Consider the following 72,089-nt stretch of genomic DNA (forward strand, 5'->3'; position numbering starts at 1 on the left):
GGTCACATAGCTGCAGTCAAAATTGAACTCTGGAAGATGAGTCTTCCTGACTTTTGGCCTAACACTCTATCCACTGTGCCACTTAACTTCCCCTTCAGTGCTTTAATCCACTGCATAGAAGTAAAACATTATGATTCTACTTCTCTCCCCTCCCCCTTTACCTTTCTCTGACTGCACCAACTCATCAACCTAAGGAGGAATGATTAAATTAGATTATCATTGAGTCCCCATCCTCTTTGCCTTTTTTTTTTTGGACCTTAGCATATTTCAAGGGGTTTAGCATAATGCAGTTGCTCCCCACAGGAATCAGCAGAACATACTTAACAACATATAATATTTTACTCTTGGCATAGGAGCAATAAATGCAATAAACAATACATAATAAAACATCTTCCACTTGGCTTCATGCCTGCTGCCTTTCCCATGCCCAAGAAATTGCCATAAATTACAGAGGCTGCTCCAAACCCAGGAGTTCTAGGAAATACACAACTTGACTTCTTGCTTCTCTTCCCCTTCCCTGAGTGTAATGTGGGCAAAGGAGTATAGACAATATTACACAGTTCTTAACTGGTATTCAACTCTATGAGGGCTGAGCATTAGGTTAGGCCTCAGCAGCTCTAGCCTATGGGAGATTTAGTGCTTTTCTCTTTGGTGTCCTTTCACTGGCAAGGATCTCTGCATCTCATGCTGGTTTTCTATTGCTCATGGAATAGAGGGAGAGGAAGCCCTTGAATCCCTTTGCCATTGAACCTTATGTTTTGGCTTCTGGTGTCTTGGAGATATGCTGCATTCACTTTGTTGATCTAAATTCAGTGATTTTATCCATAAAACCCCCAATTCCCCCTAAACCTCATTTATTTACTTCTACTTTCAATTCTTTTCCATCTCCTCTGCAAGGGAGATAGTGCAAGAAGGGTACTATTGAGAAAGGCAGTCTTTAGGGAGAGGGAGAGGAAAGGGAATAAACATTTGTGTAGTGCCTACTATGTGCTAAGCACTGTGCTGATTGCTTTACAAATACCTCATTTGAGTGTTTAATACTGACATGTTATTTCTATTGATATTTAAGGTTATCTTTAGCAAGAATACTTCTTTTAACATCAGATAATAAACAGAAGCTATCTTCTAAAATTAGTAAAGCTGATACAAGTTGAGCTATAATAAAAACTGAATATACTACAACAACTAATCATAAATGATGCCAGAATTTTTTTCAACAGAATTCTAATGAACAAGTACAAACCAAATATTTATTTTCTGAAATTGGAACCAGACCCTAATTTTAACATGTTCTCTGAGCAAAACCTTAAGTGAACTAATATTTGGTCCAAGTCCCCAATAATAAATGGAATGTATATAATAAAAAAAAGATTTCCCTAAATTGACACAAATGTATACCAAAAAGGGTTCTTTTGAGGTAAGTAGTCAAGTGATAGGAACATTTTTAAATGAACAAATGCAAACTAAAAACATCCTATGAATGATTTCTCCCAAATCATTTTGAAAGAAAAGTATATATTAAAAAGATTTTTGAGGTTTTAGTTCACACCCAGAAAACTGGCAAATATAATAAAAAACAGAAATACTCAATTTTGCAGGGACTGTGGGGACTCTGGAATGTTGATACAATATTAGCTCAGCTTTGAATTCTGGAAAACCACTTGGAATTGTAAGAAGTCACTGAATTCTCTTCACTATTGATTCAGTTATTCCTCCCCTCCCCAGTTGGCATATACCCAGGGGAGGTAAAAAACAATATTCAAACCAGAATATCAGAATGTTCATAGATGGATGATTTTGACAGCAAAAAAACTGCAAACAAAGTGGGCACTCATCAAATGAGAAATGTTTGACTATTAAGTGAGGGATTGTGGCATATGAATTCTGTAATAGTACTGAAACAGTGAATATGAGGAATTCAAAGGAACTTGGGAAGACTTCTACCAATTGATTCTCTGTTAAGTAGACCCAGGAGGGCAATATACACGGCGACTGCTCTATAATAATGTAAACAGAAAGAACACTAAAGGGAAACCAAAATATGAGCAATTATAAAGACCCATCTTGGTCCCAGAGTATAACTGACGAAAAACATCTCTTCTTTTGGTGGAGCGGTGAGCACAGCTATCGCTAGCATATTCCATTAGGAGGTACATCTGGAAACTTAAAAAAGTAAAGGAAAACATTTATTGAATAACCCAGTCTTTAACAACATTGTTCTTGTTTATTAGATTCAGTAAAAATTAAAATTTAAATGAACATTTTTTTTAACTGACTGTTAAACTTTAGTTAAAATTCAATCAAAGGGTTCTTTTGAAAAACACATTTTGTTTTACCCTTGGTCTAATCTACCAAATAGTCACTTTATTCTTGACTTCCTGATTAAAAGATGCCATCTTTCTAACTAGAAACTGCTTCTCTAAACTTATATTTTCTCATAAGGGGTATGCAGTACAATTTAATGACAGATGACCAAAGACATATGGTCTACAGAACAAAGATGCCATTAGATGACATTCCTTCTTCATCCTCTTCTTATGGAAGCCTTACAGAAGAGGTGGAGGAAAGGTATATAATAAGTGAAGGAAAAAAAGCAAGACTAGTGTGAACACTGACTCTAGCAATTGTGGGTTCTAAAAGCCTGGGAAAACACCCCTCCTCTATGATTTAGGGCCTCTCTGTGGTAAGAGACCTGCTGGGACATATGGTGTGTCTCTGTACACCTAATATATCTTCCAAGCATGACTGTGGTCATAAAAGACTATGGGATGGGTTTGAAATATTGTAAATAACATCATTCATTCAGTCAGTAAGATTTGCTGATCTGTTTTTCTTTACAAAAGGGAGAGGTTATGGATGGGTAGGTGTCAATGTAGGTGGGAAACATATATGGAAATGGTTGATTGTAAAAATAAACATGTCTTGATTTTCAATAAAATTTAATTTAAACAAAAAGGACAAAGGAAAGGAAAATCCTAAGAAATATGTTTCACCCATTTACATTGACATTGTAAAGAACTGATATTCTTTTAAAAAATTATTTCTAACATCCATTTAAAAAAAAGTTTTGAGTTCCAGATTCTTTCCCTCCTTCCTTCCACATATCTCGCTAATTGTGAAGGTAAGCAATGTTATCATAAAAAAAATGATACAAAGCATATTTCTATATTACTCATGTTGCAAAAAAAAACAGACAAGAAAAATCAATAAAGTGAAGAGAGTATACTTTGATTTGCACTGAGTTCATTTATTTTCTCCCTGGAGGTAGCATTTTTCAGCAGGAGACCCTTTGAAATTATCTTGGATATTCCCATTGATCAGAGTACCTAAGTCTTCACAGTTAATCATCCTTAACAATATTGATGCTTCTATAAACAATGTTTTCTGGGTTCTATTCACTCCAATCTGCATCAGTTCATATAAAGCTTGCCAAGTTTTCCTGAAACCATCACAATCATATAGCACAACTTGTTCAGGCATTCCCCAACTGATGAGAAGTCCCTTAAATTCCAGTTCTTTTCCATCACAAAAGAGCGGCTTTAAATATTATTATACATATAGTTCATTTTCTCTTTTCTTTCATCTCTCTGGGATACAAATACAGTCATATTTCTGGGTCAAGGAGTAGGCACAGTTTTATAAGGGAGAAGTTCTAAATTGTTCTCCAGAATGACTAGACCAGTTCACAACTCCACCAGCATTTCATTTGTGTGCATGTTTTCCCACATCCCCTCTAGCCTTTGCCATTTTCCTTTTCTATTGCATTAATCAATCTAGTCAAGTAAAGTGGACCTCAGAACAACCAGTATTCATAATGGTAAGAACAGTGAACTTGGAGTCAGAGGACTTAAATTCAAATCTTGGTTCTCTTATTTATTATGATCATGAACAAGTCACTTAATCTCTCTGAATCTCAATTTATTCATCTGTCAAATGGATATAATAATATTTGACTTAATTGTCTTGTAATGCCTTCCAAGTTCTTGTTTTGAATCAGACTCTAAATCTTGGTTTCTATTTCTGTGCAGGAGAGTTGGGCTGAATTCATTGAACATTGTCAGATGAAATGGCATCAATATGTTTGGCCCTTCTGATTCATTTTGGCTATAAATTCAACCTGGCCTTGTAAAAGGAACCTGGAAATATTTGTTTTACTATGTGGTGCACACTTGGTTTTTCAGGAATTTTGAATGATTATAGTGATAATGCTCTCCTGCAAGGAAATATTTCAATGCTTCATCTTGGCTTGGAGTTAACTCTAACTTTTTTTTCTCTCTTTTTTTATTTTTTAGTTTACATCATTCATTTCCACAAGAGTTTGAGTTATAAATTTTCTCCCCAATATTCCCTGCCGACCACCCAAAAACAGTGTTCCCACTGAATATCCCCTCTCCCAATCTGCTCTCTCCCATATCTTCCCCCATTCCCCTTTCGACTTTCCATTAGGGCATGGTGGATCTCTATGTCCCAGTGTCTGTATATCTCATTTCCCAGTTACATGTAAAATATTAATAATAATATGTATATATATTTTTAAACATTTGATTTTAAAACTTTGGATTCCAGATTCTTTCCCTTCCTCCCTTGTCACCCACACTTACTGGGAAGATAAGCAATTCAATATAGGTTGTACATAAGTAGCTACACAAAACATTTCCATAGTGGATATATTGTGGAAGACTCACTATATTTCCCTCTATCCTATCCCCCCCCCCTTGTTCTATTCTCTACTTTGATGCTTTCCCTTTTCAAAAGTGGATGCTTCCAACTTCCCTTCTCCCCAGGTTGCCCTCCTTTCCATTATTTCACCTCTCTTCACCTTCCCTTCTAACTCTCCTGTAGGGTGAGATACCCTATTTAGTGTGTATATCATTCCCTCCCTAAGCCTAATTCAATGAGAATAAGGTTGACTCATTCCCTTTTGCTTTCCTGTTCTTCCCCTCCATTGTAACCATTTTCCCTTGCCTCTTCTAGATGAGATATTTACCCCGTTGTGTCTCTCCCCATCTCCTCTCATTATATTCCTCACTCACCTCTTAATTTCACCTTTTAAGTATCATCCCTTCCTACTCAATTGGCCCTGTGCCCTCTATCTATGTATACCTGTAGACAAGTATACACACACTCACATATGTATTCATATGCCCATATACCCTCCTATACAGACATATATGTATGTATACATATACACACATACATATATATACACATACATACACACACATATATATTTCTATTCCCTTCAACTATTCTCATACTGAGAAAAGTTTCATAAATCATGATTATCATTTTTCCTTGTAGGGATGTAAGTAGTTCAAGTTTAATAAGTTCCTTATAATTTCTTTTCCCTGTTTACCTTCTCATGTTTCTCTTGCTTCTTGTATCTGAATGTCAAATTTTCTATTCAACTCTGGTTTTTCCATTAAAAATGCTTGAAATCCTCTATTCCACTGAATGACCATATTTTCCCCTGGAACATGATACTCAGTTTTGTTGGGTAGGTGATTCTTGGTTTTAATCCCGGCTCCTTTGACCTCCAGAATATCATATTCCAAGCCCTTTGATGCCTCAATATAGAAGCTGCCAGATTCTGAGTTATCCTGATTTTGTTTCCACAATATCGAAATTGTTTCTTCCTGACTGCTTGTAATATTTTCTCCTTTATCTGGGAACTCTGGAACCTGGCTATAATATTCCTAGGAGTTTTCTTTTGGGGATATTTTTCAGGAGGTGATCAGTGGACTTTTTCAACCTTTATTTTGCCCTCTGGTTCTAAAACATCAGGGAAATTTTCCTTGAGAAAGTATTAAAAGATGATTTCCAGGTTGTTTTTTTGATCATGACTTTCAGGTAGTCCAATCATTTTAAAATTATCTCTCCTGAGGGGAGGCCAGGTAGCACAGCGAGTAAGAGCACTGGCTCCAGTGTTGGGATGACCTGGGGATCAAATCTGGTCTCAGATACTTAGCACCACACCCAGAAATAACTGGCCGGGTAACCTTGAGCAAGTTACTTAACCCTGATTGCTTAAAAAAAAAAATCTCTCCTGGATCTATTTTCCAGGTCAGTGGTTATTCCAATGAGATTATTTCACATTGCCTTTTATTTTTTCATTTGTTTGGATCTGTTTAATAGTATCTTGATTTCTCAAAAAGAGACTAGCTTCTCAAAAAGATTTCTCAAAAAGAAACTAGCTTCCATTTGCTCCAATCTAAAGCTTTTGAGATTCCTTTTCCATCTGGCAAATTTGGCTTTTTAAGGCATTCTTCTTCTCATTACCTTTTTGAGCTTCTTTTGTCATCTGAGTTAGCCTATTTTTTAAGGTGGTATTTTCTTCAGTCAAGTTGTTGACTCTCATTTTATAATTTTCTTGCATCATTCTCATTTCTCTTCCCAATTTTTCCTCCACTTCTCTTATTTGATTTTCAAAATCCTTTTTAAGCTCCTCTATGGCCTATAACCAGCTCATATTTTTCTTGGAAGCTTCTGGTGCAGGAGTTCTGACTTCACTGTCTTCCTCCTGTTCCATGCTTTCATCCTTTTTGTCCCCAAAATAGGAGTGTAAATTTGGATTGTTCTGTTTGCTTTGCTTCCTTTTCCTGCTCATGTTGCCACTCAATTACTTGACTTTTGGGCTTTTTGCCACAGTAGAACTCTGATACCAGAAATGGGAGCTTTATCCCAAATGCTGGGGCTTTCCAGCTGCTAAAGGTATTAGTTAGGTGCCTTCTCTGAAGCCTCCACACACTTTGACCAACTGGTTATGCACCCCAGAACCTCCACCCTAGATAGCAATACAGATTCAAGCAGGTTAAAGCAAGAGCTATTACGCTTCAGACTGGCTGCTTGTTCCCCCTACAGTCTTCAGGGCAGGAACTAAAGCTGTCATGTGGCAGCAGTTGCACGAATGGGGCACCTCAGCTGCTTCTCACCCTGGGGGCAAAGGCCAGATTGCACTCCCAAATTCCCAGATCCCAAAGTTCACACTGCATTGACCTTTCACTTTGTCCTTGGCATCTATGGGTTGATAATTCTGAAAAATGCTGCAGGTGCTGGTAATCTGAAGTCCCTCCAGCCAGTGGTTGGTCAGGCCACCCTGAGGCTAAGATCTCTGGCTGAAGCGGTGCTGGGTTCGGCTCTCAGAGAGCTGCACTGGCCACTTGATGCTGGCCAGCCAGTCTGTCTCCAGTCGGAGGTTAGCTTCTCTGTGTCATTTTGTGTGTCCTGTTGCTCCAAAGTTTGTCTAGAGTCATTTTTTACATGAATTGGGCAAAGTGGGAGCCAGAGATGCGAGGAAGTCCTGTTTCTACCCTGCCATCTTGACTCTGCCCCCCTGGCCACGTAGGTAACTCTAATTTTTTGAAAGCTCTGCCAGTGGAAAATGGATTATGGTAAGCTCTACTGTTTTGGAATGGCTTTGAATACAGGCCTTGAAACAGACTCTCTGTTTTCTGGGGACCAGTTTAATCAAGTTGAGAGAAGGGCAATATTAGTAAGTTGGAGACTTTCTAGTAGATTCTTCAGCTATGACAATCCTTAAAATAATGCAACATGAAACATGATCTTTGGAGATATGTGACATGGTAGCAATGGCAGTGGTGGAAAAGAGGACATATTGCAAATAAACATTAATGTATATTTTGGGTATATTAAAGATGCAAATCATTTCAGCCCTTTTCTTCCATTGATGAGTTTCTTTTGGAACTTCCATTTTGAGAAAGACTAGTACTAGGCCAACCATCCGTTCTTCTCCTGAATTGCTTTTGACTCTGGACTTTGACACCTGCCCCACTTGAGTACTTTTCTCCCCACTTCCACTTGTTAATTCCTTTTTATGCGTTGTCTCTCCTTGTTAGACTGTAAACTCCTTGAAGAAAGGGACTATCTTTCTTTTGGGTTATATTTGTATCCCCCACACTTAGCACAGGGCCTGCCACACAATAAGTGCATAAAAAATGTTTATTCACCTTGTCTTGTCCAACAAATGGAAAAACTTTTGGAAGAACTGAATCACTTTTACTTTTACATTTAACATATTCTGAATGAAACTAGAAGTCTAACAGAAAACTGGCTAATAGAGCAGAAGGATGAAAAGATACTTGACAGTATTTTTTCTTGCAGAAACAAATAGAAGAGTTGATGCAATTGTTTTTATTTTCTGTGGAAAGGCAAAAAGAAATATTTCATGGACCACTTGGTCATTTCCTATTAAAGTGCTCATTTGTAAAAAGACGCTCCTGAAAATCAATGCATCTCATTAGACTTCCATTACAGAAGATGAAGAGGCAGAGAAATTCTGTAAAGGACTCGATAAGGCTTCAGTTAATAATTTTATTCCAAGGATAGGTATAATACAAACTGGTGAAAATTATGTTGGGAAACATAGTTCATAAGTAAGAAACAAGAGAGGTAAAAATCTTAGAGAGTTTGTAAAAATCTCACTCTTACATAAAATGAATAGGTTGTTAGAGAAGAGATGGAGGCACTGGATGTGGCAAATATCACCTCTCACATGAGGGCTTTCCCGATTTCTCTTGACACTATTGTCTCCCTTGTATTACCTTATGCTAATTTACTTACGGTTTTATATACTCACACGGACATGTTGTCTCCCAAGATATTATATAAGGTTCTTAAGAGCATTTCATTTTTTAATGTCTCCCCAGTACCTAACTGTAACAATAATGCAATATTCACAACACCCAAGGTGGTTATGAATATGCTGGTATAGTTGTGAATCACAAAATGTAATAGGCTCCCTACATGGAGGATAGAACCAAAGCCTTTATTCAAATACCAGAAAACCAAGTATGAGAACCAGAAAGCCTAAGTCATTACAGTAACCATGTAGTTGGTACATATGCAGCAAATACCCACATTCTCAAGCCTTCACAGCAGAACAGGTTCCCTCAAGCAGGGATCCTCCTCTCTCACTCACAGTAGCTCCTCAGGCTGGTTTTTGGAAGTTCTTAGCAGAAATTCCCAGAGGAAAAGTCTCAGCAGAAGCTCCAGCCTCCAGATGCTCACTGAGAGAAATTCTCTCTCTCTCTTCCCAGCAGCAGCTGCTCTGACTCCAGGATATTTACCCCAAGAAAATGTCTGTTCACCCTGTGCTCTTCCATATACATATATATATATATATATATATATATATATATATATATATATATATATTAGCTCCTCCCTTCTGCCCCTTTCTCTTATATCAGCAATTTCCTCCCAAGGTGTTAACTACTTCCCTATTAATTAAATAGCTTAAACAAGGTGTTAACTTGAAACAAGGTGCTAAGTACCTCCTTACTTGCCAATACAAAGGGGCATGGAAGATCTTTAGATTCCATTAATATTACACTAACCTAGTGTTTTGCACATAATAAGTGCTTAATAAACTTTTATCAATTGATCATAAAAATGGAACTTTTTATGGTTTCATGGATACAAAACTGCTGGCTACCAAATGTAGGGGTCACTTCTAAATCATCTATCTGTGTATAAAAACTTGACCAAGTTATTGTAGGAAAGAATAAAATAAACATTGGAAGAAAGAGTAAAAGTGAGAAGTTTTGAACTGCAGTAATTGTAAAACACATTTAAACAAGGTGCTGACTCAAGGAAAGAGGAAATGGATAGAAGAATCTATATAGACTCAAACTAGTGGGAAGTTCATAAATCAATGAGAATATTAAAAGAGTTTAAAAATAGCTTCATCCAGCAATCTCTTGAAGATCTCACAAAACAGAGAAATAACCACCAAAGGTTTAGATAAAAAAAACAAACTAATTTTTAAAGTAATTTTGGAGGAGAATGGTGAAAAAAATATGAATAATATTAACTCAAAAATAGTGAGAAGCAGGGAGGAAGAAACAAATTTACAAAAAGCTTAGTAGAAATACAGTTCAAGGAGGTCATCCCAAGGGGATATAAAGACAAAACTGAAAGGATAATGAAAAGATTAAAAATATAAAATAGATGCTTTCACCATGAAACAGAGAGTTTTCATCTTGAAAGGTAGAGAAGTTAATATATTAGGACTCTAACATTATATAGCCCCTAATATGCTGCTTGAATTATTGGAAACATCATTAATAAAAATAAAGTTGAAAAGAACAGATGAATTAGACCAGTGTACACACAAGAATTCACATCAGAAATAATTCTGTTTTTAGAATTTTTAGGCATTGATTGAAATCCTTTGTTTTTTTCATAGCATAGTTTAGTTGTAACCTTGCACATGAGACCTTTCTGGTGATGGCTGTTTGGTATAATAATAGATAGGGCAATGGATTTGGAGTTAATAATCTTGGGTTCAATGACAACTTATATAACTTACTAACTACTAATCTTGGGTAAAATTCTACTTCTGGGCCTCTGTTCCTTCATCTATGAAATGATTATTCCTTTCATCTCTAATGCCATTATTCTATCATCCCTTCAGTGACTATTCCTGTCTTTCTCTTGAAAGTATTTTGTGTTGACTTCATTTTTACTTGTCTGTGTACACATTTAATACCCCTGTAATACTTTGCTGAATTCAGGGATTATTTCAATCTTATTTTTGTATTCTTGTATTTTTTCATTGTATTCTTATATTGTATTGTTTTCGTTAGCCGGTACTTAATAAAGATTTGATAAAGCAAATTAAATTGAACACGGTCTACTCTATTCTTGTGCTTTTATTTGTTTATACGATACATTGCTTACTCTTTCAGTACTAAAGAACCTAGTTTATCTTGGCCTGGTGATCCAGGGCAGCTACTCATTCTCTAATTATCCTTCATATCAGCTCTCTAGTTACTCTTTTTTGATTTTAACTTCTAGGCCAAAGATCATTCTTCTTGAAACTAAAAACACAAGTAATGAGTTGAGACGTCCTGGTTATTTTAGTCCCACTTGTCCCGGGTAGATGCACTATCTGGTCTTTGATTTTGTCTTTTCCCTAACAGACTAAATTTAAAACAAACAAACAAACAAACAAACAAATGACTCTTCTTATTTATTGTCCTTAGATTTCCTAATCAGCCTCTCCACTCATTCTGAGTTTTAATTCTCTTGATACTATTCTTAATGGGTTGTGACGTGATTTTCTATTACTCTTCCATTACCTTAATTTTCTCAGCTGTAAAATGGAGATAATTCTAAGGTTACCTACCTCATCTGATGTTAAGAAGAAAAAAAAAATTCAATTCTCAGTTTCAGAAGAAGGTAGACATTCCTTTTCCCGGGGGACATATTGTCTATCATGGTGGAGGAGAAGAGAACCCCAGAGACTTTCCCTCCATATTGCACATTTAGAGCTAACAATGCAGACTAAGGTCTCTTGTTTTGAAACCTTCTTTGCTATAGTGATTGAGCACTTCCAAGAATGAGATCTCTCTGGAGATATAGGAAATATCTCCTCTTCTACATAGCAAGTTGGTATATATCCTTTATTCCCCTCTGGCATTCCCCATCTATGTCCTTTCTGCTCCCAGGTTTAGGCCAAAACCTTTTCCAACTTTTCTTTCAATTCATAGTGATTCTTCTTGGGTAATTAAGTGGAGTTATTCAAGTTACTCTGGGCTTCTCTCCAAAACATTTAAGTGAGAAAGAAGGGAGGAACAAAACTCTCCCCACATAATTGCCACTGCCTGGAAGTTTTGTAATCATGGCAATACACCCCTTTAAATTGAGCACTGGGTCTGGAGTTAGGAAGACCTGAATTCAAATCTGAAATCAGATATTTACTATCTGTTTGACCCTGGGCAAGTTACTTCACCTCTGTCTACGGTAGTTTCTTCCAACTATTAAATAGAGATAATAGGAATTCCTATCTTTCAGGGTTGTTGTGAGTAGCAAATAATATAATATTTGTAAAGCATTTAGCACAGTAGGTGGCCTATGGTAGTTGCTTAATAAGTGTTTCCTTCCCTCCTTTCTTCCTCCCTTCTGCCATATATATATGCATGCATGTGTGTATATATGTACACACACATACATGTTCATATCTTTTCTCTGATGCTTACTACTTGTGTCCTTGGGCAAGTCACTTAAAATACCCTGGGCCTCAGTTTTCTAATCTTTAAAATAGGTATGGACATGATATTCTCTGAAGACCCCTTCTACATAGAAACCTATGATTCTATAATCTAGGTTTGGATATATAGCAACAACCACACTGACATACCCAGGATGGCTGCTAGCACAGGTTCTTAGATTTGTTTTATTAGGAAAGATAGCTGTTTAAGGGGTCAACAATCTTTATAATTACATTTACTAGTTCAGGGAAAAAGTCAGCACCCTGAGCTTCAGATAAAATACAAGCAGAGAGATAAAGACCAGCAGACAGGGCTCTGATTGCCTGAATCATCTATACACTTTACATACATCACTGGGTTGAGAGAGCCTTTATATCTGAGCAGTTGGGGAGCTCTGGACATAATGGCCACATGTCATAGCTCAACCCAGGGAATCACAAGATCCTTCTCATAAGCAAACCCCCAAAGCAAAATACCAACAAGGAATATATATACATTTCTCTGCACCAGAAGGTCTCACAACTCTTGTGACTCAGCACCTAATAGAAATTAGCAAAAGGTGTGAAAACTTTCCAATTAGTAAGCCTCCCCAAGGAAATTTCCTTCAGTGCGCTCCACTTGAGGCCTATTATTGGGCAGGGAAGATCTTATATCCCATTAACATAATAGGATATTAGCTTTGAAATTTAATAATTCTGTGACCCTGGACAAGTCACTTCATTCTTAACTCTGTATCTAACAGTAAAATACACCTGTAGCACCTCCCTCAATGAACTTTTGTGAAAATCAAATAGGATTACATATGATGATAATAATGATAATAATATGATTATTATCAAGCTCAGAAGGTTTTTATGAGGAAAATTCTTTGTAAGCATTAAAGTACAATGTAAATATCTTATGTGACTGAGAATGATAGATACAGGTTTTTGCCCTTTACCTGAGCTATGTTTAGAAATAGAAGTGTAGTTAACAGATCATCTCCTGAGTGTGAGATACTATTTTTCCATGAACATGTTTCTCAGAATTTTAAATTATTTTTTTGGGGGGGTAATTGGAGTGAAGAATAGTTTATTGAATTCCCCTGGTGTTCCAAACCAGGTGTACCAAATCTGCCTTTAGAATATGGGATACAGCTGGGACTCAACATAAATAAGAAGGTAGAAATGAGGAGGGAGAGCATACCAGGCATGAAAAACAGTTGAGAAAATGCCCAGAGGTGGGAGATACAGTGTATTTTTTAAGGAACAGTATAAAGGCCAGTGTCACTGGATCAAAAATTGTATTGGCAGGAAAAGGGATGGTGTAAGAAGACTGGAAAGTTGGGGGTAAGTTATGAAGGATTTTGAATGCCAAATAGCAATTTTTTTTTTTTTGCTTTTTGGAGGGGGGAAGGCAGGGAAATTGGTGACTTGCCCAAAATCACAGGGCTAGTAAGTGTTAAGTGTCTGAAGCTGGATTTGAACTCAGGTCCTCCTGACTCCAGGGCTGATGCTTTATTCACTGTGCCACCTAGCTTCCCCCAAAAAGTGAATTTTGTGTTTAACTCTGGAGGTAGTGTTGAGTCATAGGAGTTCACTGAGTAGGGGAGTGACATGGTTGCACATGAGATTTGTGAAAGGCAGATCAACCAGTAGATTATTGTAATAGTTCTAGCATGAGGCTATGAGGTCTTGTACCAGCATGGTAGCAGTATTAAAGCAGAAAAAGGTGTATATTTAAAAGATGTTGAAAAGGGGAAAGGATCAGGTCTTGGCAACTGATTGGATGTGGGGGAAGGGACAAGGTGAGCAAAACTGAGTGTTAGTATTTTAAAGCAGGAAGCCACAAAAGGCAAACAAGTCATTCGCCCTTCAAATTCAAATGTAAGATTGAATAAACCAAGTGGAGAGAATGTGGCAGCTTGTCTTGGCCCCAAATGGACCAGGTTAGAGTTTGCAATTGACTCTTTGATTGTAATTGACCTGTTGGCCATCCCTTGTCTATACTAATAATTTGATACATCATTTACTGCCTTGTATAGTTAGTTATCCTCCACTAAAATCCTATTCTAATGCCAGGTAAAATCAAAGATTTCGGAGTTAGAAGGCCCCTTTGAGAAATCTAACCCCACCTTTCCTTTCCTTTTTGTTTTTGCTTTTTTTTTTTTTTTTTTTTTTTTTTTTTTTACAGATGAGAATACTGAGGCCCTGAGAAGCCTGTCCAGCATTACAGGTGAAGGTGCCCCTGGGCTGTTAAAGAGTATCACAACAAAGTTCAATCTCTGACAACATCTACCACCCTGGAAAGGTTTCAAGTATAGGTCCACTGATTAACTCTGTCTATTACCCCAGGATCAGTCTGGTTAATTTAGAGAAGTTCAAGAGATAATTAAAATAGTGATCAAATAGTGATGATGACTGACAAAAAAATTCCAACATTATATGAATCTGTATACTAGGGCATAGTGTGCAATGTACTTCAGTGGGCGAAGTTCACACACTGACATCATCATAGATCTTTTGAATTATCTGAAATAACAATAATCATGATGATATTTGTAAAGCACTTAGAGATTATGAATGCTTTCTCTACAATGCTATGTGAGATTTGTAGTACAAATATTACTATCTCTTTTTGAGGAAACTGAGGCTCAAAAAGTGTCAGGAGACAGCATTTGAACCCAGGTCTCTGATTCAAAATCCAGTGTTGTATTCAGTATTATTGATTATGATTTTTGTGTGTATGTGTCTTGTCTCCCTAATTAGGGACTCTTTGTCATCTTCTCAGTCAATGCTTTTCACTCAAAATAAACATAGGAAGCTATGACACATGGGGAAAACACAACAGCCACTGGATAAAGAGCCTGAGGTCTAGACCTGACTATGCTTTTAGATCATGCTACATGATCTTAAATAAATCATTTTGCATCTTTGGACCCCAGTTTTCTCATTTGTAACAAGAATTACCTTGAGAAAATCATCTCAAAGGCTACTTCCAAGTTTTAAAATTCTTTAGATCTAATGATATCAGGTGAGGGGTAAATATTAATTGATTTTTTTTCTTTTTGTAATTTATTTCAATTGAGATAAAGTATTTTCTTACCTCCCCTACTAAAAGAAAAAATAAAAATAAAACACATGTAGCAAATATTCATAGTCAAGAAAAGTTACCCTCTTTGGACACATCCAAGAAAGCATTTTCCTCAATTTGCACTAAAATGTCCTTTACTTTTCTGTTAGGAGATGGGTAGGCAGTATTTTTCATCACCAGTCCTCCAGAACCATGGTTGGTCATAGAATTGATCAGAATTCTTAAGTCTTTCAAATCTGTTTGTCAGTGCAATGATTTTATTGTATAAATTGTTCTTCTTCTCACTTTACTACATTAATTAATAATTGTTAACATTTATATAGTGCTTATTATATTACATGCACTGAACTAAGCACTTTATTTGAAGCTTACAAAAATCTTCGTAGATAGGTATTATTGTTATTATTATCACCATCATAATTTTACAGATGAGGAACCTGAGGCTTACAGAGGTTAAGTGACTTACCCAGGGTCACACAGCTAGTAAGTATCTGAGGCTGGACATGAACTTATGTCTTTCTCACTCCAGGACACTCTGTCCCCTGTGTAACCTACACTTGATTATGTGCTCCTTAGTTTCTTTGGCACCATCCTTTTTACCACTCCTTATGGCACAATAATATTCTGCTTTTTTTTTTTTGAGAGGGGAAAGCAGGGCAATTGGGGTTAAGTGACTTTCCCAAGGTTACAAGGCTAGTAAGTGTTACATGTCTGAGGCGGGATTTGAACTCAGGTCCACCTGACTTCCAGGGCTGGTGCTCTATTCACTGTACCACCTAGCCTGCCCCCTCTAGCTCTCCTTGAGTCCTTGAGGTACAGGCTCTGGGAAGCCCCCTTGAACTCTGATTAAATTGTCTCATTTGATAAGGCATTTGTATGAGGCAATAAGTCTTACATTGTGGGCCCAAACCTCTGTTTGGCATTGCTCTATTATTAGACTTCCCACCCTTGAGCCTATTAAAATATCAGTCCACCCTTGAAGTGGCCTAGCCCACCATTGCCTGTAGTTTCCAGGTAGCCTCCAGCAACTTCCCACCCTTAATCACTCATTGACCTCATTAACTCCTCCTGAAGACCCTCCCCAAACTCCTCCCCAGACCACCACTAGATTCCTCCCACAACCTTCTGTATATAAGAACCCATCTTGTCTCTATGTTTTGTGAGTGCCATAGAATGACCTAGTACAGACTTACTCTGTGTCTAATGCAAGCAAACTTTTTTTTTCTTTTTTTTATTAATTCTTTAATTTATTAATTTGTTTGTTTCCTTTTAATTTACAGGATTCAATTCCACAATTCTCTGAATTTCACATTTTGTCCCCCCTCCCTCCCCTCCCCACCATGGCGTCTTATAATCAAGTATAGGATCTGTAGATGCTTTCACATTATACAATGGTCAGGTTATAAGGATGGATTGTACCAGCTGGGATGAAAAATGGTATAGAGGACATAAAATCAAATAAGAGAACAAAAAAGATCAGGTATTTTGCTTCCACCTGGATATAAATTTAGTTCTTTCTCTGGATGCATGTTTTTCTCTCCATCATGCGTCTTTTGGGATTGACTTATATCCCTGCATTGTTGAGAAGAGTCTAGTCTATCAAAGTTGGTCATCACACATATGTTGTGTCCATAATTGTGTACAAATTCCTCCTGGTTCTACTCTTCTCACTCAGCATCAGTTCTTTTAAGCCTCTCCAGGTAAATATGAAGACCGCCTGCTCCCTGTTTCTTACAGCGCAATAATATTCCATAATATGCATATACCACAACTCGTTCAGCCATTTACCAATTGATGGACACCCCCTTAATTTCCAATTCTTTGCCACAACAAAAAGATGCAGGTCCTCCTACCTGAAACCCAGTGCTCTTTCCTCTGTACTACTTCTCAGACAATCCACTTCTGTTGTGAAATGAGTGGGTCTTCTCTTTTCAGGTATCATTTTTGAGATCTTAAACCCATAGTCAAATTTTGCTGCAACATGTTACATATACATTCTGAATGTAAATGTCTAATTGTTTGCTCCCTTCCCATGTGTCTACTCTGTAGTATAATGAATACTTAAAAGATATTGTCATCTCTGGAAGCACAGCCAAAATATAAAAAGATTCTTAAAGTAAATTCGATTAAATAAGAAATGAATGATTTTTTCAAGAGATAAAAGTGACAGTGACAGCACTAAAAAATGACTTGAGGCAATATTTTAGGAAAGGTCTTTTTTAATTTAATAAAAATAACTATCTTTCTTATTCTGGGCAGCAGAGGTTAAGCCTATGTCCCTTCAAATAATCCCCCAAGATCACTCTATTTTCAGTTTCCATCTCACCATGTCAGTAAAGACTGCCCTGGTTATCATGTGGGAAACATTCTTTATCATGAACTAATGATAACCAAGAATCAAACTATTAAATATGAAACCTCCCAAAGAACTCACTTTGATGGAGTTAAATTTAATCTTTCAAGTATCATCCTGGTTAGTATTCAGTGCAGGGATAGAAGACCGTGCACTGAATTATAAAAGCCCAATGGTCCAGAAATGCATTGAGAATACATAATTGAAAACTGGAGGTAACTCTAGCATGGAAAATATTCCCAAACATAAACCTTGGAAGAGATATTTAAGAAATAGATCATATTTTTTTATAGAAGTTTATAGCTGAAGTTTTGAAAAAATGATTTTAGGGACACCAATAAATTTTGAAACTGTATTTTAATAAAATAGGTATCCCAGAAGACCAGCCTCTGCCTCCAGAACATAGCAATATCACTGTCTCCTACTAAGTGCTATCTACAGCAAAACCTGAAAGAATCTCAGATAATCAGAGATAATCTAATTATCTCAGATAATATAACTCCCCCTTTTAGATAGGAAAGAGTATGGCTTAGGCAGCTCAAGGGACTGAGGATATGTTTATATAGATGATGGATAAACCAGTACAAACTGGTTTCCTCTGTGATATCTGATATAGCCAATTAGCTAAGGTTCCATCATTTGGTCAGTAATGGTGAGGGTGGTTGATCAACTGAGGTCTTCAAGTATCTGTTGCTCTCATGAAGACTGAGTAGAGTTAGATGGTAGCAGATCAGGTTTGATTGAAAGTTATGATTCTTTCAATTTTGTAGACACTTTGTGCCTGTTTTGTCCTCGGTATTCAGCTGTACTATAAAAATTACAGCAACCATTTTCCTGTGGAAAAAGTCATAAATTCTAAGAAGGATAAAGGGAGAAAGAAAAGTATTATATGGTGCCAGCACTGGGCAGTGTAGGATGGACAGTGTTGCAAAGAGTAGGGTTAGGTGAGCATGATAAGATCAATGCCCGTTTATTGGTATTTCTCTTGAGTATACATAGAGTACTTGCTTACAGGTTTAAATAATATCTTGTTTTATGCTCAGTATTCTTTTTGTTACAATGTACTTTCCCAGGAACAACTTTTTCAAAACAAGCTAGTTTGTAATGGCTTCCTTTCTGCTTCTGATTTGTCTCTGAGGACAAGATAACTTTTTACTGTGTCAGTTTTACATAATTATCTGAGGGAAAAGTCTCAGGTTGTTTATCAGAGGGGACTTTACTCCCTCCTACATCTGAGTCAGGTCTCTGAGTTTCCTCAGACCTTAATGCACCAAGACATTTCAAACATGGTCTTCCACAATATGGACCAGGATTTCCATAGCAGGATTTTGTGGTAGTGAAGAACTAGAAACAAATTTGTTGTCCATAAATTAGGAAATGAGTAAACAAATGTAAAACTAATATTACTATACCACCATAAGAAATCATGAGTGGGAAGAATTCAGAGAACTAGAAGACTTATATTAATTGATTCAGAAAAAAAAAATAAGAAGAACCAGGGAAACAAAATACTTGAGGACTACAATGTAAATGGAAAGAACAGAAAATGTAACTGAATGCTATATAATTATAACAATAAAGTTTGGTCCTAAAGAAGAATTGAGAGCATTCATCTTCCTCCTGTCTTTGAAGATCTGAGAAACTCTTAGAATGGAATACATAGTATGCTATTAGACATATTTGATGCTCTGGTTAGTTTGGTTAAATGATTTTCTACATTTTTTCTTTTAAAATAATTGCTATAAGAGAATTCACTCCTTAGGTGAGGAGAAATGATATGCTTGGGAAAATGTTAATGCTAAAACAAAAGATAACAAAATTAAGGCAAAAGACACTTAAGGAGTCAATCCAGGTGTGTATTCTCATGGGAACAGAACAATTAGCTCATTGCTTACATTTAAAAATTTTCTACATAGTGCTTTGACATTAGTGCTTTTGACACTTGGCTAAAATTCTAAAAAGAAAACAAGCATTTATTAAGTGCTTCTTTTGTTCCAGGAACTGTGCTAAGTGATTTATGGATATTATCTTATTTAATCCTCACAATATTGGGTGGTAGGTGCTATTATGATCCCAATTTTGTAGTTGAGGAAAATGAAGCATATAGAAGTTAGGTGACTTGCTCAGGGTCCTTCGGCTAGTAGGTGTATGAGGCTAGATATGAACTCAAATCTTCCTGTCTCCAAGCCCAATACTTTATCCACTGGGTCATTTAATTGTTTTAATCACATGACTCAATCAACTGCTGAAAAATAAGAAAGAGAAGATAGAAATGCTCCCTTACCCAAGAAGGAGAAAGGGAAAAACCTATGAAGGGACAGAAAAGGAAAGGATAATCAGAGAGAGTGTCAAAAAAGACAGGATCACAGGAAGGCTTCATAAAGATTTATTATTTTCATTGGGTACTATGAGTGGCATAGTAGTGGCAGGAATAAGAAAGATGAAGTCATAGAACCTGGTGAAAGACCTAGAAGATCTTAAAGAATAAGTTTTGGCCAATAATATGCAACTGAGACATTATATGATTAAAGCATCTCACATTCAAGTAATGCCTATCAACAAGAGAAACAGGGATGCTTTTGCCTTCCTAGGGAAATATTCTTAAGAGGGTGAGCACTATGGCATCTGTGTAATCAACATACTAAATTAGGCCAGGAACTCTCTGAGGAAAAAACAATGAAAATAAGGACAGCAACATTATACCCAACACAGTATACTGCACTAGGGTACTTCTCAATTTGCTAAACACAGGCACATTTGTAAATGAATTTGGAATTTGGAATTGAGCCTGTAGCTTTATGGAAATACAGGAAATGAAAATGCTACCAGATGGAAACAGACCAATACTTCAGTAAATGTTCATCCCCCATTAATTTAGGATCTCGTATAGAGAAAGAAGTAACTTCATGTTTTGTATTCCTGAAAAATGTCCCACAGTGACTTAGTGAAGTCACAAAGAGTATGACATTGTCAGAATGATTTAAGAAATGAATGTACATCACATTGATTTTCTGCCTGTAACCTTTCAACTTGAGGATTTTACATTTCTTGGAAAATAAGTCACAATAAAGACTTATTTATGAGCTCTTTTCTAGGAGCTAATAAATTTATATTTGGAAAAAAAATCTATATTTATAAAGAAAATGGAAAATGTGCTTTTCTACCAAAAAAGGAAAGAAGAATAATTTCACATTTTGGGCACAGTTTGAAAATGTAGTAAAGGACCTATTACCATCCACATGGAAAAAACATATAAGTATATTTGACAGCACCTTGTGGTGATATGCTCTGTGTACCTGACTCCCACTGTCTCACCTGTACTTTGCCAATTAGCCAACCTTTTTCTTCCCTTGACAGCCTAGGGTCTGCTCCCCTGTTCTCTTGTATGCTTCTAATGTCAATGGAACAGAATGGTCAGGGCCTCAAACTGTCATTTCTTATCAGTGGCAATTGTCCCTTATCCTTACCACCTGAGAATGGAGCAATTTTATGCAAAGCTACTATTAAAGGAAGAGGAAAGCTGTGATAGCCAGGCCACCCATTTACTGAATGTCTGTACCAACTACTATTGCCAAGAGGGAAAAATAGAAGAGAAGGTCTGAAACTGTCCTAGGGCGTTAGGAACATCAACTAGTGCACTAATTGGATGTGAAATGAAATAGCTTCCTTTGTGGACATAAAGTGGGGAATATAGAATCAGGTTTATCTGTAGACAGACGGATTCAAACAGGCAAGGAAATATTTATTAAGTAACTGTTCTAGGTACTACGGAAAAACAAACAATTTCTACTCTCAATTTATAATAAAAGTTCACCTTCCCAGACCTGTCCAGCAAAACAACAACAAAACTCACAACACAAGAAACAAGCAACAAAACCCCAAACTCTGCATTCATAAACTCCAATTTCAATTGCTTTGTTGAGCATGATGTACCAATTAGGAAGACTTTGGTCTCTGATTTGCCTTTTGTATAGGCCTAATTGTTCATAGCTAGCCACCCATTTCCTCACCCCCACACACTTACACGCAGCCTAGATTTGTTTGTCTCTTATTTTCACTCTCTACGTCACTGTGGGATGAAGCAGAGAGGCTCTCATTCCTCTTCTACATGGCAGTTCTTTAGTTACCTGAAGACAGTTACCATGGCTTACCTAAAAATCCTTTTTCTCAGGTTAAACACTTCCAGTTTTTTTTTTTTCAATTCATCTTCATAGACACTATCTCATTGACCCTTCACCATACTGGATATGCTCTAGTCCCAGGAGGGTTTCTCATTCCATTGTAATGATCTACTCTAAAGTTTAGGATTTAGATTAAAACATTTTTAATAAAGATGATGAGGAAAACAAAGTAATTCATGGGTTTCGGGATATCAGAGTGGTTTTGACACTTGGCTAAAATGCTAAAAAGAAAACAAGCATTTATTAAGTGCTTCTTTTCTTCCAGGAACTGTGCTAAGTGATTTATGAATATTATCTTATTTAATCCTCACAATAACTGGGAGATAGGTGCTATTATGATCCCCATTTTGCAGTTGAGGAAACTGAAGCAGATAGAAGTTAGGTGAGGTTCTACCTCAAGGAGGTTCTGCATTGTCTCAGAAGCCCACTACTCTATATAAAGTGGTCAGTATGTAAAGGGCCCTCATATGGGTTTCAGGTCAATCCACCTGGGAATAAAAGTAATTCAAACTGCCCTATTCTTCACCACATTATCCTGGTGTCAGGGACTAGCTGTCCTTGGTTTGCATTTCAGTGTCCTTGCTAACAGCCCACTCTTATGGACTCTTCAGCTTTTCAATGCCTTTCCAACATTGAAAGTCCTTGGAAAAAAAGAATAAGAACCCTGAGTTAAAAGAGGTGAGCTAGTTTGTTATTCATCTCTTCCCTGGAGAAGGATGGTTTTTTTTTCACTTATATTAAGTGAAAAAGTTATGAAAAAGTTAAGTTATCCCAAAGTTGCCAGCTGGCAAACTCCTCTTGACTAATCCTTGCCAACCCTTCATTTGTAATTTGGGGTTTGTTTGCTTTTGAGACTGAGGTGGTATTGGATTTTCCTATCTCATTTAGAGTAGAAGTGTAGTGGTCACTCAGAGGCATGGCCACACTGCTGATCAGTGTGGAAGCTTTGGTATTTTGTATCTGCAACCTGATACAGTTCTTCCCTCCTTAGGCAGCCTGGTGTTCTCCCACCTCCCTCCTGTGAGCTCAACATATTGGTACTAAATATCCGATTGGTATGGATGCCCAATCAGCTTTAGCTCTATTATGTCTTAGAACTCCTGAGCTCAAGCTATCCACTGGCTTCAGGTTTCTCAGTAGCAGGGAGTACAAGAATGTGCCACCCCATCAAACAATTTGTTAGTTATATAAAAATCAAAGGAAAAAAATACAGAGTTCTGTGCTCCAATCTTTTAGATTAAACGGTATTTTGTAATGTAGAATTTACTTAGACTATTGCTTTCATCCTTTAAAGAGGATTAGATGAGCACCCAGGAGCATGCTTTATGAAGCAATCTTCCACTTCTTAGAGATAGGTTCATGAGACAAGATGACCTATATTCCATGTCTTTTCCAATTTAACTTTGTTACAATAGAAATTTTATTTGGATTTAGTACCAGACTACTCATCAGGAAAATGAAAAATTGGCACCTATGATATGATTAAGAATCTTCATTATCTTCACTGGAAAGCAAAGGAGCCAGGCATATTAAGGAGAAACTATCCTTTGAAAAATCTTTGTCCCAAGGCTTGACTGATTTAATATTTGGGAGGTCAGAATACTCGGTACTGCTCAAAACACAGCGGGGAAAAAGACAAACTTCCTGTCATCTAGGAGTTTATAATCCAGTGAAGCAAGATTTACAATAAAAAGCATTTTTTGAACTTAAAAAAATCCTCAGTTCTGTTCAAAAAGGAAGGACATGAAATAGAAAAATGAATTATTGAAATAATTTGCTGGAGTCTCCACCTACACTACTACTAGGGCCTTTAGGGAGGAAGAGAAACATCATACTTCTTATTTCTTATCTTGGTGGCCTAGATAGCCACTGGCTCAGGTAATTTTCCTAAATGCATTGGGAGCAGTGCAGAAAATATGTTAGGGGAACTGTAGGAGTGTACATAGGATGTTTCTTGACAAAGATAAGATGTCAAAGAACTGGAACTATGATTATTCAGAAAAAAATGTACTTTAATACTCAAGTATGTAATTTATTAATAATATAATTATTATTAATTTTTACTTTGCTTACTTTGCCCCTTTATCTGGGGAATCTAAATTTCATAGGCAGAAAAGTAGAAGGGGAAGAATCTCATTTGTTCCCAAATGATTTTACCCAGTATCCCCAAAGGGAAAGATAAGCAGGCTTTTCTGGGAAGCTTCTGTGAAGCTAAGCTCCTTTTGAAACTCTCAGATCCTCTCTTTTAAAGAGGAATTTAGAGAGCCACATGGAGAATCCATAGAAATGCTCATTGTTCATTTCTCTCCACTTTTCTCTTAAGCTTTGCATGTACCCTTCTGGTATGTGTGCTGGTTTATCATTAAGAGCACAAAAGATTTTAAAAAGTTTTTTTTTTAATACATGCTTCTATTTTATCAATTTATGCACATTCTTGCATGTAGTAGGTGCTTAAAATATTTATTTTATTTTTTATAAAGCAATTGGGGTTAAGTAACTTGCCCAAGGTTACACTGCCAGTTTTTTTGTGTGGGTGTTAAGTATCTGAGGCTGGAACCGATCCCGGGTCCTCCTGACTCCAGGGCCAGTGCTCTTACTCACTGAGCCACTTAGCCACCCCAAAATATTTATTTTAAATATAAATTTGAGATACGTTAAAAAGTTATCTTAGATACTATTATCTATTATTTTAAAGAATTTATACAAGCACAGACATTATAAGAAAAAGTGTGGATGACACACAAGGTGTGGTAGCTCCTCTTGCTTGTAATCCTTCTATTGTGGAGATTGAAAGTAGTTGAGAGTCTGAGTTCATGAATTCTGAGCTCCAAGAGGTTAAACTCCAAGGTTAAACCAAGAGGTTACATGTGAACACTTAAGTTCATCAATATACCACTATGAACAGGTGGCTTCGCATAATACCCAAGGAAGGGCAAGACATGCAGGTGAGAAAAGGAACAGGGCAAAGCTCCTACACTGATGAATAAGTTGGATCAGAGTATTGTATTTCCAGCTTGGTGGTGGTGGGGGGAGCGGCAAGATAGGACATACCAATCTTTAAAAAAGTATAGCTTAGAGGTAACTGGCAAGTGCTATGGCAAAAATTAAAGGCATAAAGTCCCTGTGGAAATAATTAGCCTCTAGGATAGGTGTATGTCAACATAATATTCACAGTGCCTATAGCGGCTATGAATATGCCGGCATAATTCCAGTGTAATTATGAATCACAAAATATAATAGACTCTCCACATGGAAGACAGAACTAAAACATTTATTTAAACACCAGAAAGCCAAATCCAACATAGCAACAAAGAAATCTATACACAATGACAATGCAGGGGGCATTGCCCTCCCCAAGCCTTCCCCCTGCTAGGGCCTTCCCACAAATGAACACTCACAGCTTGCTGCCTGCTTCCTTTCTCTCACCCTCAGCTCTAACTACTGTGACCAACTTCTGGGCTGTGCTCTACCCTTCCTGTTCCACCTGTTCATCAAGCTCTTTCCATCACAGGCTTCATGCAACTCAAACTCATGTGTCTTAGTCACTCATGTGACTTAAGCAGGTCACATGGGCCTATTAATGTATGGGAAAGATCTTCCCATTTAGATTACCATCATAATTGGTGAACTTAACCTTTTTCTGTGACATAGATCACTTATAGTTTGATGAAGCTGATGGATCCCTTCTTAGGAAAAAAAAACAACTTTGAAAAATATTTAAAATAAAATACACAAGAATACAAAAATAATTATACTGAAATAAAGTTCTTGATACACTAAAATAAAAGTCCACAGACATCACTTTGATAATTCCTGCTTTTGGAGTTATTTTGTGGTAAATACAACCTATTTTAGTAATATAGATCTCATTTATTCAATCACCAAATGTTGATGGAACACATCCTTTAACACTTTTTCCAAACTCCTAGCAGTTTTGCTCCTCTTCTTATGCCCCCTTTCTATATTACTTTCAAGGTCTTCATGTAAAAGGAATGATCTTGGAGGACTGTAAGGTTTGAAAACTGTGGTTAAGATATTAGAAGCCTATATAAAAAGTGGAGTAAGAAATAATAATAACAATATAGACCAGATTTATCTATTTAGCCCTAGTTATTCCTTTGAATTTCAGTCCCAAATCACTAAATGCTTATTGGATACACCCAAATAGAAGGCATATATAAATCAGGTATTTCAAATTAGCACGTCTAAAGCCATTCAAAAAACTTACCTACTTCTGTTGAGAGCATCACCAACATGTCCAATCATTTAGGTTCGCAATCTTGGATTCACCCTCAATTTCTACATCTTTCCCCCATCCTCCTCCTACTATATCTGTTTTTAAAATTTCTTCATTTTTCCTCTACAAAATGCACATCATCCACTTCTTTCTCTCTACTCTCTATTCATACAACCCAGTTTTGGGTTTTTAATCACCTTTCAGGTGGACTGTTGACATAACCTCCCTGCCTCTAGGCTCTCCCCTTGCCAATCTCTTCTTTACATAAGATTGTTTTCTCCTAAATTGAGGGCTGCTTTAAAGAAAGTGTAGCTTCTAGGAACAGGAAGTAATGATCTCCCTATACTCTGCTGTTGTCAGAATTTATCTGGAGTACTGTGTGTAGTTCTGGGAACCACAGTTTCTGAAGAGTGTTGATAAGGTGGATACTTTGCATAATGGCATTTGACCTGAGAGGGCAGAAGCAGGAGTAATGAATGGACATTACACAGAGGCTAATTTAGACTTGATATTTTGAAAAAAAATCAACTTCTGAATAATTAGAGTTATCTAAAAGTAGAATGGATTACTTTGAGAGATGATGGATTCCCACACTTTGGAGGTCAAGCGGAGGCTGGATGGCCAATGGATAATTACGTCATAGTGATGATTACTTCATGTGTGCATTGGACCAGATGGTCTCTTAGGTCTCTCCCACCTTTTAAGTTGTGCAACTGTGAACCTTCTCTGTAAGGTGTAAAGCATCATGTGCAATAAATGTAAGCTTTATGTAGCTTATAAGTAAATTATATTTAATCTTCTACTTCAAGAATCCTTACAATATCTTTATGTTCCTGTTCAACTTCATTCAACTATATCTCCTCTGGTTACTTCTTCCCCTAGTTATGATAAAAATAGCACTTTCATATTGTCTTTGTCCAAGGGGGAAATATATGAAGGCTAATCAAGTAGTTGGGGAATCCTCCTATTCTCCCTAGAGGAGGTTCCATGTTGAGTATTGGAAGGCAGGATTTGGTCCCATAGACAGGACATAGGCATTCACTCTTACCTAAATAACTTGACAAACACATTTTTTCCTAGTTCTTGTCAGTCTAAAATCTGAGGTGATTGTCATATATGGCAAAGATCTGGTTATTTATCTTAGAATGTAATAGGGAGTGGTCATTTCAGCTCCTATCATAGAAATAGCTACATTAGAACTAGAAAGTTGGTATTAAATTATTTACTCTTTTCCCAAGTAATGTGAAAAATGTTCTATGGTTTCTTTTTCTTATTTTTGTCTGGTTTTTCTCTAAATGTTATTCATAGATGTTTTTGTTTTTATTTTTGTTTGTTTTGATTTATTTTTGGCCCAAAATAAGCATTAAGTTGAAGCTTCATGATGGAGAAATTATGTCTTAACTTTGTGTTTTCCCTAGTGCCTAACACAGTGCTTTTCACATAATATTTTCTTCTTTTATATATTGAATCTACTTTTGCCATCTAAACATCATTGTATCTATATTTTATTTCATACTATGTAGACACAAGCCTTCTTAAAGTGCATGGGTGGGATGAACAGATTAGGGGATCGATTGCTTATTCTTGGCATCATATATCATCATATCTTTCTGATTTACAGCCTAGTGTGAGACAATCCATTTGTAACTATTTTAAAGAGTCTGAAACCCCCATCTCTACCAAGAATCTTTTTGAGAATGGTTCATCCTATGCTGCAACATTCTGTTAGATATAACCATATGTATTTGCATTATACCAAGGATCCAGAGGGGTTACTGGAAGGAATACACACACAGGTCCCCCATTCACACTTTCCCATCTCTTTCTTGGGTGCTAGACAAACCATAGACGACTTTGTTTACCCTATTCTACTGTGGGAAGACAGGTGGCACAGTATAGATAGATCACTGGGCCTAGAGTCAGGAAGACCTGAGTTCAAAGCCAGTCTCAGACACTTTCTATCTGTGTGACCCTGGGCAAATCACTTAACCCTCGTTACCTCAGTTTCCTCATCTGTAAAGTGAGCTGGAGAAGGAAATGGCAACTTACTCTAGAATCTTTACCAACAAAACCCCATGTGGGGTCATGAAGAGTCAGACATGATTGAACAATAACACCAACTGTGACAGAACCTCTTTTTGAATTCTCCCCTTTCCTCCCTACATTCTCATTCACTATTATACTCCCTGTGTTGCATTTGAGAACAGTAACAACAATTGTAAATCTTCTTGTTTATCTCACAGGTAGTGGAACAATGAAGTCTAGCTTCAGAGAAACAAGAGTAATGTACAGCTGCTTCTCACCCCTTATGTATGCTGGCTAATTAATTGTAGCACTGACAAGATAGGAACAAGAATTTGCTTCCCAGGTCAATAATTGTACTTGTTCCTTTCTTCACTCCCATAAATCATAAATCAGCTACATGAATTTCCAAGTTGTGTAGGAAATCAAGTAATCAATCAGTCTATCAACTAATATCTGTTAAGTGCTTATTGTGAGCCACAGACAATGCTAGGCATTAAATGTTCAAAGACAAACATGGAACAGTCTTTGACCCCATCTCTCCACTTCAGTCCATCATTCCCTCAACTACCAAACAAGAAACTAGAAGGTTCAATCTATGGAGTGCCAGTTCTAGTGTCAGGAAGACTTGAATTCAAATCTGGTCTCAGATGCTTAACTCTGTGAACCTGGATAAGTCACTTAACCTCTGCTTGTCTCAGTTTCTTCATCTGAAAAATGAGGATAATAATCGCTGCTACCTCCCAGAGTTATGGTAAAGATCAAATGAGATAATACATGTAAAGTGGTTAGCACAATGTCTGGCACATAGTAGGTGCTCTCTATATATTAGTTATTACGGATATTGTTATTAGTAGTAGTTTTCAAATTGATCTTCCTAAAGCTCAAGTTGTCTGACCACATCACTCCTCCTACTCAATAGAATTCAATGTCTTCCTACTGCCCACAGGATCAAATGTAAAATCCTTTCTTTAGTTTTAGAGCCCTTCATAACTTGGCAAATTTCTACCTTTTCAGGTTTCTTGTACCTTACCACCCTCTCCTCCCTTTCTCCTCACTGTTTCTCAAATCAGACACTCTGTTTTCCAATTTCAGGCATTTTCAGCTGGGGGATCAAGGACTCCATACTGGATGATGCCACAAAGGTCTTAAAAAGATAATCATCAAGGGATTGAGGGTGAGATTTGACATTCCAAGCACATTGTAGGGAGAAGCATGAGTAATATACAAGCATTGAAATCCCTTCACAACCTAGCTCTAACTTATCTTTCTGGATGGGCTAACATTTGCTTTCCCCTTATGTATTTTATGTACCAACTAAACGGACCTTCATACCGGTCCCCATAAGTGCCATTCCATCTTCTGAATCCATGATTTTGCACAGATACCCCACGTATACAACTTGTTCTTCGATGAAATCACTCATGTTTTATAATCTGTTTTATCCTTATTTTCTATTCCCACAACACAGTGCTAGGGTCATTGTAGGAACTTAATAAACATTTGTTGGGTTTGTTGAATTTAAACAACTATGGAAAATATTAATTTTCATAAAGTAATATTTTAAAAATATTACCCTAAAGACTTAAAAAATAAGTTGTGAAGTTATTCATAACCTCTGGGTTTTTGTGTCAGCTCTTTTCCTTCTATAAGAAACCCCACATGCATGCTGGAATCCAAACTGTCAAATACTTAATAATATCTTGAGCTGTTAAAAAATTATAAACATTCTTAGCCTTCACACTGTGCACTTTAATTTTTAAGGTATATGAGAAATAGCTATGGATTTTCCTGCATATGAATATGTAAGTCCTGGCACTTCATAAATACATGAAATTCAATAAACAGCTCATGACAATGGACCTTTTTTATACATTTGCCTGTTCATCTACTAATGACAAAGGATTCTATAGCAAGCAGGTTGAGGAGATGAAGGTTTAGTTTTCTCCTTCCTCTTTTTTGCCCTTTGCTTTATCTTTGTGGTGTAAAGAACTCCAAAAGTACTTTTCACCTTGTCACAGAATAAAAAGTGCTTTTGGGGGTTGTTTGATTTGGGTGAATGGGAAGGTAAAAAAGAAGGTCATTGATGCACAAAATACGGGGATTGATGGACTCCTGGCCTGAGGTCTTAATTGCTACAGTCAGAATTAAGAAGAAATGGAACTGAGCTAAAGTCCTGTTGAAGATGATTAGATGATGAGATCATAGACTTACAATTATAAGGAATCTTAGAAGTCATCTAATTCAACCATTTCATTTTAGAAATAAGGAAAATAAGATGTAGGGACGTTAGATAATTATTAAAATATGGTTAAGTATTCGGTCGGTCATTAAATATTAAGTGTCTGCTATGTGCCAGCCCCACCCTCACCCCAAGTGCTAGGACACAAAAAGGCAAAAGATAGCCCCTGTCCTCATGCAGCTCACAATCTAATGGTGTTAATAGTGTTCACAATCTAAGAGGGTGAAAGTAAATAGATAAAAATATTACTTTTGATAAATCGACCAACAAATATTTATTTTAGGTATTAAGGCAATATGCTAGGCTTTGCAAATACAAACATATAAAATAGTCCCTGCTCTTGAGAAGATTATGGGGAAGACAACATTTATTTATGTAAGTGGTAATGTAGTAGATGGAAGAAAAAATGGCAAAAGGAGAAGGGTACAGCAGAGGATGAGATGGATAGATAATGTCAAGGAAGCAACACACTTGAGCTTGGACAGACTTTGAGAGATAGTGGAGGATAGAAATGCCTGGTTCTTATAGTCCATGGGGTCACGAAAATTCAGACACGTCTGAATGAATGAACAACAGCAACAGTGTAGTAGATAATGTCAAACGTGTAGTCAGGAAGACTTGAGTACATATCCTTACCTCAGACACTTACCAGCTGTTTGACTGAGCAAATCACTTAACCTCTCTCAGTCTCAGAATCCTCATCTGTAAAATGGGGTAATGATAATACCTGCTTCACAAATTTGTTTTGAGCATCATCTGAGCTAACATTTTAAAGTGCATAGTACAGTGCCTAGCACATAGTAGGTGCTTAGCAAATGTTAACTATAATTAGTATTTTTATTATAACATAAAATTCAATAAACAATTATTGAGCATTTACTATATGCCAGTAACTGTGTTGATCACTGGGGACACAAATAAGAAAAGAAAAACAGCCCTAGCACTCAAGGAGCTTACAGTCTAAGGGAGAAGACAACATATAAATGGTAGCTGAAAACCAGGTATGTATGGGAAGAGGCCACCAATGGGAAAAGCCCTCTGTGAACCTTAAAGTGCTATGTAAAAGCTAGAGATTTCATTATTGCATTCAAAATAAATACATACAAGGGATTTGATAAGGACAAGTCAGTACTCTTGGTTGAGAATCTTATGGTGAAAACTTGCTTCCTTTCTTCTCAAGCAATCATGTTGCCCTGATAAAGTGATATGTGTGTGTGTGTGTGTGTGTGTGTGTGTGTGTACACATACACACACACACGTATGGGAATGTTTGGGGATTACCTCCTTAGAGAAAATCTTTCTTTTTTTTTTCCTAATAGGTGATCCATACATAGCTCGGGGAGCAGTGGGAGGAACATTAAATTAGTAGTTCAGGAACTTTGGTTCAGATACTACCGACTTAACCTATACGAAAAAGCAAGTCATTTCAACAAACTTGATCTCCATTTACTTAGCTGCAGTGGGGCAGTTTTAAATGATTTCCAAGTTTGCTACAGTTCTGAATCTATTGTGTATGGTCCTGCAATTGTCTTAAAGTATCAAAGTTGGTCCATTAGGAAATTCAAGATATGATCTGATTTAGAACTTCTATTATTGCTAGAGAAATCAATCAATCAACAATTATTTAGAAAGCATGTACCAGTATCTGGATGCCCTAACAACACACATTTCTTCTAGGTTTTCTATGGACAAGATAGTTCAATATATTAGATCATAAGTTATGTTAACATTGGAAGACCATGAACCAGTTCCTTCTGATATCTTGGTATCCAGCTTTTCTGGAATGAAAGAATTAACAATACATTTCAGTTACCTTATATATAAAATGAGGTGGTTTGGCTAGATGATCCCTAAGATCTCTTCTAGCACTAAATCTGTGCTCTATATTTCTATGGTCTTCCAAAATTGTGTAGCTTCCAAGAAGGGAAGGTATGTTTTGGTGTTAGATGGATTAAGTTTAAAATATTCTTCGGTACATATATTAGTCAATTACTAGGTATTTATGAAAGAATATGCTAGCAATCCTAGGTACAAATTATATAAAATGAAGCCTTGTTAAGGGATATATCATTCCTTTGATTATATACATGCACATATCACGCATGACATAAAATATGTATTATATATCATACAATATATGTATGTACATTCATGTATATACATATATATGCATGTACATATAAGCAGTATCTATAAATGTGTGTGTGTTGTGTATATTCCCTGCATAGTTAATTTGATACTCAGTCACACTCAAATCCTGGAACTCCAATCTGGTTCTTTATCCAGTATTTCCTCTATAAAATGAAAGAGACAGATTAAATGATCTCTAAGGCTTTTTCATAACTTAATTCTTCTCATCCAATTGATGGCATGCTTGGGTGCTTGTGCTTGGACCCCAATTCCAGGATCACATTTCACCCTAGCCTCAAAACTTTATCCCTGACAGTTTTTTCCCCAGCCCAAGGATACTAAGTCTAGCAATAACTCATGAGTGGGCCCCATTAAGACAAACTATATTTCCCTGTTACAATGACAAGCTGACCTCTGCAGAATTTCCCTTGTAAAAACAGAACTATCTTGTACTAGCAGAATGATCATGTATTGATTCCCATAATTATCATATACAATCCAGAGATCAAGCTATAGACATCAACTCTCAAAGCTACCTTGCTACATACATAACAGACAAAAATACACCCCTTAGGACCCCCACCCCCAAGTTTCCAGTAGTGAATGATGCCTGTGATCAAGGTTGTATGTTATCACTCAATTAACATATCTGTCAGATAACCCACTACTTTTCCTATGCAAGCTTTAGCATCATTCCCGTTAGGTGGCAAAATTCCTTAAGGAGCTCTGCCTGCCATATTAGCATTACAATAAACTTTTTCCAGCTTGACTTAAAGAATGATTGATTCTGTCAATTCATTCCAGATGACCTTTTCCTGCATCCTGGTCCTTGAGGGGTCCCTGAATCTTTCAACCCATATCGCTATGATGTCTTTCTTTAAGGCTCCATTTATGTGCCATTCTTTGTCTATAGGAAGCCTTTCTTCATATTTATTATTAAATTGTCATATATGTATTTATCTGTTTTCATGCCTGTTGTATACTCATCCTTCCCACAGTTGAATGCTAGTTCCTTGGGAACAAGGACTACTTTTCAATATATTTCTGTATCCCTAGCATCAGTCACAGTACCTTGAATGAAGTACTTATTTGCCAAATGAATGCTTGTTAAATTGAATTATATTTCAGAAGTAGCACACACTAAAGTGGGCTGCAGCAGTTCATATTTCTACAATGTTGTAGGATCAATGAAATAGTACAAATATAAAAGTTGTGCAATTATTGTAAATATTAGAATGAATTTTTCTCCAGTTTTCCAGAAATATGCAGACTTTCCATGTATTTGTATATTTGGGATTTCACTGATGAATTGAACTCCTGGTGGAAAACTCTCTCCAATGATAACAGAATTGGTCAACAACTTGTCTCTAACATGGAATCCTAGAAAAATTACTTGGGGAAAATGAGAGGTTAAGTGACTTATGCAGGATAATACAGCCAGTTTACACGGTGTGTCAGAGCATGTATTTGAATCCAGATTGTCCTGATTCTCAGATCAATCTCCTATTCACTGTATCATCCCTTGACTTTCCTTAGGAACATGAAATTGAGCAAAACAAAAAAATGCTTGAAAAAAGCCTCACCTGATACTTCAAAATTTTACTGTATAGTTTGATCTCAGAGAAGATGCTTTGGAAATAGAAAGGTAACCTACTGATCACCAATCAGTAGGGTGAAAAACTTCATTCAATAGGACAGAAAAAAAATACGTTGAAATAAAAATAAAAACAAAGGGAAACATTTCCAAGACATCAGTGACTCAATTTTCATATTTTTCTGTCTTTAAATAAATCAAAGGTTGTGGGAAAAAGGATTTTTACATATTCTACTTGACCAGAATAAGGAATAGTTGATAAAAATTTGTGTTGATTTAGTCATGGTTGACTCCATGTGACCCCATTTAGGGGTTTTTTTTTTTGGCAAAGGAACCGGAGTATTTTGCCATTTCCTTCTTCAGCTCACTTTACATAGGAGCACAGTGAAGCAAACAAGCTTAGATGATTTGCCCAAGTTACTCAGCTATTAAGTATATGAGTTTAGATTTGAACTCAGGTCCTTCTGACCTGAGGACTGACACTCTATTCACTGTGCCACATAGCTACTGAAGTTACAGGGAAGTAAAATTTTGTTCAACTTATAAGGGAGGATTTCATAAGAATTAGAACTGTATAAAAATTGAAGGTACTACCCTGTGTAGAAACATTCCCTGTCACTGGAGATTTCCAAGTAGAGACCAGACGATTATCTATTAGACCCTCTCCAACTTTAGGATCCTATGATCATCCACAGAACCCTATGGATCAAGGTGATGATTGTGAAAACATTTGGTTTCCATAGTGTAGGCACATTTATTTGTCCTGGGACACAGAGATCAACACTTTGGTGATTCCATGAGAAAGCAAGACTGTTTGTCCTGAGATTTACAGCCTGAATGAGAAAGGGAAAGTTTGAACATCTTTTGAATGTCTTGCCAAAATTAACAGTACTATGTAGCAGGTTGTAAATGTACTTGCTGTCTGGATGTTTTACTTCTCTATCTGACCTTGTACATTCAGAGATGCACTTGTTACAGAATGTCAGTCACTAATGAGGCCTAAAGTAATTGAGGCTGATTGAACTGGCAAGATGCTGCCTAATTAGAATGATAAATGGAATTGGCTGATCAACTATGGAAGGGTGAATGGCACAGAGGACATTAAACAAGGTCACTCTGTCAAGGAGAAATAGTCATTTTGTTTTGCCAATAATGGCTGTCCCTCATTTCATGTGATTTGAACATGGCAGGATGATTGCATTCTACTAGGTGAGGAGGTTCTTGATGTTGTTGACAAAAGCAAGGCAAGGTAGGGATTTAAGAAGTTACCTGATACGTTTTAAAAGTATTGAAACCAACCTGAAAAATTTGGGTCGAATAGATTTTCTTTTTCTTTTTCTGTAAATGCTGGACTTGGGACCTGACATTATTATGCTGCCCTTCGACTTTTGCTTTTATTAGACATTCCAGCGTTACAAAGGAGGCAAATAAAACATCTTTAGAAGCTTGAAATACACTGGACTAATTTTATGATGCTATATTAGAATCTGTACAATTTCCAACTGACCTTGTCATTTCTTGTAATTATCTAGATAGAAGAAACTATTATATTTTATTATCAAACAGGTTAGAGAGCAACTTGTAGACTGTTCCGTAGGATGGTGCAAATGGCATGACTCCTCATTATGAACTTGTAGAGATGTATGCACCAATATGTAACTGCCAAGATTATATTTCCATTCACCTTGTAGTGATACCTATGTGAGAACTGTCAGGGAATGAGTGCTCTAGTGGTTAATTTTCTAGATAATTGAACTTTACCTCATCAAGTGACAATTTTTTTTCTTTCACTTTAACTTTTTTTAATTAAAATACTTCAGAACATATTAACAACTTCCTTGCTTTATTAAAATGAGCATATTGACCCCGCCAAGCTTTTTGTCATTATGAACAGCGATGATTTTACAGTGATGTGCTCAGGGCCTACTGAAGCATGTTGAAGTATATCACCTTACACAGAATGACCTCAAGCTGCTGAGCTTTTCCATTTGTCATTCATTTGTTTCCTTCTCCATATCGTTGGTTACTAACAGCCAGTAGGTCCAGGACTCCCTAGCTGGGAAGCAGCTAAGTGGCCAGGGGGATAGAAAACTGAGTCTGGAATAAAGAAGATCTCAGTTTAAATCTAGCCTCAGATACTTACTAGTTGTTTGACCTTGGGCAAGTCACTTAACCTTTATTTGTCTCAGTTTCTTCAACTGTAAAAATGGAAATAATAATAGCATATATCTACCAGGGTTTTTGTGACTATATGACAAGATAATATTTGTAAAGTGCTTAGAATAGTGCCTGGTGCATGCTAAGAGCTTAATAAATGCCAGTTGTTTTTGTCATCATTCTTCTTATTATTTCATTCTATTTCTAAGCTGCTTGGTATAATTTAAGGAAAAATGAAAACATTCCAGGGTAAAACCAAATAGCTGCCTTTGTTTTATACATATTAGTCCCATTTAGATGCAACTCTTCCTGCAGATCACATCTTAAAGAGAGTAAGTGTCAGATAAAATACTAACCAGGCATGTATAATATCCTATTTGATCATTTTTTGCCTGTTATTATATCATTATCATCATTATGACATCATGATCAGGATCAAGATCATCATCATCATCATCACTAGCAGTTATATAGCACTTTTTTAGGGTTTGCAAAGTGCTTTATAAAGCTTCACATATTTTATCCTCACAACAACCTAGAGAGGTAGTCAGTGATATGCATATTTATTTATTTAAAAAAAAAAGTCCCCTGGAAAAAAAACTTACATGTGCAATATGCTTTCAGATTTCATATGCATTATTATGGTTTTCCATAATTTATTTTTTCCATCATTTTAAAAGGCTAAATAATAAAAAAAGCAGTAAATCAAGACCTAATTTTAAATATTTAAATTTAAAATTTTTGCCTATCAATTGCCATTTGCCAATCTTCAAACATAAAATACTCAGACTGAATATTTTACAATAGACTTTTGAGAACCAGTTTGAGCTGATGCCAAAATACTCTTGAAGTTGGATACTATTACTTCCATTTTACAGATGAGAAAACTGAGGTAGACAGGGGCTATTAAGGGCATAAAACCAAATTTGAACTGTCTTCCTAAATCTACTTCTAGCATTCTCTTGCCCAATGGTTATTGGGGCAGAAGTTAACTGTACACTTTTCTCCATTAAACTTCCTTTTGTGCTCTGAGTTTTAGAAGCTAGAAAAGCTGCATAACACAGGTGGTTCTAAGAGAATTCAACAATATATACTAATGATAGGACATTCAAAACCTAGAACATCTATTATATTTTTAAACTAATGTAATGTTGGCAGGACAGTATGAATTAAAATCTATATAAAAAGAAACTTGGTTTTTTTGTTCAATTTAATTTAATTTCAGTTCAAAGTTCCGTGTCTCTTCTCACTCCTCCCTAACCCACTGAGAAGACAAGAAATATAAAGCTCATTACAAATTTAAAGTCATGCAAAGCAAATTTCTGCTATGTTCCAAAAAATCTTATTAAAGGATATATATTTTTTTCAATCAGCACTCTGAATCCATCAGTTCTCTCTCTGAAGGTGGATAGCGTTTTTCATCGTGAGTCTGAAAATTTTGGTGGGTCATTGTATTGTTCAGAGTTGCTACATCTTTTGCAGATAATTATCTTTGCAACATTTTTGTTACTGTCTGAATTATTCTCCTAATTCTGCTTACTTCATTTTGTACTAATTCATAAAAGTCTTCACAGCTTTTTCCTGGAACCAACCCATTCATCATTTCTTACAGCATAATAACATTTCATCATGTCCAACCTTTCCTCAAATGATGGGCATCCCCTCAGTTTCTAGGTCTTTGCTTCCCCTCAAAAGGGTTCTAGAATATTTTTGTACATAATGGTCTTTTTCATTTTTATTTGATACTTTTCATTAGAGCATTTTTTTCATTTAACTATTGTTAGCTTTGGTTTCTTCCTCTAAAAACTATGTATTCATATTTCTTGACCATTCATTAATCTGTAAATAGCTCTTCTTATAAATTTCCCATAATTCCTTATATATTTGAGAGATGAAAACTTTATCAGAGAAACTTGTTGCAAAGATTTTCAAGCTTTAAGTTTTTCTTCTAATTTTAGCTGAATTGAACATCATCTTTTTTTGTTTGCTTTTTTTTCAAATGATTGATTCACTTCTGATTTACATCATTCATTTCTGCCAGATATTGAGTTACAAATTTTCTCCCCATTTTTGCCCTACCCACCGCCCCAAAATAGCAGTCCCACAGGATATTCCCTCCTCCAATCTGCTCTCTAACATATCTTCTCCCATACCCCTTTCGACTTTTCCATGGGATCTCTATGCCTCAGTGCCCATATATCTTATTTCCCAATTATATGTAAAATAGTATTAATAATAGTATATACATACATACATACATACATACATATATATATATATATATATTTTTTTTTAAACATTTGATTTTAAAACTTTGAATTCCAGATTTATTCCCTTCCTCCCTTGTCACCCACCCTTACTAGGAAGATAAGCAATTCAATATAGGTTGTACATGTGTAGGTATGCAAAACATTTCCATAGTGGATATATTGTGAAAGACTGACTATATTTCCCTGCCTCCTATCCCACCTTCCATTTGTTGTATTCTCTACTTTGATCCCGTCCCTTTTCAAAAGTGGGTGCTTCCAACTTCCCTCCCCCCCAAGCCTGCCCTCCTTTCCATCATCCCCCCTTTCATCCCCTTCCGCCCTACTCTCCTGTAGAGTGAGATACCCTATGTAGTGTGTATTTCATTCCCTCCTCAAGCCAAATTCAATGGGAATAATGTTGACCCATTCCTTTTTGCCTTCCTATTCTTCCCCTCCATTCTAACCATTTTCCCTTGCCTCTTCTATATGAGATAGTTTACCCCATTCTGTTTCTCCCCATCTCCTCTCATTATATTCCTCTCTCACCTCTTAATTTCACTTTTTAAGTATCATCCCTTCCTATTAAATTGGTCCTGTGACATTTATCTATGTATACTTGTAAACATATATACACACATTCACAAATGTAATCATATGCCCATATACCCTCATATATAGACATATATATATTTCTATTCCCTTCAACTACCGAGAAAGGTTTCATAAGTTACAATTATTGTTTTTCCATGTAGGAACGTTAATAGTTCAATTTTGATAAGTTCCTTATGATTTCTTTTCCCTGTTTACCTTCTCATGCTTCTCTTGCTTCTTGTATCTCAATGTCAAATTTTCTATTCAACTCTGTTTTTTTCAGCAAGAATGCTTGAAAGTTGTCTATTCCACTAAATGACCATATTTTCCCCTGAAACATGATACTCAGTTTTGCTGGGTAGGTGACTCTTGGTTTTAATCCCAGCTCCCTGGACCTCCGGAATATCACATTCCAGGCCCTTTGATCCCTCAGTGTAGAAGCTGCCAGATCCTGGGTCATCCTGATTGTTTTTCCACAATATTCAAATTGTTTCTTCCTGGCTGCTTGTAATATTCTCTCCTTAATCTGGGAATTCTGGAACCTGGCTATAATATTCCTAGGAGTTTTCTTTTTGGGATCTTTTTTAGGAGGTGATTGGTGGATTCTTTCAACCTCTATTTTGTCCTCTGGTTCTAAAACATCAGGGCAGTTTTCTTTGAGAACTTCCTGGAGGATGATTTCTAGTTTCTTACTTTGATCATGGCTTTCAGGTAGTCCAATAATTTTTAAATTATCTCTCCTGGATCTATTTTCCAGGTCAGTGGTTTTTCCCATGAGATATTTTACCTTGTCTTCTATTCTTTCATTTGTTTGGATCTGTTTAACAGCATCTTGATTTCTCATAAAGTCATTAGCTTCCATTTGCTCCAGTCTAATTCTGAAGCAATGATTCTCCTCAGTGAGTGTAGCAGCAGGCACCCCAAGTGTCCTCAGGGTTTGCTGCCAATACAGGTTCTTGGATCTGCTTTGATAAAGGAAAGCAACTCAAAATGGGTTAACAAGCTTATTTTAATCAGTCAAACATGTATCGTTCACCTAGTTCAAGGGAAAAAGGCCAGCACCCCGAACTTCAAAGTATACAGGCAGAGAAGTATCAAGACAGAAACAGATCAAGTAGACAGCTATCCAAACTGTCCAACCTTTACATCCATATCAAATCAACATCTCGGTTTCAACATCTGGGTTTTTCAAAGCCAGGGGGCCCTGGACAACAGCTTCCCAGAATTTCATCTGATCAAATCACAGAACACTTCTCAAAGTGAGTCCCAAAACAAAGCTACACATAAGGGCTTATATAGCCTTCTCCTGGCTCAGAGAATGTAACAACCTTATTGACTCACTGGCCAATCAAGAAGTATCTACTGAAAAACAAGCCTCCCACCCCAGGCTTCAGGTTACTTTAGCCTAGGGGCAGGGAAGATCTTTAAAATGTATATTCCCATTACAGTGAGCCTTTGAGATTCTTTTTCCATCTGGCAAATTTGGCTTTTTAAGGCATTCTTCTCATTGCCTTTTTGAGCCTGTTTTGCCATTTGAGTTAGTCTGTTTTTTAAGGTATTATTTTCCTCAGTAAGGCTATTGACTCTCATTTAGTAATTTTCTTGCATTGTTCTCATTCATCTTCCCAAGTTTTTCCTCCACTTCTCTTATCTGCTTTTTAAGGTCCTCTATGGCCTGTAATCAGCTCGTATTTTCCTTTGAAGCTTTTGGTGCAGGAGTTTTGACTTCACTGTCTTTCTCCTGTTCCATGCTTTGTTCCTTTTTCTCCCCAAAATAGGAGTCTAATGTTGGAATATTCAGTCGGCTTTGTTTCCTTTGCCTGGTCATGTTGCCCCTCAGTCACTTGACCCCTGGGCTTTTTGCCACAGTAGGACTCTGCCACCAGACATGGAAACTTTCGTCCCAAATGCTGGGGTTTTCTCAGATGCCGGGGGTATTAAATGGTTGCCCTCTCTGAGGCCTCCACAAGCTCGGGCAAGCTGGACACACACCCCAGGACCTCCACCCTAGACTGCAATGCATATCCAAGCAGGTTAAAGCAAGATTGATTACCCCTCAAACTGGTGCTTGGTCCCCCTACACTCTGCAGGTCAGGAGCTGAAGCTGCCACATGGAGCTTGCTGGTGCTGGGCATCTCAGCAGCTTCTCGCCCAGAAGGCAAAAGCCATGCACTCCCACTTACTGGGTCCCAAAGTCCAGACTGCACTGACCTCTCACTTTGTCCTTCACATCTATGTGTTGATAAATCTGGAAATGGCCACAGCTGCTGCTGATCTGGAGTCCCTCCAGCTGGCAGCTGGTCAGTCCCGACCTGGGGCTAAACCCTTGGAGTGGGGCTGGGCTCAGCTCCCAGAGAGCTGCACTGGCCACTTGCTGCCGGCCTGCCGGGTTGTCCTCAGTGGAAGGTTAGCTTCTCTGTGTCGTTTTGTGTGTTCTGCAGCTCCAAAGTTTGTTTAGAGTCTCCTTTTTTGCATGGTTTGGGGAAGGTGGAAGCCAGAGACACAGGGAGGTCCTGCTTCTACTCTGCCATCTTCAAACATCACCTATTTTACCTCTTCTCTACTTATTTTTTCCTTTTGGAGGGCAATTAGAGTTAAGTGACTTGCCCAAGGTCACGTGGCTAGTATTTGTGTTAAGTGTCTGAGGACTGATTTGAACTCAGGTTCTCCTGACTCCAAGGCTGGTCCTCTATTCACTGTGCCACCTAGTCACCCCACTCTTCTCACTTTTTTTATCTTCTGTTTGGTCATGAACTCTTCCCTTTGTCCATAGAATTTAAAGGCAATTTCTTCCATGCTCCCCTAATTTTCTTTATTGTCATTCTCTTGAATGAAGTTACTTATTGTTTCTATAATTTCTTGTTTTACCCACTCATTCTTTAGGATTGTTATTTAGTTTCCATTTAATTTTTAGCCTATCTTTCCATTGCCCTTTATTGCATATGATTTTTATTGCATCATGATCTGAGAATGATTCATTTAATATTTCTGTGTTTCTGCACTGAATTGTGAAGTTTTCATGTCATAGTACATGGTTGATTTTTGTGTATGTACCATGTACTGCTGAGAAGCAGGTATATTCCTTTTTATCTCCATTTAGTTTTTTTCCAGAGATCTATCATATATAGCCTCTCTAAAATTCTATTTACCTCCTTAACTTCTTTCTTGTTTATTTTGAGGTTAGATTTATCAAGTTCAGAGAGGGAGGTATTGAGATCCCCCACTAGTATAGTTTTGTTATCTATTTCTTCCTCTAATTTCCTTAACTTCTCTTCTAGTAATTTGGACACTATACCACTTGATGCATATATGTTAAGTAAACATATTGCTTCATTCTTGATGGTGCCTTTTAGCAGGATATAGTTTCCTTCCTTATCTCTTTTTATTAGCTCCATTTTTGCTTTTGCTTTATCTGAGATAAGGATTGCTACCCCTGCTTTTTTTACTTTAGCTGAAGCATGATATATCCTAATCCAACCTTTTACCTTTACGCTGTGCTTATCTGCTTCTTTCAAATGTGTTTCTTGTAGACAGCCTATTGTAAGTTGGCTCCATTTTATGGGAGAGCTCATCCCATTTACATTCACAGTAATGATTATTATCTGTCTCTTTCCCTCCATCCTATTTTCTCCCCTGTATATGTTTTTGTTTCTTCCTTCTCCCTTCTCCTCCTTAAGGATTTTACTTTTGACCACCATCTCCCTAAGAATTCTGTCCCTGTGACACCCCCCCCCACTTCCTTACCAATCCTTTCCTATTGCTAATATTTCCCTCCCTTCTACCTGTGCCCCTTCTCATCCCCCTTTAACCTCTCCTACTGCCTATAGGGCACAATGGATTTTTATACTTATCATAGTATGTTATTCCCTCTTTGACCCCAAGCCAATGAAAGTAAATTTCATATAGTGCTCCTCTCCCTCCCTCCTTTCCCTCTATTATAATGAATTTTTGTATCTTTTTACGTTAAAATCTTACACTTAATTGACTATGTTGATCCCTCTTCGAACCAGAACCAATGAGAATAATGCTCAAATGATGTTCATTTCCCTCTCTCCTTTCCTTCTACTATAGTATGTCCTTATGCCTCTTCCTATGGCATAATTTACCTTTTTCTGCCTCATCCTTTCCTTTTATCCCATTACTGTCCCTTTGAACCTCATAATAAGGTTTTTTTAATCATCAGATAAGTTTATTTATACCCACACCCTCTATCTATGTATATCCCTTTTAAAGATAGTGATAATCATATAAATTTCAATATTGACAGATATCAGCTTCTCATATAGGGATGTAAATGGTTTGTTCTTATTGTATCCCAAGTTATGTGCATGTGTGCATGTGTGTGTGAGTGTGTGTTTTCCTTGTTTACCTTTTTATGTCTTTCTTGAGTCTTGTAATTGGAGATCAAATTTTCCTTTGAGCTCTGGCCTTTTCATCAGGAAAGTCTGGAAATCCCTTATTTCATTAAATGACCATCTCCTTGCCTGAAAGATTATGCTCAGTGTTGCTGGGTAGTTGATCTTTGGTTGCAGTTCTAGCTCTCTTGCCTTTTGAAATATCAAATTCCAATCCCTCCGATCTTTTAATGTAGAAGCTGCTAGGTCCTGTGTAATTCTGACTGTAGTTCCATGATATTTGAATTGTTTCTTTTTGGCTACTTGCAATATTTTCTCCTTAGCCTTGTAATTCTGGAATTTGGCTGCTATATTTCTTGGAGTTTTTAATTTGTGTTCTCTTTCAGAAGGAGTCTGGTGAATTCTTTTGATAACTATTTTGCCTTCTGATTTTAGGATTTTAGGACAGTTTTCTTTGACAATCTCTTGGAGGATGTTGTCCAGGCTGCTTTTCTCATCATGGCTTTCCAGTAGACCAATAATTCTTAGGTTATTTCTCCTGGATCTGTTCTCCAGGTCAGTTGTTTTTCCAGTGAGATATTTTATACTTCTATCTTCATGTTTTGCTTGATTGACTCTTGCTGCATCATAGAGTTCTGAGCATCGATTTGACTGATTCTAATTTTTAGTGAATTACTTTTTCAGTTAGTGTTTGAAGGTCCTTTTTAAGGGAGGTATTTTCTCCAGTTAGGTCACAAATTTTACTTTTTAAGGATTTGTTTTCTCCAGTGAGAATTTTTTTCAATTTGGTCACTGTAGATTTAAATTTATCTTCTGCCTCTCTAATTTGGGTTTTTAAATCTTTCTTGAGCTCCTCCAAGAATGCTTTTTGGGCTTGAGACTAGTTCCTATTTCCTTCTGTGGTGTCAGGTGTGGACACAGAATTCATGGTGTTTCCTGAAAGTGATTCATCTCATTCACAATAATAGGATTCAATTGTCTTTGGTCTTGCCTTTGCAAGTAGCTTCAGGCCCATTGTAATTGCCTATTTACTGACCTTTAAAGTGTATTTCTCCTCATGGGGTACAGAGGGCTCCGACCCAAGCTTCTCACACTGGGAGCTAGGTGCCTGGTTGTTGACTTTGTCTCCTGTAGCCTCTGGGTGTCTAGACTGAGGCCAAGGCCAGGACTCTCAGTGTTTCCCCTGAGTTACCCTGAGGCTCAGAGTAATCTGTGGGGAGAGGTAGTCTGGCCAATTCAGATTTCCACATCTATGCCCCTGGGCTACAGTTCAGGCAGGCTCAGCATCTGGCAGTCAGCAGAGGTGGTGTTGGTAGATTCCTTGGTGGTGTTAAGGTCCACCTGGACTTGTGTTTTTAGTGCTTGCTGGTTCCACCACCCTGGACTTCTGAATCTCCTGCTGGGGTGGGGCTTGTTGGGGACCTTACCACCCTTCACTTCAGACTCCTCACTGCCTCAGTTGTACCCTTTCTCAGTGACTCCTAAGCCTGAGACTATTTCCACTATTTTAGGTTTTTACTCTGGGTGGGACATTTATCTCTGGGTTTTCTAGGTCAGGGAAGGGAAATCAGAATTGGAGCAGCCAGGGTTTACTTTGCCATCTTGGCTTCTGGAAATTCAGGTAGATGATTTTTAAACTTCCAGGCTGTGTGCTGATAGCCCCAGGAGAAGCTGGTGTCCCTGCTGTGGGTCCTGTGCTTTCTCTTATTCAGCTCTGACTGATCCTCCCCTCTAGTGGTGAGAAGGTTGAAATTGTCCTTGGGGTGGGTGAGTCCACTGGCTGGGGCTGCTTCTCACTCTGCTGTAGTCTGCTCTCTGGTCTGCACTGGTGCTCTCCCTGCCCAGACCCATGTGGGCACTTTCCTGGGCTGTATTCTGCCATACTCCATCTCCCAATGGATTCTGTCACTATAAAATCCATTCAGTTTCACTTCTTAAAGTTTAGTGACAGGATTCATGGAGGAGCTTAGAAAAGTTACTGCTTCCTTTCCTCCATCTTGGCTCCACCCCCCAAGGAAAGCCTAATTTTCTTATGATATTATATTTCAGGTCTAAATTGTGTACCATTTTGAGTTTTTCTTTGTTTCTAGTGTGAGATGCTGGTGTATGCCTAGGTTATGCCAAATGACTTTACAATTTTCCCAACATTTTTTGTCAAATACTGATTTATTGACTCAAGAACAGAGTTCTTTGTGTTTACCACTCTCTCTGTTATGGTGTTCATTAGCTTCTAGATAATGTATACCTAACCTATTCTTTTGATCAACCATTTTCTTTCTTATCTAGCACCATGTTACTTTGATGAATATAGCTTTGTAGTACCATTTGAAATCTGGTACTATTCAGCCACATTCCTTTACATTTTTCCCCACTGAGTTCCATGATATTCTTGATTTTTTTTAGATGAATTTTATTATTTTTCTAGTTCTTAAATTATTCTTGTTAGTTCCATTTAACTGGTTGTGAATAAGTAAATTACACATACATGCATATATTAAAACATTTCATTTATATTTTAAGTTTTATTGCCATATAGTTGGGCAAAATAACTCTTTGTATGTCAAATTTTCTATTTCACTGTAATATTTTAATCAGCAATGCTGGAAAGTTTTCTACTTTGTTAAATATCCATTTTTCTTGGTATGATGATGATTAGTTTCATGGGTAGGTTATTCTTTATTGTAACTCTGGCTCCTTTGCTTTCCAGAATATCACATTCAAAGCTTTATAATGGCAGATGCTAAATTTTGTGTGATCCTTGTTGTGGCTCCATAGTATTTGAATTATTTATTTCTGGCTGATTTCAGCTTTTTTCTCCTTGATCTGGGAATTCTGGAATTTGGCTATAATATTCCTGTGTATTTTCAGTTTGGGATTTCTCTCAGGAAGCAACTGGTAGATTTTATAAAATTTCTCTTTGATATCTACAATCAGTTTTAGCTCTTTATAAAAATTTTTCTAGGAATTTTTGTTGGGCTTGTGTACAATTTTTCTTTGCTTATAGATGTTTTAAAATCATTGCTTTCTTTTGTCCTCATGCCTTGAGTTTCCTGGCCACTATAGTAACTTTTTATGTTTTTTTTTTGTTGTTGTTTTTTTGCTGAATTTTCTAACCTGTTTCTCATGTTTGTACTTTATGTTAGTGTTGGGCTCTGCTCACCTTGGGGGAGGTGTGTCTTTCCAAAGCTTTTGTCTTTCATCTCCTGCAGCTTTCACAGCTCATTCTGTGTTCTATTAAGTTTTTGTTGCTTTCAAAGTGGCATGATCCTGGAAAAGTTCTGTTCACTACCCTCTTGGTCTGTGCTCTGCAAATTCCTTACCCAGTTCAGGATGGTTGGCTTGTGTATGGTTGAATTTATATAGACTACTGCTGGACTGAGTCATTAGTTAGTATTCTGGGTCTCTGCTCCCCTAAATGAATTTTACCTGGAATTAGGTAATGAGCAACAGAACTGCCAGATGGCACCCCTTCCTTCTCCCAGTTTAGTGCAAGGGTCCCCTAATATCTCTTTCTGGCCAGGTGTTTAATCCCTTTATCATCACTGCATCCTGGGCTGCTCCCCACCAAAGGTGTTGCTTCCATAGCTTGCTACTGATTCTTCCAGCTGTTGTATTGTTGTTGCTCTTGTTGCACTGAACTCCTGGGTCAGCCCCCACCCCAGTGTTTGAAGACTGCTTTCTTTCTCTATCTTTTAAAGCTACTCTGGTATATATTTTTTTCTTAGCTTTCACTATTATAATTCTATTTGGCATATTTTCTAGGTCACTGTGGATAGGAAGAGAAAGAAAACAGGAAAAATTTCAACTTCTCATTCTGCCATTTTGGCTCTACATTTTCCCCTCCCCCCCTCCAAAAAAAAGGAAGTTATGAACAGAACCCATGACACCTAATTTCTCAATTTCTTTTAGGCATTCAAAGACATTTTTAAAAATGGTTAATTTAATCATTCTAAAAAAATTATTGGAACATATTTACATTAGCTAGTCAGAGAAAGACAAAAGGGTGACAGTAACTTTGGTAATGGTTTACAAAGTACTAATGTCATAATCATTATCTAAAATTAATATTTGATTGCCTGTTGTATTCATGATACTACTGTAATTGTTATAAATATTTGCCCAGAAATCAGAGTTTTAGAGTTGTAAGTCAATACATATTTATTAAGCCCTTATGATATGTGAGTCACTGTGCTAAATCCTGGAAATTCTAATACAAGTAAAAATAAAAGATAGACTCTGACTTCAAGGAGCTTATATTCTAATGGGGGAAAACAGCACATTGAAGTTGAAAAGTGGGGAGTAAAAGAGTAGAGGAATGGAAAATGTACCCACATGGGGACATGTTGGAAAAAGAACTTCAGAGAGTCAGTCACGAGTGAAGCCTGAGAGGAGCAAGAAGGAGCATTGCTGGTCTGGACAATCTCCTTAAAATGGAGGTTCCAACAACAATTGACTGTTCCTCCTGTGGCATGAACTGAAGATCCTTTAACATTCTCTTTGTCCTCTTCTGGATGTTTTCTAGCATATTCTAGCAATCTTTCTAAACTGCAGAATCTTAAACTGGACACAATATTCTGATCAAGGTCAATGGCATAATAATCCCCTTATTCCTGGAAATTCTATCTCTCTTGTAGAACTTATGCTCTAAAGGGAAAAGAAATATGGGATAACAAATATAAAATACAGCTTCATCAGGGAATGGGTTGAAATTTATAAGGGATTATTGTAGCTAATTTTTTCGAAGTTGAAGCTTCTTTTTTCATCCCTAGGATTCACTTATATCATTATGACAAGTTAGTTCAATTGCTTGGAATGCGGCTCAAATGAAGTCAAGGTTATATATTTATCCTCTGTATGGTTCACTTGCAGTGGCTTTGTTCCTCAGTCACGGAATAGCACATGTCTATGATTGCTGTTGGCAAAGTAATACTAGTAGTACTTGAGTATTTTCTGAATCATAGACTTACTATATATATATATGTATGTATATATATATATGTATATATATATATATATATATATATATATATATATATATATATATATATATTAGAATTGGACTGACCTTTGAAACCATTTTGTCTAAATCCTCCATTTTATGGTGAAGAATGTGAGACCCAGAGCATGAAGTGCCACAATTGAGTTTGAAGGGAAGGAGCATATAGTTTCATGGAAAGAGCATGGGATTTTAACCAGGAAGAAGTGGGTTTAATTTTTGACTCTGATAAGAGCATTGTGGTACAATGAAAAGAATATGAGATTTTGATCTAGAGGATCTGGGTTTCCAAACAGAGTTTTGCAATTTAATATGGATGTAACTTTGGGAAAATCCTATATTCTCTGTTGGCCTTAATTTCCTCATTGAAGGGTATAGACCAAATGATCTCTAAGGGCTTTTTCAGCTTTTTACTTAATGAATCCATTAAACTTTTTACTTTATTTATTTTTGTAAATAGTATTTTATCTTTTTTCCAATTACATGTAAAGATAGCTTTAAACATGAATGTTTTTTTTTTCATTTTTTGGAGGGGTAATTGGTGTTAAATGACTAGTCTAAGGTCACATGGCTAGTAAGTGTTAAGTATCTGAGGCTGGATTTGAACTCAGGTCCTCCTGACTCCAGGACTGGTGCTCTATTCACTGTGCCACCTACCTGCCCCTAAATTTCATTTTAAATGAGATTTTGAGTTCAAAATTTTTCTCCATTCCTACCTTTATCCCTCCCCAAATAGCAAGCAATTTGATATAGATTATACATATATAGTCATGTTAAACATATTTCAACATTAGTCATGAATGAATTTATTAAGCTTGCCAAAATCACACACCATATAAATGTGAAATATGTATAACTTTTTTGCTTCTTTTTTTTTCCCAGAGGAGAGAAGATAAAGTAGTTGGGGTTAAGTGACTTGCCCAAGGTCACACAGCTAGTAACTGTCAAGTGTCTGAGGCCATATTTCAACTCAGGTACTCCTGACTCCAGGGTCTGTGTTCTATTCCCAGTGCCACCCAGCGGCCCCAATATGTATAACTCTTGACTAAATGGGTGGGACAAGGGGTGTGTGTGTGAAAAGATGGAGGTACAAAGAGAAACGACAAATGGAAATTTGCTATTTTTTTCATATTCAAGGAAACCCTACTCACTGACATTTGAATTATAAGCTAGTGACAATTTAAGGTAAGAATTTTGTTGTATTTGGATACAGAAGACAGAAATAAATCTTGCCTTGGTCATATATTACTTATGTGACCTAGAGCAAGTCCTATAAGTTCTTGGACTTCATCATACCTAATCTTTAAAATTGGGAGTTTGGACTAGAAATCCATGATTCTAAGAGTTTTTCCATGTGGGGTAAATGGGCTACATGAAATGACATGGCAATTATTTCTCTAAGCTACATGATTTTCTCCCTAAATTTAGTCTATCTTTCAATGGGGCGAATGGGATTCTGCATTGCTTCACATCATAACATTCCCTAGGGTAGTTATCACCTTTGGATCTGATCCTCTGTCAAAAACATTCTTTGACTGAGGCAACCTATACCAAGCATTATGTCCATTTTGACTGGTATAGCAGCAGAGTCAGCTCCAGCTGTCTTGACCAGATTAAAAGGAGCAGCAACATTGACAGCTTTCTTTCCATATGTTCTTCTCCTTTACAAAGAATGGAAATTCCAACATGAATTCCCGATTGCCATTGGTTATAGAAGGGGACAGAGAAAAAGAGGGAGCAGTAAGGGCTACCAAAGAAATCTGCCTCCATTTGCTCTAACATGAAGCAATTTCCCTCAGAGTTTTGTTTGGAAAATGTACCTGTGAAACAGGGCAGGATTAGGAAAAGAACCAGTGCCAGTCCCTGCAGGGAACTGCTTAAAGGAACTCCATTGAAGTTTTAGTTCAAAAATTCTAAGGTTTAATGAATCTCTGTGGGTAGATTTATCTTATAATTGCAGATCATATTCGGAGAACTGGACTAATTAGGAGTTGATTTGTATGTGCATTTAAGCTTAATTGAAAGGCAGGTTTTTTTTTTCTTCCCTGTGTTATCTAAAAATGATTCTGTAGTAACGCCAGACAAAAAAAATTAAGGTGGTAACTAGACTCCAAACTGTGAGGGTGTTTGACTTCTTTATATTTAGATTCATGTTCCTTTATCTGATGAAATATCACTTTTTGAACAAAGAAAAAGGTGACAGTTTCTTTAGTCTATACTTTGTGAACTTCAAAATGTACAGTTATACTAATTTTTAATAATATTCTCAAGAGACTTTTGTTTCAGGAGAGTGACACACTAATGCAATGAACAAAAGGGAAGTCACATTTAATTCCCTTAACCATTCATCCCTTTATATGGTTGGAGCTGATAGCTCAGTAATTGCTAAAATATAAATAAAATAAGATCTCACTGCAATTAAAAAGTACACTACCTTTAAATTCTTCAAATTAGCATAAATACAAATATGATTGTTAATAAGAGGATGCCTTTATTATTCCATTAATATTTAAATTTCACATTAATATTCACACACTGGATTTTAAAAATCTTTTGTTTTTCAGGGTGGTTCTATTACTTTTCATGATTATGTATCATACTCATGTGGGGTCAATTAGTAATATAATTAAAATTCTTGGGCCTGATCAATTATAGCAGAAAATGGTGGTGCTTTAAAGGACAATGCTATTGTCATGTTCATACAGAATCACAAAGAATTTCCATGACTGAAATTATTTTTACAGCTGGCAAGGAAAGTTCTCAAGGATAAGGTTAGAGTTTGAGTTTTACCTTTTTGGTTTTGTATAACTTGAGGGGTCTGAGGAGCCATTCTCTGCTCCTCCCCCATAGTGTTAAGTAGACAGCTACTACACAGTATGACTGGAATATCACCAGGAGGACTCCCCAGCTTGTCAAGCGTTACCCCTCAATCTGCTGCTGATATCTAGCATTCCACCATTAGAGCTCACTTCTTTAGTATAAAATTATTGTTCTCTCTTAAAATCTAAGTGCCTCAGGGAAAAGAAGCACCTGTCACTCTATTAACATTTCTTTACTGTTTCTCATTTTTACAGCTAGATGAGAGCAATATTGATGAAGGAGAGAGGGAAGGCTGGTATTTGGAGTGTTGACAATATAAGGGAGGTATTATGAACCCTATTCTTTGGGAAATAAGAGTATGACTACGCCAGGGATATGCTTGCTAAATGGACAAATGAATGAGTACCCAAAAAAAGACTTCAACAGGAATTGCATTTAGTTAAGAAGTTTTTTTTTTAATGAACTACTTTACAATTGGAAAGGTTGTATTTTGTATTTGATGTTTCTATCTATTTAAGGTATAATATAAAAAATAAGAAGATCAAAGAAAGGTTAGGACTTCAGGGTTTATGTGACAATGATGAAAGATGAAAGAGAGAAGGCAAGGTTTGCTTCTGCTCTCATTGCTGAGTAAAATGATCCTTGATTTGGAAAGGACCCAAAAATCAATGGCTAAAAGGGAACTGAAACGCAAAATAAGTAAGAACACATTAAGAGAGCATCTAGTTGCCTTCGATAAATTCATGTCAGCAGGACAAGTGAACTTCATCTGAGGGCACAGAAAGAACTGAAACATTTAATCCCTAAATTGTTTAATTATCTTTGAAAAATCCCTAAGAAGGGCCGCTGCTGGCCTTGCAGGGATGCGCCAGCTTCTCGTATTTGTGAGATTGCTACAGACTTTCCTGAGTGCATGGCCCCTGACTGCAAAGGAGATCTGAAGAGCAACCCCATGCTAGATTCAGGTTACCCACTTGGGAGTCCTTTCCTGTGGAGTCTGTTCATTACCCACAGAGTACTGTGAATATATGCCTGATGTTGCTAAATGTAGACAGTGGTTAGAGAAGAATTGTCCAAATGAGTTTGCAAAACTCACTGTAGAAAATTCACCTGAACATGAACCTGGACTTGGGGAAGGCCTAGCAACAGCAGGAGAAGAGTAGAAGAAAAAGCAAAAAAGAGGTGGAAGGAATCAGATAAAACAAAAAAAAGAAGATAGTTCCACAAAAGGTTACGATAGCCAAAATTCCTAGAGCAAAGAAATATGTGACAAGAGTGTGTGGCCTTACAAATTTGGAGATTGACCTTAAAGAAGCACAAAGGTTTTTTGCTCAGAAATTCTCCTGTGGTGCCTCAGTTACAGGGGAGGATGAAATCATCATTCAGGGAGACTTTACAGGTAACATTATTGATGTAATTCAGGAGAAGTGGCCAGAGGTGGATGATGACAGCATTGAGAATCTTGGAGAAGTAAAGAAGTGATTTTAAAAATTTGTTTGTATTTAATGACCTGAAGTTATAGTTGATGTAGCTAAAGGGAGGGAGGCCTTTAATATATATATATATATATATATATATATATATATATATATACATACATATATGTATATATTTATTTATCCTACAGTAAAACTAAGGACTACTCTTATCCTTGGCATTTCACTGTTCTGTACAAGGCTGCTTGCGTTTTTTTCTTTTGTTTTGTTTTTTAAATTGCCAAAGTCCAATAAACTGGGGAAATCAATCATGCTTATGCATGAAATAGAGATTTAGTTAAATAAAAAAAAATGTGGTCATATAAAAAAATCAAGAAGAAGAGAAGTTTCACAAGATTGGAGAATTTTTTTAGAGGTAAGAGAACGGACACTAAAACTGTAGGCCAATGATCTTGACTTCAAGTGTTGTCACAGTTTCACAGTAGAATAGACAACTAAAGTGACAGTGAAAATCAGAAGAAGAAATAGTGATCACAAAGAGTCAGGTTTCATTAAAAAGAGATCGTGTTAGACTAATCTCATTTTATTTTTGGACAGGTTTAGTTGACAGATGTAACAGAAAAAGTTGCATATATAATCTACCTATATATTAGCAAAATATTTGCCAAAATATCGGATATTATTCTTAAAAGTAAGATGGAGAAACATAGGCTAGCTTGAATATAGTATAATTATGAAGATTCACAATGGGTTGAATAGCTAGACCCAAAGGATATTCAATAATAATTCACTGACAGCTCGGAAGGAAGTCTCACACATGTCAGAACTAGGGAGGTTTTACAGGTCTCTCTGTACTCTGTGCTGTTATAGAATTTATGGCTGTTACATTTTTGAAGATATTAATATGTGGGAGACCATCTAAAAGAAGCTGACAAGATGGTAAAAGGACTTGAATTCATTCCATTTCAGAACTGACTGAAGAAATTGTAAATTTTTTGCCTGAAGAAATGATGATGCACCATGATAATTATTTTCAATTATTTGAAAAACTGTTGTGTGAAAGGGATGAATGGGATGGATAAAATGTACAAGTAGAAGAAATGGTCTCACCAAAAGAAAAAGTAAGGTCTTTCTTCGAAATATCCCTAAGGTTTATGGAATGGGAGAATTTAAAGAAAAAAAAAAGATAATGTGAGTGAACAAAACAGTAAAGCCAAAAGGAAGGGGATTTGTTTATAGGGAAAGATACCATATATCACTGCATAATTGTTGCAGATTTTATGCTAAATTTTTTTTGTCAAAAAGTAGGGTGTGACCATATAACAGCAAGCACTCCAGCATCCCTAGGGTGGCTGCCAACACAGGTTCTTAGATCTGCTTTTCTAAAGGAAAGCAACTCAAAATGGGTTAACAATCTTGCTTTAATCAATCAGACATATCATTTACCTAGTTCAGGGGAAAAAGTCAGCACCCCAGACTTCAGAGTATACAGACAGGTTACAAGCAGAAGTTACAAAAAGACAGAGAAACATTTTAGCAGACAGGCCTTCATCTGTCTGACCATTACATCCATACCTACTCAGTTACCAGATAGGGAAGCATTAACATCTGGGTTTTTCAAAGCCGGGGGGGGGGGGGTTTCTCAAAGTTTGCCCAGAGTCTTGTCTGGTCAAATAACACAACATTCCTCAAAGTGAGCCGCAAAACAAAGCCTCACATCAAGGTATATAGAGCCTTCTCCTGGCTCAGAGAATGTAACAACCCTCTTGACCCACTGCCCAATCAAAAAGCATCCCTGAAAACCAAGCCTCCTGCTTCAGGCTCCAGGTGCACTTAAGCCTATCAAAGGGCCTAGGGACAGGAAGATTTTAAATTTCCATTCCCATAGCAGACCATTATGTGAAACTTTTAAAAAACTATGCCAGTATTACTTAAAATCATTTATTATTAAGCTGACTTTGGTGTAAGATTAGGATTCACCAAAAACTTGTGAATATATTTTAAAATTGGGAAGATGCCAGTCTTACCATATCATATGACCTACTCATGGCAGCTTCACCTGCCTGTCTGTTCCCCTTCTGCCTGTGGCTCTTCATTGAGTTGAGTGACAATACCATCAGTACTGCATGCAGTGCTCTAAACAAACCACAAAAGTCGGTTTTTGGAAATATACTGACAATGTGCATGTGCTGAGAATTCCAGGCTCCTGTCTTGCAATGTTTGAGAGACAAATGTGTATGAATATTCCTCTAATAAATAAACAAATCAACAGTTATTAAGTATCTGTTATGTACCAGGCACTGTGCTAAATTCTGGGGATACAAAAAAGTCAAAAGACTGCCTGCACCCTCAGGAGTTTACAATGAAATGAGGGAGAAAACAAACAAAAAAATTTATAAAGCAAGCCATATATAGGATAAATATAGTTTTATAGGAATTGGCTACCATCTATGTGAAATAGTTTAAAATAACACTGAGAAATTCTCCCTTATCTCCAAATACAGCTTTCCTTGACAATTTAGGCAGTAGGTGGAAACCTTTCCATATGTAGAAGAAAAAACCTTTGCAACACCCTGGTGTTTCCAGAAAATCACATACCACTTTTGCATGTGACTCCTGTTTGTGCCAACTCAGTATATTAATAATTTATAGAAGGGGTCAACAGTCCTATGCTGAAGGAAACAGTTGGTAAATAAATGGAACGCATCTGCTGCTATTTCTCAAAGAGACTCTTTCTGAAGCCTAGGTATACCTTCATGAATTCTGCATATATTGGCTTAAAATTGGTGGAAAACATGTGACTAAATGGATGTGAGAGCTTTCATGAATAATAATCCCAGCCTACATATCAAAGATGGATACAATTTTCATGATATCTGTAATGGGAAGAAAAGGGTAATCTTCATAAAAGAGGGATGATAAAATGGAAGACAACTGGAAGATGAATTCTGTACCACAACCCAAATTAAAGTTTTGTAGTAATTGGTGTAGGCCTAAGAAAGTTGGCACTAAATCCAAAATAGAAAGTTTTCCAGAATTAGCATCTCCCCTGCTCCCTACACACATATATGTTTATGTAGCATGTTCATATATTTACATTTACTTATTTTAATACGATATTTTTAATACAACAAGGTGCTATATATATAATAGCAGAAGAAGGGTTTGAAGACTTAAGAAAGCTGAATGTGGGAAGGTATGATAGATTGTAATAAAGGCAGTTTCTTTAATGGTTTATTGCTAATGGGTGAGTAGGATGGTGGCAAGCGCTAATTTGATTTGTTACTGATCCTGGAATTGGTTGTTGATTAGATTTTAATGTGTACAATCTACAGATTGGTATTAAATGAAGGACGCTGTGTGAGTGATTTAAAATTGAGGAATGTTTCTTTGAAACAAGCATTCAAGTAACAAAGTCTGATTTTTCATGTTTGAGGTTAAATCAGCATTTGAATGTTCTCCATAGAAGTATTGCATCCCTGACTTTTTTGTTTTCTTGACATTCAGGTCTTGTGCTGATCAATATTACAGCAGGGACATGCAATTGACAGGGTCACATGGTTAATGTGTACATTGAAATAAAACGCTTTGTAAAACTTTGAGGAATATCTCAACATAGTGAAATACTTATCTTTCTTTTTCACATGAATCTGTTAGCTTGATGGTCCCACAATTAAAAAAAAAGTCAATTCAGATATACTGGCTTATTTGAGGGTAAAAATCATAAACATATGTGTGCTTATAGCATTTTGTGCCAGACGATACTACAAAAATCATCCCTATGTGTTTATGCCATATGAAGAAAAATCAAGCAATATTCTAAAATTTAGGATTAATTCTCAAGATTTAGAATTGCTATACAATTTGGTTGATGTATCAACCTGAAACATTAAAAATATTCAAAGCAAGAATATATTAATAATCAGAGTAGTTTTGCTAGAAACCAGATTACAAACCAAAAAACACTATAACACTACTAAAGCGCTACTTGAGAAATAAAAATGAAAAATATTTTTATAGAGAATAATTCAAATTTATTCAGTAAAGTAACTCTTGATTGCAAATGTTTAAAATTATTCATTCTAAATTCTTTCATTTACAACTTCAGAAAGTTTAGCTACTTGGCATTTATTCATTGTTGTTTTTTTTTTTTCAAACTAGATTTGTGATTTCATTATATGCGGAGCTCCTGGTGAGGAAACTTCCATAATCAAAATAGATTAGCAATTGTTCCAAAGTTTACACTCTGAGAGTTTACCAGGGACCGAGAACTCATGACTTGTTCATGGTCAATTAGCTAGTGTGTAAGAATGGAAATATGAACCCATATCTTTCTAACTTGGAGGGCTGCTCTCCTTTATGCAGCACTTCCTCTTCACCATTCAATTGTATCAAAGTTACTGGAGGAGAGAGGAAATATCACTGATACAGATGTCCTTTAACCTACTCTACCTTCTATCATTATGTGGTGCTTACAATTGCCATCTGAAAAATCTTCATCCTTCATCCTTCCATTGCTTCAAATGGTTCTGTCAGATTGCATCTATCATAGCTGAACATAGAGGAGGATACACTGATGTAGACTTTCATGTTCTAACACCTCCTTGACCCCTTGTTATTACTGGCAGCATAATTGTTTCTTCATCATTGTAATAATGGCTTGAGATTTTTTGGGGGGATGTAGATTCATTCTTGGTTAGGTACTTGGCCTGCGAGATTCTATACGTTAAGATTGTATTATTCTGGAACTAGACCATCCTATGTTCCATGAAATGATGATGGGATCTTTTGCTGGTCACAGAAAAAAAGACACACATCTTGGTGGTTGTTGACAAACTACTGACTTGTAATTAGATGACTATCTATGACTTTAGAAAAGAAAGAAGAAAGGAAAGAATAGGGAGCAAACAACTGTCCTATGAATCTTTCTGTTGATTAATTTTGTTGAATTGCTTCCCCCCTCCCCATATCTTTTTATTGTCTCTGTTGTAAATTCATGACTTGCTTGACTGAAGAGGAGGTGATACATATTTGAAAGTGAAAGTGAAATTAAAATTAAAAAATTAATAAGACTACAAATATAAAAACTGTGGTAATGTAATTTGTAAATGAAAATTGTAACAAATATCACTTAAACTGCCTATAATAGGTGTCAATGATGCTAAATACAGAGATGCTTTGGCCTAGTGTATCAAATCTCGTTTGGTACTAATAGGAATGAGTTTTCTCATCCTTTCTCTTATACTAAGCCTACCAATTTCAATGTGTATTCAGTTTTTTTTTTATTTCCATGTTATTTGTTGTAGTCATCATGTTTATTATTTTTCTAGTTCTGTATACTTCACTTCATATTCACTTCTGTATTCTTCTGATACTTCTCTGACTTCTTCATATTCATTGATTCTTATGGAACAGCATTTATTCTATTTAGTTCATGTTCCACAACACAACAGTTTTTAAATCATTAACTTAAGATCAATAGCTTTTTTTTTTTTAAGCAATCGGGGTTAAGTAACTTGCTCAAGGTTACACGGCCAGTTATTTCTGGGTGTGGTGCTGAGTATCTGAGCCTGGATTTGATCCCCAGGTCATCCCGACACTGGAGCCAGTGCTCTTACTTGCCATGCTACCTGGCCGCCCCTAAAATGAACTTTTTATGTCATCTACTCTAATACCCTCAAAAGACAGTCTTCCATATTCTTTCTATCTAAAGTCATATATGGACAGGTTTATCATACTATTGGCTCATATTAAGCTTTTATTCCACTATGTCCCCTAGTCCTTCACTTCCACCACCCTCTGCACTAAATGTTTTGTAGCTACATTTTTCTAACACTGCAAATTCTCTTTTGAATCAAAGTCTAGACCTTATTACAATTCGTCTCTTTTGTCCCTTCATTGATCTCAAGGAAGCAAATTTCTTTTCTTTTTTTTTTTTGGTGTATAGTTATGTGGACTAGTGGTCCTTTTGCCAACTCCTACTCCTACTGGTGAGTCAGGTTCCCAAATACAAAGTTACATTCCTCCTCCCCCAGGATTCTCAGTACAACCCTGAGGATATAATGGCATCTTTCTAATGCTATTGGAACATGCCCCTATTTTGATGTATTCTATCCAATATCAACTGTTAGTCATAGTTAGAATTTCCTCTATATCATTGATTGACCAAACAATTAGCAGCCCAATATCATTTAACCAAATTATATCAATTTACTTTTGTAATGGGTTATTCATTGAGAAGATATAGTAAGAATAGAAGTTAAATGATTCCTCTTGAATTAGGATTCACTCTTTCCTCTCTATTTAGTCAATACCAGGGTAAAAAGAGAGTGAAGTTCTGAGCAAGAACCCAGTTCTAGCTCAGTATTAATCAATATGTTCCTCATTGCCACACAATCAGTAGTCAGGAAATAGTTTTAGAATACCTGAATATGCTCCAAAGTGAAGGAAGGAGGATTATATAAGGTCAAGTAATATGTTCATGCTCATAAAGACTGGGCTCTCAGAGTTTATAATGATCTCATTACATGTGCCTAAATTATTAGATCAGTCCACTGTTAAGGCTACTTAAGCCTTTATAGATCGTTATTTGTTCTTATTTAAATTTAGAAATTTAAAATATCTTTATATAGTGTTAGTCATATTATAAATGCTATTTTAGTCAATTTAAAAATTATAAAAAAATCCTTGCAAGGGAATTCCATTTTCTAAACCATCTATTTGTGATTTTGTTCCTGATTTTGTCCATTTTTGTTTCACCTACCAATCACATTTGTAAACAACATTATCATCCATTCTTCATTTTCCTAAGAAATTCCTTAATGGAAAGCTCGAAAACCTGCATAGAGCTTTCAATCATCCTCAGTTATTCTAAACCTCAGAGCCCTTTTTCTTAGCATAAATATTAAATTATACTCATATAATACTGAATCATACAATGATGAAAGGGAAAAAGAAAGTTCCATGTTGTATATAGGCTTCCCAATATTTTCAATGATGACTTGCATTCAAGACAGACTTTAAAACACTTCACAAATGACATCAATGACAAGAAATGTATATATGCTCACTCATGTAAGAGTGAGAACTTGATGGCTCAAGAGATATATTGGTATGTAAGAAGTATTAGATGTAGCCAATATATTATAGAGAACATGTATTTAATCTAATATTTATACAAAGACATAGACAAGAATCACATAGATTAAAAAGTCATGAATGGGCTACAATTTATACACATGTATCACAAAGTCATAAAAGTATATCTGTAGTGCCAGACTCCCTTTTTGATAGATTTTAAATTAAGCATAGGACATGTGAACAGTATTTTTGGTAAGAATGTGAGAATCAATATTGACACTTTCCCCAGAACAATTGAATGAACTATTATTTCTGACAATTTTATGTCTGATCATCATTCCTACTGACATTTTGAGTATTACTTTAGGGCAACCCTTTCTAATTCCATAGTTATATTGTTCAGTTCAATGTGAACAGAATATTCTTAAAAGATATTAATGATTATAGTACTCAATATGCCTAAAAGTAGGGCAGGTAAAGCATTCTCAAAAAACCTAATTCTACAAGCCTAAATTGGGCAGATAAGGAGGTACCCCTCCTTTTGCACACCATTTGTTCATTTAGGGTTAATATATGACCTAATAATGCAATTGAGTATGGCCAATGTCATTGTGGCAGCCAGAAGAGAAAACTAAGGGAAGATATCATAGCTTTCTTTAAATATTTGAAGGGTCATCATGTAGAAAAGGGAGTATATTTGTTCTTTAATATTCCATTGGCTGAACATTGCAAGGTGCCATTTAGATCAGTACAAGAGTTTTCTAAGAGCAACTGAGTGACTGAATTTTCTATTTGACCTAGAAATCAACTAGTCTGACCCATATTAATCCCCTCTAAAACATCAGTTCCCAAAATGACTATCTATTTATGTACTTGAAGACTTTCCCTAATAGCTCTCTCTCTCTACTTCTTTAGGCATCCCATTTTATATAGTTCTTAATTTTTAGGAAAATTTTCTTTATGTTCAGTCAATATCTTCTCTGTGTTTTCCACCCATTCATCCAGTTTTGTCAGAGGCCAAGAAGAACAAACCTAATGCTTATTCTATATCATTATCCTATAAATTTATGAAAAGAGCTATGGAGTCATCAAAAAGTCAGGAAATATTTATTAAGTGCTTACAATATGCCAGGCAATGAGATTGGAACTTGGAATACAAATAAAAGATAAAAAGAAAGTCCTCAAGGAACTTATATTTTAATGGAGGAAGATAAGAAATAAAATTAAACTTAAAAGTGGAGGAGGAAAGTTTGAAAGAGGAAAAAAGAAGATGTGATAGAGAAATAATTCTGGAGATTCAGAAGTAGAGCTCTTAGATGATTGAAGGAATGAACATTACTTGCCTGGGGTACATCTCAAAATAGAGATTATAGGAGCAACTGATTAATCAGAGGAAGGGGCTGCCAGGGTGGAAGAACATTTCAGGTAGAGAAGGCTTCTGGACATTGATGATGAAGGTATCTTCCAAGGTAAGAATTCTGGGGCAAATGAAGACAGAACTCCTGAGTACCCTACAGAAATAAAAGAATAGGTCCCAAGTAAATCTCTTCTAAACCCCAATATTCCCAATTATCTCAATCATATGGACTAATTTTCTTTTTTTTTTTAAAGCAATCGGGTTAAGTAACTTGCTCAAGGTTACAGGACCAGTTATTTCTGGGTGTGGTGCTGAGTGTCTGAGCCTGGGATTCGATCTCCAGGTCATCCCAACACTGGAGCAGGTGCTCTTACTCGCTGAGCCACCTGGCCACCCCTAAGCAATTGGGGTTAAGTAACTTGCTCAAGGTTACACGGCCAGGTGTTTCTAGGTGGGTGCTAAATGTCTGAGCCCAGGATTCGGTCCCCAGGTCATCCCGACACTGGAGCCGGTGCTTACTCACTGTGCTACCTGGCCGCCCCTTATATGGACTAATTTTCAATCCTTTCACAAGCCTAGTCAGTTTTGCTTGAAAGCGCCCCAGTGACTTCTTTTAAAATATGTTGCTTTGACTTGGTTGGGATGGGTATGGTTGTTCTTTTTATTTCTATTGCTAAATTTATTATGTATGTTGTCTCCTTGGCTCTGCTTACTTTACTTTGCATCAGTTCACAAAAATCTTTCCATGTTTCTTTGTATTCATCACATACATCATTTCTTAAAGCACAAAAATGTTTCATTATAAAAATAGGTTGCTTTGAAATGGACAATATTCTATTGTCTGGCCAAGACAGTACTGAGGTGGAATGCATCATCCTTCAATTACTGTGGCCTAAGTATACATTCATTTTTTGCCTGTTTTTCACATTGATGTATTATGATGTGAGTAATTATATGATGTAAACTTGTCATTGAGATATTTTTTTCATATAAATTGTTGTTTAGCTAAGACACTCCCTTCCCCCATTTTGTACTCAGTAAGTTTTTGCTTACCTGTGTTAATTTGCATGAATATTTATGCATTTGTTTGTATGTTTATTTATTTGTGTTTTTTTAACCACATTAAGAGTTTTACATTTTTCCTTACCCAATTTCATTTTGTTAGCTTTGCTCATGAATGTTTCCCAATGATTCATGGAACTGAGGGAGTGACTTGATTAAATGTCATGATCTGAAGTCCATTTAGTTCTTTAGTCCATACATCCTGCACTGGGATGTATGATAGTAGGGTATTCTCAAGGCTCTACTTTCTCATTTGAAATAGAGTTGAATAAAATGCCAGTGAGAAAAAATTTGAGCCTCTCCTCCTTATACTATCTTCACAAATAGTAAGGACTAGGGTAGTTGGGGAAGGGTCCAAAGACTGATAACCTTTGTCCCACTTCTCTCCAGTAATAAATAACAACTTAGTCTCTGTTTTATATAAAGTTGGTGCTTGATAAATGTTTTCTGATTGACTTAATTAAATTGACAGGAAAAGATCTGAAAGTCAAGTAGATAGTTTCTTTATATACTACTTCCTGATGCTAGGCCTGACCCAAGATAGAATGTAAACTCCTGGCTGGCAAAGACCATTTCATTTCTGTTTTTGCATCCCCAGTTCCTAGGGAGGTTCCTGGCATTTAATAAATGCTTGACTCTTGAATAATTGATAAGTGAATCTAAGTCTACACATATTAATTTGTTAATACTGTAGCTGCCTGGTGATAAGTGAGAGATGTTTTAATGAATGTTTTGATAGTAGTTCAGAATCATTCTTTGTTAAAAAACATTGTTTTTGCCAGGTCAAGTATGCAATCACTATGGCTCGTCCCCTGAAATGTGAAAATAATTTTAATAGCACATAATTTTGGAATAGTATTGATTGGAATGAGATTTTACTTAAAAAATATTAGCCTTCCATATAAGAACTATGAGAAGGATTTTCTTATTTAATAGTAGTGATTGTTAGCCATGAAAAGATTATTTTCTATTGCCTTAAATGTCTAAACTCCAACAATTATATAATCAAATGACGAGAAAGAGGGAGAAAAGGAAAGAGAAAGATGAAGGAGGTAAGGGTGGAAGGATAAAAGGAGAGAGAGAGAGAGAGAGAATAAAGGAGGAAGTAGAAATCAATGTTCTACCAAATGAACAGCTGATTCTGGCAAGATTTCCCAGAGAAATATGACTATAGCTAAAATGCAATCCATGCAGAATTGATTTGTTGTGACTGACCTCATTGTATACCAATCTACTATAAACTGAATGGGAATTACTTTAAAGAGAGGGTGGGCCCATCATAAAGCAAACTGTCAATCTAAACAAATATAAGTCTGTGTGTATTTTATTTCAGCTTGACTCCCTTGCTTTTTCTCCTCTCATGCCATATCAGGGACATTATCTATTTGTTCAGTGATGATTCCACACCACTTTTCTCTACTCAGTGCTTCATTGCTGCCTTGTAGGCAGGGATGTAGTTATGTTTTCTAAAGGAGTTCCCAATTTTCTGGCAGTCTTATGCAGTTTTCACTTTAACTCTTTTGATGATAGGAATTGCTATCACAGCCATCATTACAGAATAAAGGTATATAGGATATGCCAAATCTTATTTATAGCTTATTTTCAAAGTACATTATTCAGAAGGGACTTAATAGAAAGGAATTCATCTACCTTTTCTTCTCAATACTATACATTCAAAATTATTGACAAAATCCAGTGCTTTGCAAGTTCAAAAAGTAGAAAAGAAGGAAAAATATTTAGCTTCACCCTAAATGGTAGTGAGATACTTAAAACATCCATATTTTTCATTAAGCAAATTTTAAAAAATCCTATGAACCATCTTAGACACAAGTACTGTGAAACATTGCTCAAATCCTTTTTTTTCCATCTTAAATATCTGAAACTCTTGCTGTCATTGAAAGTGAGAGTGAGAAGAAGGCAAAACCCTCAAAGCTTTAATAAAGTGTGCCGAGCGACACAGGAAACAGATATTTGGTGAAAGGTATAGTATCATCTGCCAAGTGACATCAAGAGCTTTCTGAGTCCTTGGCTGCATTCATGCAAGAGGAATCCTTGACGTGTGTAATAATTGACAAGCAGAGACTTTCTCATGTCTTTTATTCTCTTTCTCTCCATCTGTCTCTTCCTCACATTCCCAATCAACCCAGAAAGCATCAAGAAGTAGTGAGAGCACTCAGCCAGGTTTCACAGGGTCATATGATTAGATGTGAGCACCAAGGGAGAGATCTTCTCTGTTATTAAGTTCTAGCTTCTCCTCCAATAGGCTTTTTCTCAAATAGCTTTTGCACCTGTGTCCATTTGTAGGCCACTTTAATCAAAAGCGGTCATCCTCATGTATAATTTATGCAATCAAAACTTTGTAACTATGCAAAAATGTTCCCCACTATCCTGTGTTCCCAAATAGGGCCTCCAGAAATTGTTAGGAGTTATGGATATGTGGTTTGCTCAGTGGTCATAAACTGAAGTACTAATGAAGCTTCCCAAATGGCCCTAGAGAGAGTCATTTAATCAGGCACTGTTTTTAATTGGGATTGGCTGACAGGTGGCCCTAAACATTGAGAAACTTAAGACCAATCCTTTCCCCAACCCAAATGATCATGCAGCTTGCTGGGAAATGAGCATGCAGAGATTTCAATAATGGATTTTTCACCCCTGATGAACAAAAGTAATGCTTTAGGAAAAGGCAGGCATTGTTACTTAACAGTGTTTCAAAACCCTGCATTAGATTTAATAATTATGCAATTAGATCTGAATTACTGAAATAAATGCTTCCAAAGCCTTGTGACTTGGAGAGTGTGTTATCTCAAATGTGCACATGCCTTAGAGAAGTATAATGAAATTAGCCAATGGCAACAGGGGAAAAATCCACCACATTTTCTTTTCATAGATGTCTGAGTTGGTATTGGGCCAGTAAGCTTTGGCTATAGATAGAAGGAAAATTAAAGTGGCGGGGGGGAGGGGGGGAAGGTTTTAGAAATTTTCACATTTTTTCATGCTGCCAAATGCAGTTTGCTCACAAAGTATAATTCCATTTCTCATACATGAAAGTAAATTTTTCCTTAGACTCTTGGCAATCATCTCTCCTTTTCTACTAAAATATACCAATGTTATTCTCTTGTATAAGTTTTCAAATTTACCTTAGACCCTTTTAAAAATGTTTGTTTTAGGAATTAAGCAGGTAAACTCCATCTGATAACAGAAGAAGTAAGACACAGGCATGACTACAACACAACACACTGCTTGATATTCAAATGCCAGCTTTCAGAATCAGGTAGAACCCAAGAGTCTGCTGCCTGCTGAATAGATCAAAGTAAGTGAGAAAAACATTTTGTATGAGGTGAAATGAACACACTGTCTTTGACTCAGAAGTAGAAGATTCTTTAATAATTAGCTAATCTAATCCCCCTTATTTCATAAAAGAAGAAACTGAGGAAAAGAAATGAGAAGAGATATCTGCTTGAACACCCAGAAAGTACGTTAACAGAGCTCAGCTTTGGCACTTAAACTAGCAGTCTCGTTACCACATCACCCTGACTGTAGCCCAGTCCTCCCTTCTTCCTAGCACTTGTGTTGCTTGGTAGACATCTCTTTTCCAATTCATATCTGAACAGAAATGTTACATAGTATTGATATTTGCCTCTTTGCTCCCTCTAGTTCTGTCTTCTGGGAGAAGTATAAAAGGTCTCAGTCTTTTCCATATGATAGCTCTTAAAATACCCAAAGTCACCTGTCATATCACCCCAGAACCTTCTTTTCTTCAGACTAATCATTTTAGTTCCTTCAAATTATCCCAATATGGCAAGGGCATGTCCTAACTATATTCTTTATCCTCTATATATATTACCATTTTTCCAATGTCCTTCCTAAAAGGTAGTCCCTAGAACTGAGTGCATTACATCAGATGTGATCTGACTGGCAATGTGAAGTGGGCCTATTACCACCCTTGTTTTGGACACTGAAAGTGAATTATCAAGGGTTATTATAGGAAGCTGCCCAGGATGACTAGAAGAATTTTGGTATAAGACTAGAAGAAATTTGGTATAATTTTGGAAATAATAAGGGTGAGATTTGGGGTCACAATAATGAGTTCTGTTTTGAACAGGATGAGTTAAAAACGACTATGTGATAAATAAATGAAAATGTCTTCTAGTTAGTGGGTAATATGGTACTAGAACTCAGGAGAGGGATGAGGAAGAGGTATAGATTTTGGAGATATCTTTATAGAGACAATAGCTGAAAATCTGGGAGCTCATGAGATCACTAAATAGAAAGAGTGTTAATAGGGAATATGAGAAGACCCAGGACAGAACCTTGGTTTCCCCCACAAAAAGAATGTGGATCATGAATGATAAGTCAACAAAAGACAAAACATAACTGAGCAAGAGTATTCAGGCATGTAGAAGGGAAAGTCAAAGAGAAGAGTGTTATAAAAGTCTAGGGAGGAAAGCATATCTAGGAGGAAGAGTTGGCTAATACTGCTAAATGTACAGAATGGTCCAAAAGGATGAGAACCAATAAGAAGCCACTAAATTTAACAATAAAGATTATTAGTAATCGTATTGAGAGCAGTTTCAGTCAAGTAGAAAGGGAAGAGGTTGAAAAGTGGAGATGTAAATGAGGGTAGATGGATTTATGTAGAAGTTTTTTAGGGGAAGACCATTATATTGAGGATATGATCTTAAGGGTCAATTGAAATTGTTTTTTGCTTATTTTGTTTTAGGATCAAGGAAATATGAATATGTTTGTAGTCAGTAGGAAAGAATCTACTGGTTAAAGAATCTGGAAGTTAGAAAAGGAGAAGTTGGGGCGGCTAAGTGATGCAGTGAATAGAGCCTTGACCCTGGAGTCAGGAGGACCTGAATTCAAATCTGGCCTCAGACACTTAATACTAGCCGTGTGACCTTGGGCAAGTTACTTAACCCCAATTTCCCAGCCTTCCCCCCTCCAAAAAAAGAGAAGTGATGTTCAAAGGGATAAAATTCTTGAGAAGAAGAGAAGGCATAATATCAAGGGTACAGCTACAAGAGGGCTTAGCCTTGGGGAGAAATTCCACTTTTTACTTCAAAATTAGAAATAAAGAAAACAGAACGGGGATTGATGTTGAGGGGATTTGATTACAGATTAGGCAAAAGAGGGAGCTCATAATGGATGACTTGAAATTGATGAATGAAAGAGAATTGATAGGACTGTAGGGATAGCTTCAGGAGAGAAGAGAAGATATAGAACTCACCTTTTGGATAGTGTAATAGATAATCAGAGAAATGAGTTTGATGTGTGTCTGTGCAGGCTTGGTTGAGATTAAATATTATACATTTTTAGTGGGTTTTGTCAACAAACTAGTGTTGCTTATCTCAGCATTATTGCAGACTATTAGTAGAAGCCCCGAAAGCTAGCAGTGGAGGTAATCCAGGTTTGAGTTGTGGAAAAAATGAGTAGCAAGATGAAAAAGGGGTAAGAAGTCCATAATAAGAAGAAAACAAAGTTAAACTGGTTAACTACATTAAGATTCTGATACAAGGAAAGTCCATAGCAGATGCGATGTATGTCAAAAGCAGGGAAGGCAGGAGAGACTGGAGTTTGCAGTGATGATTTAAACTAGGCTTAGGTTTAACATAAGTGAGACACAGAACAAAAAAAGGACAGTGGGTTGTGGTCATGTAAATGAATTTTAGAGTACTGCTGTGAAGGTGTAATCATTGTTGAAAATAAGGAGATGTGATCATCTCTGTGGCTAAGATTACTGAAAGTACAGGTAATGACAGTTGAATAGGTTCATGAACTGGGAAGCAAGTCTTGTGCATCATGGTGCATTAATATGTATATTCAATTTTAAGATCAAGGGTTGAGATGGAAAGGAAAGCTATGGGTCAAATATTAAAAAAAGAGGGCAAATGACCAAGAGGTCAGTAGATAACTGTCTCTAGTATTGGAATAGGGTATATCTTGAAGTAGGAGAGTTTACTGAGTGATGGTAGAAAGGGAATGGCTTCATAGTGGCAGTGAGGAGGAAAGAAGAGATCTATTTCCCCTCTTGTCCCAGTGTATTTGTGTAAGAGAATGAGGGCACAGGGGACAATGAGAGAAGGTGAATCTAGTGATAGGGTGAATGGATAAGGAAGACACTGTGGTGGCTGGGGGTAGGTTTTAGTGACTGTAAAAAGATAAAAATAGCCTATATAAGTAAGAAACCTATGGTGAAGTCCAGTTTGTTAACTGTAGAATGGGAGTGCCGGAGGGTATAATGACATAGGAGGACAGAGCAGGATGGAGACATGGGCAAGTACAGAGTAGGTAGAGGGGAAAAAAGAGGGTTTTCTCTTACAGACCTTTTCATCACAAACATCCAATCATATGAACTGGGGGAAGCAGGAGAGTTATTTGCCAACCACAATTCAGTAGACTGCCGCAGTAGCCAACGGCACTGAGTGAACTTTAAAGGAAGAAGTTGTTTAACTTGAGTCTGTACCCTATCAAGGATACTGATTTGATTTGTTTCCCTTGAGTGATTCTGGAAAATTACAAGGGGTTGAGGCTGTCTTTGAACCTATGCAGGTTAGGGTGGTCAGTAGACCTGGTGCCAAGGATGTCCTATGGCCCTTTCTGGTTAGAAGGCTATTGATTCACTCAATTTCTATCATTACTATAGACAGTTCTGGCCCAAGCTCTGCTTTTTCTTGTTATCTAATAAACCAGTGCAGCATAATGGGCTATTCCTCAGTTTTCTCTTGCTCTTACCATCTAACAAGGGCATCTTCCTTTTTGTTCTTATGTGTCTTTGATAGTATCCTGTGCTTTGGTTTTTCTTTGTGGTTCCAATTTTGTTATGTGTTGTAGCCTGATCATCCTCCCCATGTACAGACCATGGTCCTAATTTTTTTTTAATTCTTCAGAGTTGGTAATGCTCCACGATTCACAGTCATACCAAAACACAGGCAGAATTAGCTTCATTATCTTTTCCTGACCCTTGTTTCAGAGAGAAGTTTCAGGTCATTAAGGGAGTCAAGCTATTTCTTAGAGTCATTATAGACCACTCTCCTCCTCCTATTTAATTCTGATTCCAAGTAATTTTCAATTTGCAGTGTCTATATACATATATACGTGCATACAAAACCAAATTCATTTCTGTCTATCCACTGGTAGACACAATCTAAGGCTATCCATATAATCATATATAAGAAAGCAGTTATAGCCAATCTTCATCTACCTGCTTTTTAAAATTTTGTGAATGTTTAGGATTTTTGAGTGTTTTTTATATACCTGTGTGTCTCTAGGTATAGACTATAGATATTGCATATATACACACATGTATGGCCTGGGTGTGGAGGTCTACTAATTCCCTATCACTGCGTGGGGCTGAACTTGTGATTAAACTCTCCCAATAAACCTTTCTCAGTAATATATGTATGTATAGAAATATATGTATATACACACAGACACATACATGTATATGTGTGCATGTAATATCTATGCTATATACATGTAGACACAGATATATATATGTAAACCTACTCAAAAGCCTAACCACAAATTTTATTTAAAAGCAAGTGAATAATATATATATATTCATATATGTTTTGTATACACTATATATATATTCCTTATTCACTTGCTCTTTAAAAATATGAATCTATCTATTTATCTAATACAGGAAGGTCAACAACTTTCTGGAGCATATCCAACGTCATTTTATTGTCCAAAAACAGGATGATATCTAGATGATTATTTATAGAGAAGTCTTCAATTTGAACTCTGGTGTCTCTCTTTCATGATATGGAATACAATGAATAGGCTATGACTCCTTGCATTATAACTTTCTTGACATTAATGATCAAATCATCACAGAACAAGGTTAACTCTGATGCTGTATCTTTCAAGGAATCTTGTAAATTTTGATAAATATATGGGTGACATCTTGTTGGAAGAGAGCCTCTGTTAAATGCAATGAATTACTTGAAATTGAGAGAATTAATAGTAAAAATGCCTCTTACCTCTCACCAGAGAGGTGGGAGACTATAGATGCAGAATAAGACATACATATTTATCATATCAATTAAACAATAAACATTTTAAAAACATGTATTATATGCTACAAGTTGGGGATTAAAAAGACACAAATGAGACAATTTCTGCCTTCTGGAAGCTTACATTTGACTGGATGAAGAACACATGGTGAATGTATCAATTTGTTTTACTTAACTTTATTTATGTATATACATATAATATATGTATATGTATAACAAAGGATGTTTCTACTGAAGGATGGGTGAATCATTGGGAAATGACAGTAATTTTAACCAAAAAGAACATTGATAAAAATGTAAAAATAAATAAAAGAAAAATAGATGCTAAAAATGAAAAAAAGGAAGTTTTATGCCATACATTGTGTTTTCATCACTGTTGCCATTGGTAGGGCTTCAGAAGAGAAAGGTCAATTTGGGAAGGGACAGCTGGTTAAAAGGATGATGCCTAAGAAATGAATTCTGGATTTTGGACCATTACTTACAATATTGGAATAATGGAATCTTGACCAGGCAAGCACTTTCAGCAAAGGTTGGTAATATATAATAAGTATGTATGCTCTGTGCATACATAATATGTATAAAGATATTTTATATATGCATACATGTAGATTATACATATACACATATATACATGTATATATGCATGCATGTATGCAGGGAGAAAGCATTGAATCTAGAGTTAGGAAGATATGAATTCAAATCTAGTCTCAGACATTTACAAGCTAGGCTAAATTTCTGCCCCCCAAAATTTACTCCCTTGTAAAATGGTGCTAATAGCAGCATACCTACTTCCTGGGGTGTTATGAATATTAAAAGAGATAATATTTATAAAGTGCTTAGCAAACCTTGAAGTCCTATACAAATGCTAAACATTATTTCTAGGTGGCTAAGTGCCAGAGTGGGCAGAGTTTTGGGCCTGGAGTCAGAAAACCTGAGTTCAAATCTGGTTCTAGACACTTACTAGTTGTGTGACTCTGGGAGAGTACTTTAACCTCTGTCTGCCTCAGTTTCCTGAACTGTAAAGTGGGAATAACAATAGCATCTATCTTACAGGGTTGTAAGGATCAAATGAGATAATATTTGTAATGTGCTTACCACAGTGTTAGCACATAACAAATAGGCACTGTATTAATGATAGCTATTATTATTATTTATTTATTGAACAATACATGAAGGTTTTACACGTTGCATTCCATGAAACCTCAACCCATTGACCTGTTATCAGTTCTCTGGCCTCAAACCTAGGAGATGAATTAAATAGCATTAACCTTAAGAAGATGAAGGAGACCCCAGCTCCAGCAAAGTTTCCTTGCGCTGTGAGGCAGTAGCACTTTTGCTCTTATTTGACTAGGAGGGTTCCTGACCTGAGGAAGTTGTGCCTCCTCATCAGTATAGTCTGCCACTTCACCTGCCCTTGTGTGTTCCTGCCATCAGGACCCATTACTGGTCCTCCTTCAGTCTGGTAGTCAGAAACCTCCAAGCCATACCATGGAAAGGTGGAGTGAAACAGAAACCTCTATAATTGTAACAGATTCCTAGGAAAGATCACAGCTATTTCTTATGACTTAAAGCTAGCTAGGTACCTCAGCCTAATTCCTGCCTCATTCTTCTGCCTAACCTTTATAGAGCCCCCTGTTAACCCTCCCTCCCTCCATGCCTTTCACTCAGTCTTTCCACTAGATACTTCTCACGGGGAAACTACATTACCAAAATCTGACCTCATTACTGCATGACCCATCCAGCGGCATGGTGAATGATGTGGAAAGAGTTCCTAAAACACAATGTAATTCATACATTACAGGTTCTTTTCATGCAATTTCTTACATGTCCTTGCTATATAAAGTGCCTTTTTGTTTTCTAGGGGAGTAATTCTGACTTCCTTTCAAATTTCAATTTCTTAGGAAAACTATAAGGAGACAGTGGCCCTGAAATATGCAAATTTCATACATTAATGCAAAATGAAAGCCAAAATGTGTCCATTTTTTAACCAAAATACAAAGTTAAATGTCTTAGAAATGCTTCTGTGCTAAAATCAATGGAGAAATATGGGAGAAGAATAAAAAGATAGGAAGTTCCTATCAAAAGCTTTCCATAAAATATGTATTAAATTGAAGTTTTCC

At 36.5% G+C, this 72,089-nt stretch overlaps 1 pseudogene; it reads left to right on the forward strand.

Moving 5' to 3' along the window:
* The first annotated feature begins 6,907 nt into the window (after positions 1–6,907).
* Positions 6,908–52,560, forward strand: LOC138153187 (density-regulated protein pseudogene; annotated as a pseudogene).
* The last annotated feature ends 19,529 nt before the right edge of the window (positions 52,561–72,089 follow it).

The sequence above is a fragment of the Petaurus breviceps genome, unplaced genomic scaffold (genome assembly GCF_028583685.1).
Source record: "Petaurus breviceps papuanus isolate PSGF00001 unplaced genomic scaffold, PetGlider_PUasm1.0 90977, whole genome shotgun sequence".
NCBI lineage: Eukaryota > Metazoa > Chordata > Mammalia > Diprotodontia > Petauridae > Petaurus > Petaurus breviceps.